The sequence below is a fragment of the Periophthalmus magnuspinnatus genome, chromosome 17 (genome assembly GCF_009829125.3).
Source record: "Periophthalmus magnuspinnatus isolate fPerMag1 chromosome 17, fPerMag1.2.pri, whole genome shotgun sequence".
NCBI classification, from domain to species: Eukaryota; Metazoa; Chordata; class Actinopteri; order Gobiiformes; family Gobiidae; genus Periophthalmus; species Periophthalmus magnuspinnatus.
This window is the reverse complement of record NC_047142.1, coordinates 20,195,942-20,267,878: the sequence shown is the minus strand read 5'-3', so window position 1 is coordinate 20,267,878 and position 71,937 is coordinate 20,195,942. Positions and strand designations below refer to the sequence as shown.

At 37.3% G+C, this 71,937-nt stretch overlaps 5 protein-coding genes and 1 pseudogene across 5 annotated transcripts; 5 read left to right on the top strand and 1 right to left on the bottom strand.

Annotated features, from left to right (window-relative positions):
* Window positions 1–3,189: 3,189 nt before the first annotated feature.
* On the top strand, window positions 3,190–5,726 carry LOC129456983 (uncharacterized; annotated as a pseudogene).
* Window positions 5,727–24,353: 18,627 nt separating this feature from the next.
* Window positions 24,354–32,979, top strand: oprk1 (opioid receptor, kappa 1). Its single transcript, XM_033982560.2, has 4 exons — window positions 24,354–24,405; window positions 24,497–24,853; window positions 29,236–29,588; window positions 31,701–32,979. The coding sequence occupies exons 2-4, from the start codon at window positions 24,543–24,545 to the stop codon at window positions 32,246–32,248; spliced, it is 1,212 nt and encodes a 403-aa protein (XP_033838451.1). The 5' UTR covers window positions 24,354–24,405; window positions 24,497–24,542; the 3' UTR covers window positions 32,249–32,979.
* Window positions 32,980–38,355: 5,376 nt separating this feature from the next.
* Window positions 38,356–41,948, top strand: chmp5a (charged multivesicular body protein 5a). Its single transcript, XM_033982577.2, has 8 exons — window positions 38,356–38,516; window positions 38,850–38,954; window positions 39,216–39,262; window positions 39,712–39,805; window positions 39,897–39,968; window positions 40,580–40,688; window positions 40,993–41,108; window positions 41,684–41,948. Exons 1-8 carry the CDS (start codon window positions 38,448–38,450, stop codon window positions 41,732–41,734), a joined length of 663 nt encoding a protein of 220 aa, XP_033838468.1. The 5' UTR covers window positions 38,356–38,447; the 3' UTR covers window positions 41,735–41,948.
* Window positions 41,949–42,249: 301 nt separating this feature from the next.
* On the top strand, window positions 42,250–44,356 carry bag1 (BCL2 associated athanogene 1). The gene is made up of 7 exons (XM_033982578.2): window positions 42,250–42,373; window positions 42,729–42,854; window positions 42,943–43,025; window positions 43,409–43,522; window positions 43,598–43,705; window positions 43,826–43,888; window positions 43,966–44,356. The coding sequence occupies exons 1-7, from the start codon at window positions 42,337–42,339 to the stop codon at window positions 44,053–44,055; spliced, it is 621 nt and encodes a 206-aa protein (XP_033838469.1). The 5' UTR covers window positions 42,250–42,336; the 3' UTR covers window positions 44,056–44,356.
* On the bottom strand, window positions 44,353–46,616 carry myl12.2 (myosin, light chain 12, genome duplicate 2). Its single transcript, XM_033982581.2, has 4 exons — window positions 46,541–46,616; window positions 45,853–46,059; window positions 45,619–45,780; window positions 44,353–44,817 (listed from the first exon to the last, which is right to left on the bottom strand). Exons 2-4 carry the CDS (start codon window positions 46,034–46,036, stop codon window positions 44,645–44,647), a joined length of 519 nt encoding a protein of 172 aa, XP_033838472.1. The 5' UTR covers window positions 46,037–46,059; window positions 46,541–46,616; the 3' UTR covers window positions 44,353–44,644.
* A 649-nt stretch (window positions 46,617–47,265) lies between these two features.
* Window positions 47,266–71,665, top strand: myom1a (myomesin 1a (skelemin)). The gene is given in 42 exon segments (XM_055228280.1): window positions 47,266–47,353; window positions 48,110–48,315; window positions 51,361–51,498; window positions 52,148–52,334; window positions 52,741–52,898; window positions 53,453–53,545; window positions 53,665–53,753; window positions 53,827–53,871; window positions 54,412–54,573; window positions 55,124–55,285; window positions 56,493–56,634; window positions 57,145–57,344; window positions 57,926–57,982; window positions 58,079–58,203; window positions 58,782–58,965; window positions 59,559–59,733; window positions 60,080–60,201; window positions 61,595–61,791; window positions 62,132–62,258; window positions 62,525–62,709; window positions 63,045–63,159; window positions 63,302–63,458; window positions 64,092–64,198; window positions 66,221–66,265; window positions 66,372–66,512; window positions 66,585–66,731; window positions 67,347–67,406; window positions 67,736–67,755; window positions 67,758–67,805; window positions 67,882–67,910; window positions 67,912–67,952; window positions 67,955–68,004; window positions 68,828–68,915; window positions 69,018–69,060; window positions 69,171–69,275; window positions 69,871–69,946; window positions 69,948–69,993; window positions 69,996–70,034; window positions 70,495–70,531; window positions 70,743–70,765; window positions 70,882–70,937; window positions 71,001–71,665. Coding segments are annotated over 41 exon segments (4,464 nt in total). The 5' UTR covers window positions 47,266–47,353; window positions 48,110–48,133; the 3' UTR covers window positions 71,262–71,665.
* Window positions 71,666–71,937: the final 272 nt, after the last annotated feature.

Sequence of the window (71,937 nt, the reverse complement as noted above, 5' to 3'; positions counted from 1 at the left end):
AAGAGGATTGTTTTCTCTTGTTCATCAATAAAATATTTTGTTTTTATGAAAAGGAATGAAAACATCCAGTTGCCATAGTGACACTCAAAACAACTTGCTAAGATGCTCCAATTCATGTCAAATCAAACAAATATATCTCATGTATAGTGGTGTCATAACATAATGTAACCCTTAAATGTTGGTCTTCCCAGTCTCCGGAGGGTGTGAGTATGGCGGGTTACATTTAGATTGAGTGACAGACTTTCTTGGCTTTCTTGCTGTTTTCCTAGCTAAAAACTCCAACACGGCAGGACAGTGCACAGCTCGTCTCTTTATTCAACAACCGACACACTTAACATGTGCGCGCCCTCTGCGCGTTCACACTCTCACCCATTTCCCGGTGCGCTCCCCAAATGCGCTGCACCGCAACAACAATAGGAACCAACATTAAATGTAATTTACCCAAACATAATATAAATAAATATTACTTATTAATAAAACAGTACAAAGTAATAAACAAAATACAAATGCCCCAAATTATATTATATTAATATATAAAATAATATACATCAAATAAATCAAAGGTTACAATAACATAAAGGATATGTTAGACTGTGAAATCTCTCACTACAGGCATAAACAATAACTCAAGTTTAGTGCATCCAGTCACGAGGATCAGCAGCATGTCTGAATTCCCACACCTCGAGTAATATGTGTTTTCAGATTGTTGTCATGCCGTAAACACAGCTATGTAGGAAAAAGTATTTATATTCAGTCTTGTTTTTCTAACGTGTTCTCAGGTAGTCAAAACCCACACTAAAATATACAGGGGAAAAGATCACAAAGAGGACGGAGTTGGGCCATTCCTGAATAGTTTTTGAATAGTCTTGATCTCCATCTAAACTAGTCTAGACCGCATGGTAATATTAGAAAAAAATGTTTTATTTTGTGTAAAAAATATATTCAGTCATGTTTTTTCTGTTATTGTGGTATCAAAATATCAAATATAAAACATTTTCTTCCTCTTTTTCTTTCTTTTTCTTTCCATGGAAATAGAATGTTAAAACCATACTTTGGAACATTCTCCACAGCGATACATATGTTTTATGATACGCTCTGGAAGATTATAGCCAAGGGAGTCATACTTCCATGGAAACAATCAGGAGGAGGCCCTGATATAAGGCAAAAAAAGTCAGGTGGAGATGAGGAGAGTAATTAAGACAAATTAATAATACAGGATATTAGCTCTGAAGATATTTTTCTGTTCTGTTCTGAATGTGCTGTCAGCTCCTGAAAATAGCCTTGTTCACTGTGATTAGATGTACTGCTTTAATGTAATACCAGTTCTACTATTTTCTCATATTCAGCCTCTTTAGTTTGGTTTGGGTAATTTTGGCCCCAGTACATGATTTTAAAAGTGAAAAAACACTGTTACAATATCGCTGGTACAATATGCACCTCTCTCTAAATAACATACTTAATATAGTCATAAAATGTCATCGTGTTCACTATGCTAGCACACACTAAAGAACTGGTAATGTGTTCTCAACTACGTGTTCAATTTCTGCTAATGGTCTTGAACTATTCATACCAAAGACTACACTGGGACATTAACGATACAAATTTATTCTGGTATCAAAACTGATACTGAATATAGAACTGTACCTTCTATTTACAAACTAAACATGGGGCTGTTTAGTTGGTAGACTGTTTGTCCACTGATCGGAAGGTTGGAGGTTCAAATCCTGCTTTCCACATACACATCATTGGTTGAGTGGTCTGAGCCACTAACCCACAGATTGGTGGTGTACACTGGTGTATGAATGTGTGTGAGTGGTTCCTTGGATGCAAAGTGCTTTGAGTGCCTTGAGTACGGAGAAGCGCTATATAAAAATGTGACCAAATATATCCTTTTATCTCTTCCCTTGTTTATAGCCATGCCAAGATCATACTGGGGACAACTAATTAGAGCCATTGTTCTGTCTCTCTTGTTAATGAGAAAAATGCAAAATATCCTGACAAGGTTTCTTTACTTCCTGGTTAAACACAGACAGTAGATGTTGGTGATTTTCAGATCGCAAAATATGATGACGTCATACTCCCAGATGCGGGACATTGTACTTTGCCATGTAATATCCAAACAATAAAATCATAAATGCCAAACCTGTTAATTTCTGTGATTGACTAGACCTAAAAATGTACAGTATTACAACAAAAATAATCTTTTTAACAAAATGAATTTTAGCCCCTTCATCTGTATTAAATATGATTGGCCTATACAATGTTGTGATGTCATCTGAAACCCAGCAACAACATGTGGAGGTAATGCCATAACTGTTACCTAGCAACTACTATGTTAAAAAGCATCCAAACATGTCTAAATTGCACACTAGTTATGATAAGCCTCATAAAAACACATTTGTTTTGTTAAGTGAAGATTTGAATGACCAGAAAAAAGCCTTCCTTGTGCGTAAATCGTTGTAAATTTAAAACGATTTTTTTGGTGTTGATTACATAGAGATATTTGATGTAAGAACTCAGCACTTCTTCCTGTATTTTTGCACTTTTGTTATCAACTTTTTTCCCCACAAACTGCCACCTAACTGATGTGAAACTGATAAATATTTACCACATGTACTATCCCACCACACTAAGTAATAATTAGAAAAGCATGAAGACCTGTCGTACACACTTTTAGTTTTGCCTGGTATGCAATTACGGATGGAAACCCAGTAGTAACCAGCGGCCACCATCAATAAAAGGTGTTAAAATGCAGAGCACATGGAAGATGAGCAAATTAATCAGACCGGATGAAGTTTGTTGGAAGCCGTAAAAGCCATTGCATGTGTCCCACAGCAGGATGGATGACTGGAGCAGTGTGTAAATGAGGGAGGAGGCATGCAGGCGACGCTTGGGGCTCTGGACTGGTTTGGTACTGGTTTGATCCTGGTTCATAGGCATGTCACAATAACACATTTTGCAGTGAATGTAAATATAACTCATTTAACAAACTCTTTTGAGTTTTAAGCAATGCTAGAATGTTGTTACCTCTTCAAAAACATACCTGGACTTGTGTTTTGTTTCATTCACAAATGTTTGTGTAACACTTTATTATTAATCTGTCTACATCTCCAAGGTCAGAATGCTCTTTTCCACCTTATGATGTCATTTAGTAGTTAACAGCTATCTTTTACCTTTTGTTTAATAGAGATGGGTAATTCCCGGGCTGAAATCAATCAAATGTTTTTTGTGAATTGTGTAGATTTAAAAACACAGTGGAGCTCTTCCTGTATTACCACATGACATCCCAAGCTGGAGCAGACTTAGCCTAAATGTGGAGGATTTGTGTGTAAAACTTGTGTGAATGAAGGAAAACACAACTCTGGGTCTCTGTGTAATATCTCAGTCGTCCAGGTCTGATCCATCGTAAAAGCCAAAGTTAAATCTGTCAACTGGACAAAAAGTAGCTCAGAGGATTAAAAATTTCATATCCATAGGGCAGTTAAAATGACACAAGGAAAAAAAAAAGAATGGCATGAGGAAGTGTATGCAACTCCAAAAACAACCTAACCACACGGAGAGAGAGAGACAGGAGGAAAGAGGATGAACTCGGCCATCCTGTGAACAGGGAATACTTGTTGGAAAAACCTGTCCAACCGTGAGCTCACCCAGACAGAGAAAGAGGTTCTTTCCAAAGGACTTAACTCCTCTGTTACATCTAACTAGATCCCCACAGTGGACTATATTATAGCAGCGGAAACTGCCATTAGAAACAATAAGCTTACAGGGACGGAAGCTGGTGACCTCAGACTGAAAGAAGCAGGTGCACTGAGCAGCTCCAAACCTCCTCCCTCCAACATAATATCAGAGGAAAGGAAGGCTCACTGCTCTAGAAAAGGACCACAGCGACAACATTTTGCCAGCTTCACCGTGATCCTGAACTCCGCTGATTATGAGGCTGAGGTGAACAGCCTCCTCAGTGACACCCCCACCTATGATTTGCTGAAACGAGACCCTACTAGTGGGTACAAAAAGAAACTCATAAACTGCGTACAGAAACTGGAGAAAGAAGAAATCATTAATTGACAGCTGTATTACAGACTCTGTCTTGGTGACACCATTCTGTATCTGTGGCCTCTCTCAGACCCACTGTATCTAGCGCAGACTCTATCACATACAATGTGGCCAAACATCTGAAGACCGTCCTGGCTCCTCTGGTGGGCAACACGGAGCATGATATTGAGAACACAGCTGCATTTGTGAGCAAAGTCAAGCATCTCCAATTTGATTCAGATGAGACCATGGTTTCATTTGATGTGACCTCTCTTTTCACTGATATCCCCACATCAGTAGTGAAGGAGGCAGCAAAGAGGAGGCTACTGCAGGATACTAAGCTAAAGGAGAGAACTAAACTGTCACCGGACCAAATCTGCAAACTGCTGGAAATTTGTTTAAGTAACACATACTTCCAGTTTAGAGGAAACTTGTATTGGCAAATCCACAGATGTGCTACGGGCTCATGAATCTCTCCTATTACGGCATATATGAAACAATTTGAACGGGATGCATTGGCCTCATTTTCAGACATTCCACCCATTTATTGCTATTGATATGTGAATGGCAACTGGAATAAAATCAGAATTCAATATCTGGAATCCTTTACTGCACATATTTATGCTGTGGATCCAAACATCAAGCTCACATGGGAAGAGGCCAAAACTGGCCTCCTTAGATTGTGCAGTAACAATAGGAGAGAACCGGTGTCTCCAGGCAGAAGTCTTCAGGAAACCCACACACACTGACCAATACCTGCTGTTTGATTCCCAGTTAACTGTACAATACAACACAGAGCTCAAGTGGTGCCCACAAACACAGAGTGGAAAGTGAAGGATGAACAACACGTGGAGAAAGCCCACTCGACCTGTGGATATCCGAAATGGGCCTTCAATAGATCTAAGAGAGCTAAAAAACAGGACAACAGGGAATCTGAACCTAGAAGGAAAGGCATAACTATTCCTTACACAGCTGGTGTATCTGAAAAACTTCAGAGAATTTTCAAATAGTTTGAGCTTCTGGTCTATTTCAAAGCTACAAACACTTTAAGACAGAAACTGGTTCACTCTAAGGACAAAACCCCGAGCCATAAACAAAGTAATGTGGTCCATTCAGTGCAGTGAAGAGTGCAGTGAGTGTTACATTGGAGAAACTAAACAGCCGCTCCATAAGAGAATGACCAACACTGTTGAGAGAGTTGCTCTTGACCCTAATCCACCGTACAGCTCCATCTCAAAGCCACTCACCACTCCTTTGGAGATGGTGAGGTACAGATCTTAGCCAGAGAAAAGAAATTGTTTGAGAGGGGAGCTAAAGAAGCAATTTTTGTTAGGAAAGACAATCGAAGCAAACAAAGGAAACAAACAGAACACTAGAGCTAGCCATTAGGCACATTAAGGCTGAATATAGGCCCATTGAGGCTGAAACTGTCAACAACAGCTGTTTACTGTCTCAGCGTAGTTAGCTCCTCCCTTCAGATAGATATAAGGCAGTGTCCCCAGCAATCTGACCGGAACTGAAGAAGAAGAAGAAGAAGAAGACAATTTTTTGTCCAGTTGACAGATTTAACTTTGGCTTTTATATCTCAAGGTATATTTTTTGATGAGGAAACAGTATAACATAGATCCGAAAACAGTGTGGGTCTTTCAGTAGTTGGTGTCAATAATCCCCATTGTTGTTCTTCACAGGTCTAATGATACTACTAGGCAAGGCAAGGCAAGTTTATGTGTATAGCACAATTCGTACACAATGTAATTTAAAGTGTTTTACAGAATAAGAAAGACATTAAAATCACACAAATCAAAACATAAATAATCACAAATAATCATCATAAAATTACCATTAAAACAGAAGAGTGCAGTCATATGCACAGCTAAACTGAATTGTTTTGAGCCTGGATTTAAACATTGTTAAAGTAGATCCCTGTCTCACATCTTTATGAAGACTGTTACAGGTTTTGGCTGCATAAAACTGAAATGCTGATTTCCCATTTTAGTCCTGACATTTTAGTCCTGACAGGAGGCTGCTCGTGCCCAGCTACTACAGCATGATTTGATAAAAATTGACGTAAAAAGAGACTGTTCTTGTTATCTTATATCGAACCAGTTGATTCATTTAGCTGCTATGACACTGTTTATTCTCTGTAATAGAAATGTTCATGACCCCTGCTGCTGCTGCTGCTGCTGTGTTATAGTCCATTAAGTTAACACTATAAAGCTGTTGTAAGTATAGTTATATATGTATGGACTAGCACAACATGTCCATTTATGAACTTAAGACTAGTGTTTTAGAGAGTGATATTCTGTGTCATCGTATATATATTGACTTTTTTTTTTTTTAAAACAAAAACATTTTTTTAGCCTTTATGCACTTTTAACCATATACTGAGCAAGGCTGTTTACGTTGAGCCACCAAGCTTCTGATCAGTGGACGAACACTCTGAGCTACTATTGCCCCCATATTGTGCTTACATTTGTCCTGACCAAAAACCTAAGAGGGTTAATCATGTAAAAAAATATAAATGTATGAAAAAAATATTCTACCATTCCAACTTTAACCTGATTTAAAAAAAATGTATAGGCACAATAGAAATAGACTAGATGACGCAATCCAACAAAAAACTCTAGACTTGGTTTGGTTTGTTCTTTGTCGTCCTGATGTGGTGCAAGTGTACACATAAATATTTTAAATAATTTCAGAAGATTATCTGCTCAGGAGGAAACACTCAAAACCTGTAAGTCCAAATATGTTAACCAAAGTGTCAGGAGACTAGCGGGAGAAGAGTCAGTCATTGTAATTACTTTTTGGAATGAGAATCAGATAACTTTATTATTCCCTCAAGATCAATTAAGTTTGCACTCATTGTTCAAGGGAGAGGAGCATTCACAGTCACTCACAAAACAATACAGCAGCATCACATCTGTCAGTGTCAGCTCAGCAGGTAGAAGACAACATCCTCTGGGGAAAAGTAGACTGTAGCAACACAGACTAAATAAATAAAGGTGCTGACAGTAGAAAAGCACAACAATAAAAGTTGCTTGCTCAAATCTTACTTAAAGTTTCACTATGCAACTTTTCCAATAACAGTACGCCACCTGCTTGTACCATGGAGATATTACTGCTCCATAGCTCCAAACTTTTTATCTCCATGGAGACAAGCGGCAGTGCCATCAGACAGGCCAAATACTCACAGTAAGTGCGTTTTTCTTTTTGTGTGAGCAATAAAAACACCTTTTAAATTCATAAATGCAAGATATGTTAGCTTAATATTATACTGTGAAACATTTATTGGGAAAGCGATACCATCACAGAACAGGGAGGCGGTGGACCATCAACCAAAACAGTTAAACTCTGCACCTTTAAATGCTTCTGTTCTGCTTAATGGCAGTAGCAATAAAATAGTTTGAATGGCGTTTTGTTTTCATACTAGTGCCAAAGTTATAATTTGAAGAAAATTGCCCTAGTACAGATATATTGTATAAGCATTGTACAAGCTTGAGGTCAAATTATGTTCACTGTGTACTGTCTGCATCTCCATCTAAAACCCATTGCAAGAGAGTGGAAGTGCACGTTAGCATACTAGTTGTTGGCATTACCGTGACAACTCCGCTCTGAATGTTGTGAAAAGTGCTTATAAACATATAAATTGCGGTGAATAATTAGGATGCCTGGACTAGGTAAGATAAGTGAAGAGTAACTTTGAACCATAGCAAAATGTTTACAATGAACTAATTTTGTACTTGTTTAAAGCAGTAAAAATCTGGTACAGCACCTTTAATGGTATCTTCCAATACTTCAGGACCATGGACAGAGTCACTGCTCCTACTGTTACCTTATTTATTTATTTATTTATTTATTTATTTATTTGCTTTTACAAACGTCTCTCCCACATTGGAGCATCCCATCCAGTGTCCTCATAATGCTGTGGCCCTTGCCTGCATAAAACATTACCTCTGAAAAGGCATCTGGTTTAAAAACTCAAATGACTTTACACTGGCAGAAGATTGGATGTTGGAACTTCAGAGCGTTAACATCCAGAACGCTGCTGCTCGATCCTGACTAGAAACAGGAAGTACAAGCACATGCGTCCTGTGCTCAGGTCTCTGCACTGGCTCCTGTGGCTCAGAGAATAGACTTTAAAGCAGCTCTGCTTGTGAACAAGTCTCTTCATGGAGCAGCACATCTCCAACATGTTAGTGCCATATGAACCATCCGACACTCTGAGGTCATGGGCTAACCTCCTGCTGGTGCCCAGAGTCAGAACTAAACATGGGGAATGAGCGTTTCAGTTTTATGCAGCCAAAACCTGGAACAGTCTCCCTGAAGATGTGAGACAGGCCTCTACTTTGACAATGTTTAAATCCAGGCTCAAAACAGTTCTGTTTAGCTGTGCATATGACTGAAAGTTGTTTTTTTCCTGCACTCTTCACTTTTAATGTAAATCTTATGATGATTGTTTGTGATTATATATGTTTTGATTAGTTGCATTGTGATTTTAATGTCTTTCTTATTCTATAAATTACATTGTGTACAAACTGTGCTATACAAATAATGCCTTACCTTTAGATTGTCAACAGAATATAAGTAAGTGTATTCAAAATTCACCTAAGCGAAAGTAAGTTTTAGAATACACATTAAACTAAATATCTTGAATAAAATTATCTTATTTCACTTCTGTTGGAATTTCCTCTTTTTAGCACCACACTTACTCCTAAATTGTAAGTAAATAATCTAATGTCCGTTATATTTTGCCTAGCTGCAGATCAGTCTACATCAGTCTACATGCCCATACATTCACTTAAAATACTGCCAAGTCTCTGCTTACTTTTAGCCTTGACACCAGAAGCGCTGCAGATTCCTACTTATGTACATGTTGCAAATAATCAAAGTGGTGTCGACGGTAATTAAAAGAACTGCGTGAGAGGAAATGAGTATCATAGCAACTAGTGACATCCCTAAGCACTCCTCCGATAAACTCATTCACTCAGATATACCCAATAAATTAACATAAAGGTGATTCTCTCTAGCCTCCTGCTGGGAAAAACATGCTTCTAATGAGGCCAATACACTTCAAACAGTTACTGACAACAACATATTTTACAGCTTTTAAGCACTGGATGATGTTATGAATCACAAAATTGCTGGATACATAAGCGGCCTAATTTAGTCTGTTGGTGTTTATTTGTTTAATTAGTTGCATTCATGTTCTGGATATTAATTATATCATAATTTTAGATGGAGGGCAGGGACCCGTGTAACTCTTTAGGAGATTTACTTTTGGGAAAACTATCCAAAATTTGTTACATATAGTGATTTTCCACCTTCAAGGCATTCAAAGTGCTTTATATGAAGGAATCACTCACCCATTCACACACACATTCATACACCAGTGTACGCAGACACTGGTGTGGGTTAAATGTCTTGCCCAAGGACACAACAACAGCATTCATTAATGGGAGCTGGAGTTGCTGTGGGTCAGTGCATGTGCTGTGGGTCAGTGTGGTGTTTACGTTGAGAGCGGGATATAGTGCTCTAGCTGCAAGTTCTTTCAGTTGACAACAATGAAATCCTTGGGAACAACTCCACCACGTTATATTTTGTTCCAGTTTCTATTTCATGTAAATAAGCCCAGTGATTACAGAGATGTTAACCATAAACCAGGTCCATAGCAAAAGACGAAGCTTAAATCTGTCAACTGGATAAATCGTTGTAGGTGTGAAGACGTTTCACTGCTCATCCAAGCCACTTCAGTTCTGGTCAGATTGCTGATGAACACTGCCTTATATCTATCTGAAGGGAGGGGCTAACTACACTACAGCATTTGTCTCCAGTTTCAGCCTTAATGACCCTATTCAACCTGTCATGGCTCTCCTATTGTTCTCCTATTGTAGTTTGCTTTGGGTCTGAGGATGGAATCATAGATCTCTGAGAGATTATGCCTCAGGCCCCCATTCTTCCTTGCTTTTCTTGATATGGATCAGACCTGGATGACTGAGGGATTACACACACATAAAAAAGGTCAACAAAATTGCTGACAGCTTGAACAGCAAATTCTACCAACAAATTTTAACCTGTCCTGAAGAGGTTATGCAGATGACATCACAACCTTCTCCCGTAAAAGCTCAAACACATATAAAATGTGAAAGAGCAGCTTAATAACAGATATAAAAGTCAACAATTTGCAAAATATTTAATTTGTACGTGACATCTAAAATATGAAAATCAAGTAAACAGTAGTAGAAAACCAGTTAACAGTTGACTAAACAACATAGACACTGCAGACTTTATCACTGGTCCAGACTTTGGGACCAAACACACTTGAACTAATTACATTTCTCTCCTCAAATAACAAGTTTCTGTGTCTGTTTGTTGAGGAAATAATTGCTGTGGGGCAAAAACACAAGCTCCATGGGCAAAAATAAGACGATAAAAAGCAAAGAAACACATTTTGACTGTTAAGCTGCCCATAGTTCTGCCTCAGTGCCTCAGTCAGAATGTTGAGGAGTATTTTTTGAATAAAATCACATCAGTACATACCAACTCATACATTAGATCCATTGCAATTTCAATGGGAGACTTAGCATTACCTACAAACATTATAAACTATGAAAATCAGGTCTGTTACAGCGACCTACAACCACTCGACCACATGTAAGTAACACCAGAGCCTCAAACATCACCCCATGTACCACTGTATTGTGTAGATTATTAATGTTAGGGATTAGCACTGAAATTAACATACATGCTAACAACCAGTTAATAAACATTTCTTAAGTCAAATGTTATGCTGGAAAAATAGTCACCATAACTAAAGCGGGCCACAACAGTTTGACATAAAATATTATCTCTATTTCATCAAGCACCACAAATTCTGCAAACATAAGTCAACGTTAGAAACTGGAGTTGGAATTTAAATACTGACTGCTATTAATCGTTGGCAAATGTAACAAACGTATAGGACTAAACAACAACCATTTGTCTGTGCTGTCTAGAAATGTCAAAATGAATGCTGTTATTTTGCTGTCCTATTAAGATTAATGGGATCGGATGTTAATAAAGATTATACTGGCTTGTTAACATTTGTGATTTCATTAGGTGATTTTTAGATGACATAGTGCTTCTGCAGGATTGGCTGTGTTTGCATCGCTTTGTTGTCACTTCAGGACCATGGACAGTGCTCCCCTCTTATTCTACAATCACATCGGATGTAATACACCATATCATTTTTTCTGTCAAACCTGACCTTAAATGTCACCTAGTGGATATTTTATTGATCCCTCTAAGGTCAAAAACATTCCTTGGAAGGGATACAGCTAATTAGAGGTCTCTCTGAGGTTTTGTTTAATCAAGTTAGACCTTAATCTGAAATTTATTTTAACACTATTTGACCATAAATGATTGACTTAATTAGGACTACAACAGGTGTGTTGATTTATGCAATTAAACATGTTCCTCTCAAACAACATTAGAGTCACAAGCTAAGTAGCATTAGCCAACTGTTTTTCAGCTTTTTTCAACACTGAACATTCATATTGATCACAAGTTCCATATAATTTAGGATTTAAATAAATTTTTATTGAGTTTTCACACCATTCAAAGCATGTGGCTATTTCCTCTCGTTTGTGCAGTGTGTGTATTCCGTTGGTAACTGACCCCAAGCCGAACACATCTGATGCCATTGAAAACTATCCATATATGCTTGTGTGTGTTTTTGTTGCTGTTTTGTTATTTTTGTCTCATACATTTTAATGGACAAGGCAGAAAGCATTGCAGAATGGGGTAAAGAGAGCGTACCTGCCGCCCTTGTGTGTGCGCTGTGTCCAAACCCATAGGCCTTCCTGCAGCACATTTCATACTCTAATAACAGTAAAATATGAGTCATTTTCAGTAACAAAATAAAAAAAACAAAAAACAAGACCATATAATTTAAACCACATAATTTGATTTTGTGACTTGTTTTGCTAATAATCATTCTTCATTCATGCTCACTACAGGTCAGTCTGCTTTCAAAACACTTCAGAACCAAGGACAGCGCACACCAACCAGAATTAAATATGTTACAATTAGTCATTTATATGCTAGTTTTTACCCTGAATAAAACACAATCACATCAACAATAACAACTGACAGTGGGAATATAAAGTCACCAATTTAGGAATTCAGTTGAAAAGAAACAGTTACTGACTACACATTTACCCTGCAATAATAGCGGATTAAATTAGCATGCACCCCAGCTAAACGCCACAATTCCCCAAATGACCCACATCTGGCCTCGGTCGCTCTTTTTCCCGTGAATGTACTGAACAAATGAACTATGGGGCACGTCTCTCTTTTTTCCCCTGAAACCTCCTTTTGAAAATATAATAACAAATAAACACTTCTAATGAATTCAAATGACATTGCCTTAAGAGACCGTGCCATCTGGTAGAGGTTGGGGAGGGTCACGATCCAAAGATCCAAACTACATCTGCATACAAAATAACCAACAATCTACTATGACAGATATAATAATAAACACTTTATAATAACTACACTTTGAATAGCCTTAATAAAGCATGAACAAAGATGTCATTTATAGGCGCAAAAGGGGCATAGAAATTATTAAACATAACGCTGTGCAGAAATAAGGCTACCAAACTAAGAAATAGTACTGTTACTTATGTGTTTTATAATTTGGACATCTCAGCATGGTATTACATGTTGTTCTATTAGTTGGTTTTGGGTAATAGGTACAATGCTTTCTCCAATATTCTCCAATTTCTTCACACCAATGTTCTTTATGTATTTTATACAGGGCTCAGTTTTCACAGTAGTTTCTTTTATATATTTTTTTTACAGACCCATCATCCGCTCTGACACTTTGTTGCCTGGAGCGACACACTAAAGCGGACAAGCTCATTGGCTGAAGTCCCCTTTTTAAACATCAAGGTAGTGTCCTGGGTTACTGTATGCAGCTTTGTACTGGATGAATAAGTCTATCAGATCAGTGTGATGAGTTTCATGCCTTCAGGGTGTCTCTGCAGAATGACTCTGTTGCACTGAGGCTCATTTGTGCCAAACGCCCTCAGCTTTCTGAACAAGCACAATTATTAATATAGGAATTGCATTTGGAGACAATAGCAAGTACCGTAATGTGGCAGCGGTGGCTCTCAGGCGTACGTGCTGTTGTATCCGAGGGCAAGACATTTTACCTTTTATGAATGTGGTGTGTGCGTGATTGGTGGCGGTGGTGAAGGGCTGATGGTGTAGATTGGCAGCCGTGCTTCTGTCAGTCTACCTGTGGCCAGCTGTGGTGACAATAACAGCTTATTGTCAGTATGAAAGAATGCATAGGCTAATGCACAAAATGACTTGAGTATCTGAAGCGTTGTAAAAAAAAAAAAAAAAAAAAAAAAAACTTCAGTAGTGCATTATTATCATCATTATTATTTATAAAAAAGTATTTTTTATGTCTAATAGTAAAAGAAAAATTCTAAGTCAACTGGTCAAAAAGTTGTAGGAGTGAAGACGTGTCATAATGACTGACAGGGGGACCAAAGATACAGAACTTGGGGAACAGTTTATTTACAGTTTGAAATGTGCAAATGACGGTAGATTGATCAAATAGTTGAGACCGGGGTTGTTTGCAGTCATGCTTGAGAAGATCATGGGCAGCGGGGTCGGAGACGAGGTAAGCTGTACCGGTCGTGGAGAGCTGGGTCGGAGACAGAGGAGCTGAGCGGGTCCAGGGAGCAGAATCTGACGAGGAGCAAAAGCATCCAACTTAGAAAAGAGCAGCCGATGCAAAAACATGAGACTGAGCCAAACAGAGCTGTACCACTGTGGATACGCAGACGATCTGGCGCTGAGTGTCAGGTCCTGGCTCCCTTTGTCCTCCCCAGGTGCAGCTTGATTACAGATTAGTTGCAGGTGTGGATGGGAGGAGCCCAAATCTCTGCCCAGCTCCAGGCTCTGACACAAAAGGGAGGGAGAGAACTGCACAAAACACAGGGCAGACTGGGATCTTGACAAGACGTTTTGCTTCTTCAGTTCTGGTCAGATTACTGTTGGACACAACTTTATGTCTATCTGAAAGGAGGAGCTAACCGAAACTGAAACTATCACAGCTATTGTTTACAGTTTATGTAATATGTCTGTTGGTTTCAGTGTAGTTGGCTCCTTCCTTCACATGAATATAAGGCAGTGTCCAGCTGTGGTCTGACCAGAACTGAAGAAGTCAGGATGAGCAGCAAAACGTCTTCAATCCTACAACTTTTTGTCCGGTTGAGAGATTTGATTTTTTTCTTTTATTATGGACCATACCTGGACAACTGAGAGATTACACAGACATCTTTTTTTTTTATGTCTAACTAACGTTTTAACAGTAACACGTTGTACCCCAGAAAAATAGAAAATGATCCCTTCTAGTTTCCTTTTGTTTCTCAAGAATATGAGACACTAGTCTGTAATACATCTTACTACACAGAGGGACTCCCACTTAAATAGTCATGGATGGTTAAACTCTGTAGTCATCCAAGTAAAAATCTGGATTAATTATGTCTTTGGATGCTGCAATTTGAAGATTTTATGAGCTTCATCACAATTAGATTATACATGAGCCCGAGGAATGGCCTAATCTCTCAGTATTTGCATGATTTTCTTCACAACATTCAAATGAGCTGGAACAGAAGATCAGGCATTTTGAGTGTTTGCAATTCAGAGTAGAATTTCATGTGGTATAATTTGTTTTCCGGTGGATGAGTTTTGTTCTAAAGTCTCTGAGATCCACTGGGATATGGGGGCTCATTCTTTATAACAGTTAATTATGTCTGCAGCTTTAAACCAAATATTTCTTTCTAATAGGCTTAATAGAAGTAGAGAACAGATGAGGTGAATCTTGTTCATAGTGATCATAAAACTTCATTGGGATGGTATCTTCACTGTCTCAAACATGTATTTTGTCTGTCTATAATGACCAAAATAAACAGCGGAAGTTTAAAAAGGCTAAACTCGAGTATCTAGGATAATAGGTTAGAATAGTCACTACAATAATGATTAAATAATGCACTACATTCAAGAGCCTCTCAAATGCTCAAACACCACATTCATACAAAGTGGATGAAGTACATTGACCAAGGACACAAAAACAATGGGTGTACAATGGTATATATCACATTGTGGGGACTAAAAACTGTACACACTCAAAGGTTATGGGGATCTTTCTTCATTATGGGGACAAACAACGACAACAACATGGTTTAAAGTTTGGATATAGATTAAAATAGGTTAAGGTTAGGGTTTAGGTTAAAGGTGCACTAAGTAACTTTTCTGGAGGGCCCGCCACCTGATTATCTCCATTGCCTGAAACGTTCTCCATAGAAACAAGCGGCTGATGCCAATTTACAGGTTAGATCTATGAGAGGCAACCCCGCTCACAATAAGAATGCATGTTTTTCAAGGTTATTTTAACCAATAAAGATGGATATGTTTAATGACAACTGTGAAACAATCCAGACAAAGCAATCATATATCCAGATGGCAGACCCTCCACCAGAAAAGTTACATATTGGACCTTTAGTTAACATATTAGGCAAGTAGTAAAAAAAATAAAAAATGGTTAAAGTGGGTCATAACACCTAAACTCTGCCCACAGTCCCATTTCAAATAGAGCTGCTAACATGGGCAGTACATGGGCAGTACCTAGAGGACTAAAGGAAAGAATAAAGGGGAAGGAGAGACAGTGTGATTAGTTTAACAGGTATCCACACGTCAAACCCTGCCTCTGCCGTCAACTGTTTGCAATCAAAAACACCCAGCTGTAATCAGGGCAGGCCTAAGGGATGTCACATAGTACTTGAAATTGCATTGGCCCCTGGAGGCAGGCAGCAGACAGTGTTTGATCAGAAAGCTGCAAATGTACCTAGTCAGCACTAAAATTGCCATAAAGAACATGCATGCTATTATATGCAGAGTTCAGTAACAAAAAAGTGGATTTAGTGTTTTTACAGTGTTTAGTGAAATATCATAATTATTTTGTTTGAAAAAAGAAAGAAAACTAGTGTAATGATGATGATGATGATGATGATGATGATGATGATGATGATGATGATGATGATAATAATAATAATAATAATAATAATAATAATAATAATAATATCCGGTCGCATTGTGGTAATGAAGTTTTAAGGTGAAAATGTGAAAAATCAAAATTATTCCTGACCAAACAATTTACTGGACCACGTGCAAGTGTGCTTTCAAAATGTTGTGAAATCATGTGTATTATGTGTAATATTTCCAATATATTTGACATGGCAACGTAAGGCAAGTTGTATTACATAATTCATACACAAAATAATTCAAAGTGCTTTGCAGAATAAAAAAGACATTAAAATCACGAGACAACAAGTCAAAACGTAAATAATCATCATAAAATTAACATTAAAAGAGAAGAGTGCAGAATAAAAACCTTTCAGTCATATGCACAGCTAAACAGAACCGTTTTGAGCCTGGATTTAAACATTGTCAAAGTAGAGGCTTGTCTCATGGTTCATATGGCACTAAAATGTCAGCGATGTACTGTGGTGATAGGCCATGGAGAGACTTGTACTCAGTCTTTAAAGGTGCTTTAAAGTCTGTTTTCTGAGCCACAGGAAGCCAGTGCAGAGACCTAAGCACAGGACTTTTCACTGGCATGTTATTGGTAAGCAACAGATTGGACTGACTTTACCATTGCAGTTTGGTCCATGGCTTCATTTTATCATATTGCAAGATATGTGTAGTCTCTGGAGCATTGTTGTCTGCATCTCTATTCAGTCCACAAAAAAGCATTACTGTAAGCGATAAATTACCAATTCAAATTTATCTCCAAGATTCACATCAAAACACCCTTACACTACTCCCATTTGCGGATATTCCAACTATTTCATTATTTTGTATTGAATTGTTTACCTAAACAAATAAGATGGACATAGGAGCTCGATAATCCAACCAAAATAGAGCATTTGAATAAAATCTTAAAAGTTTGTTAAAGGGCCTGTTGATAATTTGTAATGATAACATATTGGGGAGTGTTCTACATGTATATCTATGGCAGAATGCTCAGCAGTTACAATGGAGACACAGTGCACACATTAGCTGTCAAAAAAGCGTTAAAATATCCTGAAAACTTAAGAAAAGGTGAGATGAAAGCGACAAGCTGAAAAACTGTTGGCTCAACTGAAAGGACTTGTTGAACAGCAAAAATATCAGCTCACCTGTTGTAGTTCCAACAGTCTTTCTGGTCAGATTGTGTTAAAATAAAGCTCAGATTAAAGTCTGACAGAGCATCGGCCTCCGTTAGAATCACACTCCCAGAGAATGTTGAGCACGTCATAAGCAAAGTATCAATATTATACTCATTTTAGATCTGTTATAATATTGTATCCTTATAAATAACATGTCTGGAGTTGTGTTTTGTTTCATTCACAAATGTTTAACACACAAATCCTGCATATTTAGGCTATGTTCTTCACTCAAACTGAAAACATTCTGTTCCTCCTTGTTATGTCAGCAAGTGGTAATACAGGAAGTGCTCCACTGTGTTTTTAAGCTCTACACACCTTCAGTAGAATCATATAAAAATTTGCAGCTCTGGAAGTCAACTCAAAATCAAAATGTGGAGCCAATGGGGCGACGCTACCATCTGTGAGATTATGAGCCAGAATACCCCCTAAACATGATGATACCGTAGCGGTGTGGATCTTTGAGTGGTCAAGGATAACCGGCCCACGGGGGTCGGTGAGCAGAGCCGTTTGTGACAGGTCCGGGGCTCGGCCAACACGGGTCGCCCCTCTCCAATCTCACACCTCATGTTTATGGAGAACCTGGTGCTAAATCACTTGACCTGATGACCTGATACAGCACATTTAAAACAGCCAAAGATTACCAAAGTGCTGAACAAAACACACAGCATTTAGAATGGAATGAAAATGTACAGCAATACAAGCGACTTGTAGGAGCAGCGGCTCTACTCCGAGCTCCTCCAGTGTGACCGAGCTCCTTACCCTATCCATAAGGGTGTGCCCGGCCACCCTATGGAGGAAATTCATTTCGGCTGCTTGTATCCGCGATCTTGTCCTTTTGGTCATTACCCAGAGCTCATGACCATAGGTGAGGGTAGGTTGACCGGTAAATCGAGAGCTTTGCCTTTGGACTAAGCTCCTTCTTTACCACAACGGACCGATACAGCGACCGCATCACTGCAGACGCTGCACCGATCTGCCTGTCAATCTCACACTCCATCCTTCCCTCACTCGTGAACAAGACCCCGAGGTACTTGAACTCCTCCACTTGAGGCAGAGACTCACCACCCACCCGGAGAGAGCAAACCACCTATTTCTGATCGAGAACCATGGCCTCAGATTTGAAGGAGCTAATTCTCCTTACCAATCTCAACTGAACAAAAAGTTAAAACAAAAAGGTAACAACTTAAGGTTTTTGTAGTGTATTTTAGAATAAAGCAGTTCAATGGAGACTAAAATAGTTCTTAACTTTGAAACTACCACGTAATGGCATCACAAGTTGGAACAGAGCCTTTGAGCTTTGGAGGTGTAGACAGCCTAATAATGCAGGATTACCTAAACATGCGTGAATGAAACGAAACACAACTCAGAGTATGTTTTGAGGAGGTGACAACATTACAACATGACTAAAAATTTTGCGTAATAAAAGACCTTTAAAATTGTCAGCAAAATCTAAGCAGATTAGTTGTATTGTGTTGTTCCACTTGACATAAACAAAACATGATCAATTATTTCGACCTCTCCTCTTCTTGTCTAGCACCTGTGTCCAAGACCTTTTGTTTTCTCATTCACACCAACTGATGTGTTACAGCAGTGCACAAAAGCGGATTTACAACCACCACTGTCGAACGTTCAAGTAGTATTCTTATTGGAAGCTTCATCAAATATTTGCAGAGGAAAAACCATCTGCTTGTCATTCAGTCAATCTCATAAGTCCCCACAAGATGAATACTGTTGTTGTGTCCTTGGGCAAGACGCTTGACCCACCTCGCCCCCTAGCATACACTGGTGTGTCAATATATGTGTGAATGGGAGAGTGGTTCCTTGACGCAAACCGCTTTCAGTGCCTTGAAGGTGGAATAGTGCTATATAAAAATGCGACCATTGACCGCTGAGCCTTGGACACCCCAGTCAATAGAGTTGTTTTTTCATTTTTCATTCTTTTTTTCTTTTCAGCAATAACCCATTACATAGCGATTGTAGTTCTTTAAACCTCAGGCAGAGCTTAAAGGTTATAAGCATGGATATGGTTATAATTGTGACAGAAAGTGTACAAGGAAGGATAAAGTAAAAACCTCGGCTAGGCTAAAAGTGACCAACAGTGGGAATCCTATGTTATACTAGATTATTACTACATTATTTACATATCTGTTACAATATGTGGTACGCTGTCATGCCAAACTCTGGAACAAATTGCCTCCTGATATGCGCACCATTACTGACTTTGATCTTTTTAAATCCAGGCTTAAAACATATTTATTCAGACTGGCTTTCAACACTTAGTAATGTTGTGATACATTATCATTATTTATAATTTGTTATATTAATGTACTTTATTCTATTCTATTCTCCTATTTTACTGTTTTAGTATGATTTTAACTTGTTTTAATTTGATTTTACTGGAAAGCACTTTGGTCACCTTGAGTGTTGTAAAGTGCTCTATAAATAAACATTGATTGATTGATTGATTGATTGATTGATTGATTGATTGATTGATTGATTGCTTTTGAAAGGTAATTATTTATCTCATTTGATGATTAAGGAATAAAAACAAAGCTAGAAATCAGCTGTGAAGTTTCTGACTGGACCCGGAAGTGACATCATCACTCAGCGCCATGAAACTTGAAACTTTTCTCTAATTCTCCAATTAAATGAATGCGATTTCTGTCTAAGTAGAGGTGCCAGCCACAACAGAAGTGCAGGTTAGTCCCAGTCAGGAGTAAAAGTTGGCAGAATTAGATGGATATGGCTCAAGGTTTTTGTTGGTAGGAAATTTATTTGACCAGAAGAGGGCGCTACAACAGCCTCTCATGGCAAGTTGATAATCATAGTGGTTTGTATGAAGCTAAAAACTAGATGAGAAAGATAATGACATTACTGAGCAACTCTATGTTCAGTATCAGATTATATTCGTAGGTTTCAGCTTTCTGTTATATACAAAGTTTGGAGGACTTTATTTACTTTATTTAGATGTTAATTGCTATGCCAACAGTCCATTCTGAAACCCATATATGGCTATTCCGTGAAAAATGGACAATAAAAAATAATAGTTACTGTGTCAAATTCTAAACCACCATTGTCCAAAGTTCAAGTGGGAATCTTTGGTAAATATTTGCACAAAAAAACACCCCACCGTAAATCAACCGACAAATGACCCTGACGACGCAGTAGAACAAAGGCTTGGTCACCTGGTCGCGCAAAAGGTCTCCAGGCAACCAGCGTTAATGTACAGTTTGGAAGCTTCCTGCCTAATTGCTCAGCTCACGATGTACTAAAGAGGAGGAGAGGAGGGCAGCTCTGGACTGAACAGGTAAAACAAATATATCATGTCACTTTTTTGCTCTTATATTTTAAATAGAGCATCTTAAGCAGAACACCTCAAAATCAACATAGAATAATTACATGGAAAAGACATAATATTTAAGTAATGTTGACTTTTTGTGCAAAGACAGATTGGTTCCACTTTAATTGGTTTATTTTGTTTATAATTTGATTGTAAAACACTTACAGTCTTGATATAATGAGCGTTTGTTTGTTGTTTTTTTTTTGCTTTTTTTTACTGAATCCAGCCGAGTGCATATCAGTATATAACCTGATGTTACAAGTCTGAGTGCGTGGTTTTTCCATGTTTTGCAGTCTTATTTATAGAAGCAATTAGCACCACATATGTTACAATGTGTTGAGCTGCCTTGCCTTTAGGGAGTTGGGGGTTTGGGGGCTCTGATCTATAGTGACCCATACTAATAATAAACTAAATACTTCAAAATAAAACATGATTAAACTCATTACTTACAGAGCCAGATCTTCAGCTCAGAGAAGATCGAATACAAAATCTTAGACAAATCATCACAGAAATGTATCAGAATTTCAAAATAAACTGATATGGTTTTCAATTTTTTATTTCAGTTCAATTGTGAGATAGGTAAAAAAAAAATTATTCACAATTTTTAATTTGATCCCTTAAACCTATCAAGATGTTTGTGCAGAAAAGCTAGAAGAACCTGGAAAAGTATGGGGTACTAATTACCGGGAAGCAGCAATTAGCAAATGATTACACTAATTGGTGACATCAGATTGTCTTGGCAGTTTATCTATATTTATCTCTGAATGTAGTGAATGAAAATGTGTCTTTTGAGCCAAACTGCACCTTGAACAAAATTTTTAATATTACCTGCTATTCAAATCTATGTCACAGCTGCTTCTATTTGCTTAAAGGGCCCATATTATGCTATTTTCTGATCTATTATAGTGTTTTTCCTCATCAAAAACATATCTAGAGTTGTGTTTTGTTTCATTCGCACATGTTTATCACACAAACCCTGCATATTTAGACTAAGTTTTTCTCTCAAACAGATAACACTCTGTTCCACCTTGTGATGTCATGTGGTGATACAGGAAGTCCACCACTGTGCTTTTAAACTCCATACACCTTCACTAGAATCATTTGGATAATTTCAGCCCTGGAAATTCCTATCTCTACTAAACAAAAAACAAAAGGTAGTTGCTTCATGACATCACAAGGTGGAACAAAGCATTTCGAGCTTTGGAGATTTAGTAGTGCAGCATTACTCAAACATTTGTGAATGAAACTAACACAACTCCAGGTATGTTTTTGAGGAGGTTGAAGCATTATAACATAGCTAAAAGAAAACAAAACAAAACACAAAAACTTCTATTCTTCATATTTCTTCACTTTAGATGTTTTTGTAACCTTTCCATTGATAAAAATACAATGACATTTAAAAAAAAAAGTTATATAGTTAGACAAACAACTGTTAAACATGACTCACGATCCATCTCATATGTGCCCCTGATGTGTTATTTTTAAACAACTATTAATTTCTCACTATGACATTTATATTGATATTACTTTTATTATTGGCTTCTATTGCCAAGCAACAGTTTGCCCAACTGCCCACATACAATATTTTATACTGGTTTAGACATCACATGAAAGAGAATGAAGAGAACATCAAAAATAATCAAAATAACTTAAAGGAGCACTATGTAACTTTTCTGATGGTCTCCACAGGGATACTTTTGCTCTGCTTTGAACTTTTCACAACATGCCTTTAGGCCAGACAAGTTACAGGTTGGATCTGTGGAGAAGTGGCCTTCCTCAAAGTAAAAATGCTGTTCAATGTTATTTTTAGCAATATAAAAAACTGTAATGGAACATACATATATTTAATGCCATACTGTGGAACATTCCAGGAAAACAATACATTTTTTGTGGAAGCAAGTAAGAAAAGTTACATGGCACACATTCACAGCAAACAAAACTAAAACAAAACTGGAGTAACCTTTGAGCTCAATAATATCTTGCAGCTCAAACGTAAAATTTATCTTGCAATGATTATGAAACAAAAACAAAGTCTACTTGCTGCATCATGGCACATTTTCATTGCGTTATTCAATTTATTTCACCATAAAACAAACTTTGAAACTCTCTTCAAAATCAAGATAATTGGATGTTCTGATCCAGTGCCGTGACAAAATCAAGATAGCAATGTTATGTTAGGGCCAAGATATTTTGGGGGGGGATTGTAGAAAAATTACTTTAGAAACATAATAAATTAATTGAAGTTTGTTTTAGCTAGAAAAGGGCAAGACTTTGGAAAAAAAAGGAGTTGTTTTTATTCACAGAACTGTCATTACTAAGTTTATATTGCCTCATAGCCAGAATGATAGGTCTTTGTATTTTTTATACAGAGTGATATATCAGTCTATATCAGACAGATCATCACTTCCTAGATTACATCCTGAGCCAGACTCCAAACACGGCGATGCCACCAGATGAATTTATTTCAATGACGCATGTGAAATGAAGGAGCTCATTGGTAAACTATCGTTTTGAACAAAATCAAATTTCTCCTGTGATATTTTGTCTTTCTTTTTTCCTTGTAAGCATCCATATTTGTTGATTTAATCTGACCATGTACAGTATGCCCCTAATTAATTAATTCACCTGTCACTCATGATCGTCTGAACCCAGGGACACAGACTCACGTCTTTGTAAAGTATATGATAATAGTGTGTATTTTGGATCCCAGTTAATACTTGGCCCATTATGATGATATTCTGTGACACAGTGGAGCAGCAGTGGCCTGAGTGGAAATTAGCAAGACACTTCACCCTTGTGTGTGTGTTGGTGGAAAAGGCTAATGGCATCAACTGGCAGCCTGACTTCTGTCAATCTACTCTGGGGTAGTAGTAGATACAGTAGTATTTTACCACTACAGAGAGTGGGGGGAATGAAATAAAATACATATTTTACAACCAAACTATGTTTTTTAATCAAAACCACCCACCAAGCCCAGCAATTTTTTTTCCCTGTGCAACTATATCTTATGTTTTCTGAGGTGGGGAAGAAGTTTCCAAAACACCCTGTCCTTCTTTTTTTTAGTGATGGCAAAAGTGAGGTCCCTTTTGGCATCACCATAGCCAACAGGTTATTTCTGGTTTTATCTACCTAATCCATTTGTTCATACTTGGGACTTTAATGTTTTGCCATATTGCCCACCACTAATGAGCAGGTTAAAGTTACTGTCTGGCAGGTTTCTGGCTACTATAAAGTGTAATTGCTTTCATTGCCCATGTAACCTTATCATGTATTTAACTAACCCATTGAGACCAAATGGGAAAATCCATACAGTCCTGGGATCCTCGTCAACACTTCTCTACAGGTGCTGCTTTGCATTGCAGCAGCTCAGACAATCAGGAGTTGCTAGGGAACATCTCAGGGCTTGACATGGATGGGAATATTACAACACTTACAAATTTACTGTTACATTGTTGACTTTTCTGTGATCTAGTTACCTCGATGCATTTACAAAAGTAGTTCATTTAGGGTATCTTTTTTAGGTCTTATTTTTTTGTAAATAAATAATTATTGTATTGCAGTATTGAGGTGTTACTGCGCTTAGGTCTATAGTTTCGTTTTCTGATGTCACTGAGTGCTGCGATCCTCTAGCGCGCGCATTCGTGGACGCAGCAGTGGCGCACGCTTGAACCAGTCTCCTCGCTCTGCTTTCCTGTCTTTACCCGTGTTTATATTGTCAACGAGTTCTTTGTTTGGTTCATTTAGTGATCGTGTGAACTTTTTCTGAACCAGGTAAGGCTTGTTGTGCTTGTATGAGTGCACTGTGCGCTTTGGAGACGTGTAGGTACTCGAGTGCAAATCGACTCTCTTTCTCTCTGTTCAGATTCGTGTTGTTTGCCTTGGGTTGACTCCGGCTGAGCGGTCAGTTTATGCACGCAGCTGCCCAGCGCGGTACACACGCGTCTCCGTCTCCTCTCCTCTCAGCACCTGGCGCGATGGCAAACGGAGTGGTTCATATTTTCAAAGAAGACCGGTGTCCCTCAGGTCATCCGGACGATTGCCTCCCAAACTTTACTTGGCAGCCCGCGCTATCGGATATGTTCAACTACACACCCAATGGCACCTGGGACTCGGACGCAGAGCCAATGTCGCCTATCATCCCCATTATAGTGGCCGTGTACTCTGTGGTTTTCGTGGTGGGCTTGGTGGGAAACTGTCTGGTCATGTACGTGATCATAAGGTAAGTGTCCATGCTTTAAAAATGACAGCTTTTGATAATGCCATTCGTTTTAACCCGTGCGTAATTGCAGGGCGTACTAAAATGGCACTTATACAGAACGCAGCTTGTTTTGCAGAGGCGCTTATGTTTATTAATGTCTAATAATTAGGGGCTACACTTGAACGCAAATGAGTGGGGGAAAAGCCAAATGCATCGTTTTTACGCGTAGATTTAGATGTATATAGGCTGCTGAATTAAGCACCAGGAACTGTCCATTATGTGCCATTTATAACCCACAATGTCAGTTTAAAGGTTTGGAAATACTGGCAGATTTTGAAACAAGTGGAGGGTAAGTGCACTTTCTGTTATGCCAGAATATTCTAGAGATGTTTTTGATTCTCTGCTTACATATTAAATAAGCTATGTATGACCTCCATGCAGTAAAATGTCCATTACATAAAGTGACTTAGAAATTGACAGAACATCATTTGAACTATATGTAATACCTGTTACAATTTTCTCTTTTTTTCTAATGTGTACCGCAGTACTTATGTTATAAAACCAGTTTTCAGTGCGCAGTATAAATCATTTTTGCAAGTTAGGGACATTGTCACTGACACTAGAGTCACCTCCCTGGGGGCTGTTTTTTCCCTCCAATAAACATAACCTTTTAGACAACATAGACAACAACAAAATAGACACAAAATGGTTCAACTGTTAAAGTAAACACTAAGGCCATTGCGTGATTGGCACCTGGCAATTTAATAGTACAGTCGTGAAAGCAGATTAAGCAATGTGGAATGATTTATTTAACATTAAAAGAAAAGCCATTTGTCTATTTTGACCATGATAATAAAACAAATGGGTTTATATTGAATGCATTTATAAAACGGCTACACACACTCATTTTTCATAGATGTTCTAGTTTTCTATCTCTTCTCACCTACAACATTTGAAAGCATTAGCTAACTCGGGCACATTTACATTATTTTTTTGTAATGTTTATTAATGTGCATTGTCCCCTTTTTAAATAAATAAATAAATAAAATAAAATAAATAAAATTACCTACTGCACCATCTTAGCATTTGATTTGAGTATAGGCTCGTGTTTACAAATGTTTCAACCACAAAAGAATGTACTTGAGTCATTAATATCTCTCTGTGACATGTTTTGATACAAGGTGTTTTTCGTGGTTAGTTGTTAATCCTGAATACTAACTAAACCATTTTTTTCTTTGCTTAATCCAATAAATACTGTCATTGTTAATCATAATGTCAATGTCACAAAGCTTACTTTAGGTGCTACTGCTGTTTTCACCAAACTCCATGTCCTCTAAGCCAGTCCAAACATGTACCTTTCCCACTTCCGGGTACAGACAGTGGCCTTTGTGATAGTGTGCATAAAGGCACTTCTGAATACATTTTGAGACAGGAAATATAAGTGCAGAGGAATACAAGCCCTTGAGAATTACATTAGTGAAGTGCAATAGCGGTGATTCAAAGTGTACTGTATGTACTTTGTATAAAGAATGGTCTACCATCTGCTTGTCTCCTTGGAGAATTTATTTGTCTGAAATGTTCTACAATATGGCATTTAACTTACCTATCTTGCAGTTATTTAATTTGGTGTTTTATTCACCCCAAAACTACCATGCGTTCTTACTGTGCTACTGCGAGTTGCCTCTCCACAGATCTGACCTGTAACTTTGCTTGGTAGAAACATCAGCTTGCATCCATGGAGATAGATAAGATCAATACCATAGTGAGAAACATTTTGGGGAAAGGAATAACTTCTTCATAGAAACAAAAAGGTGGCAAATTCTACATCAGAAAAGTTACACAGTGGAGCTTTAAAAGAACTTTGGTATGGCCTGAATCTGCAGTCTTTCTAATTGGAACTGGAGATATAACACGCTGGTTATGTTAATGTTACATTTGTGTTCTAAATATTATGATGTACCTGTTTACAGTATAAGGCCACTTTACATTCGCTTGCAAAATTCAAACTTGACTAGTGGCTACCCATCTGCACAGGAACTGCTCCAACCACCACCAATCATTAACTAACACACTGAATTCATACTTAGATAAGGGGGGTGAAGTGTCTTGCCCAAGGACACGACAAAAGTATCGGTAGGTCAGAGCTGAAATTGAAAATGTTTATGGTTTTAAGACACTCAGTCTCTCATTTTCAGGAAACAACCATCATCTGTCATCAAGCAGAACTTGTGACTTTGTGAATCAGTTATTTTAACTTGCATGTGTGCAATTTTAAGACTGCAACAAGTTTTTTATGAAATCCAAAATTCCCTCATAAATCTTAAACTGTTTTTGAATGCAAATAAAACGTTTTTTTTTTGTTTTTTTTTTCTAAAAAAACATTTAAGTTATGTGCAAGCTAAAAATCTTTATACGCTAAATGGTACATCCATTGAAAGAGCCGAAACTTATAAATATCTTGGATTTTGGCTTGATGAAAACTTATCCTTTAAAATATCTCAGAATTATGTAACAGTTTACAAGTTTACAAAACAGTTTACTAAATTATCATTTTATTACAAAAACAAATATTGTATTCCAATAAATTACAAAATAGAAATAGTGCAATCAGCCTTCCTCTCCAGTCTGTATTATGGGGATGGTGTACATGCAGACTTCAGCCTCTACTTTGAAAAAGCTGGATCTACTCTTTCACTCTGCCCTTCGTTTTATTACAGGTGATGGATTTGAAACCCATCACTGTGTTTTGTATGAAAAAGTGGGTTGGCCATCACTGTCTATTGGAAGAAAACAGCACTGTAGGAAATTTATCTATAAGGGACGACTTCAAAACCTGCCAGAAGACCTCACCTGCTTGTTAATCATTGATACCGGAACATTTCATACCAGTTCACACAACTATATAAGTTTGAAGACTAGCTGCAACAGAACTGAGACTGGAAAGAGGGCTTTTAGCTGTTTTGCTTCACAAAAATGGAATACACTCCAAGGAAAAGCAAAACACACACACCTGCACCTGTTTTTAATGTTTTATATGGACTGGTTTTATGATGGTTTTATGTGTACTTGTTTGTTTTGTTTGTTTTTTCTGCTTGTATTGCATTTTAAACAGGGCCCTCATGAAAAAGAGAGCCCAACTGCTTTCATTGACTTCCCCTGTATAAATAAAGATAGATAAATAAATTAATACAATTCCCTATGAGCTAAGAGCGGTTCATAAGTCTTCTTTTTAATTTTGCCAATCTTTTTTCACTCCCCATGAAACCTGACTCCTATTTCCTATTGAGTCACTGTTGCAGAAGTCAAACCTTGAGACCGAGAAATTATAGAGTCAAACGCTCGTTAAGGGAAGCATTTGCTGTGTAACGCTATGGTTCAATCCCTGCTCTCCTCTTTGCAGTCGGTCGTTGTATCATTTGGCAAGACCCCCACCTCATAATGTCTGCAAATGAAAGGGTGTGTGAATCAGTTGGTAGTTCCTTGGTGTATAGTGTTTTGGGTGTCCATGTAGTCGAGGTAGAAGAGCTCTTTATAACTATGGTTTTCAATTTATAACAAAGACCTTGCTGTAAATCTGCATTATTTAACTTTCTCCTTATGGATGTTCTACAGCACATGTGTCAAACTCAAGGCCCGTGTGCCAAATTCGGCCCGCCATGTCATTTTATGTGGCCCGCGACAAAGTAAATTAAAAGGTACGACTGTCTTAAAATATCCGTTTATCAAGAGATACACAGTTAAACAGCCATTTTGTCTATGTCTATGCAAATCCAGATGCAATATTTGTAACTTGAATAAGTAATAAATATAGAAACAGTTAATTAACAAGATTAAAACACAGTGACATTTATCTTACAGTTACATCTGGTCCTTTGAGAGCAACCATTTTGTTGATGTGTCCCTCGGTGAAAATGAGTTTGACACCCCTGTTCTACAGCATGACAAAAGATTATTCATGAAAACAAGTCACCAGACTAAGTCACTATTCAAATTCAAATCTGTGGAGAGACAAGGCTGCCAATAAACCTAGTCTACTGACAGTCTTGACCGGACCTAGCGCCACCTGGTCCAACTTGGATTCCTAATACCATCTTATTGTTCTGTCCCTATATGTTAGTATGTGCTTAATGAAACTTTACATGTGAAAAAACTCAAACAAGCAAACATTTCTACAGATCACTGCACTATCACCAAGTTGTAAGGATGTTTGTTTCTAGTGTAACTTACAGTCCTGTCCTTGAGTCCGAGCAACAATGTTTTTTATTGTATTCTATGCGTGTAACTGGTATTCACCATCGTTAACTTACTAACATTGCTACATCCAGTTAAAGGCGTAATAGCAAAGCGCATTGTCGCATTGCTCAATGTGAATACTCTATAATCGCAAATCCTTTTTTCCACAGATACACCAAAATGAAGACAGCTACAAACATCTACATCTTTAACCTAGCCGTAGCAGATGCTTTGGTTACCACAACAATGCCGTTCCAGAGCACAGACTACCTGCTGAACTCCTGGCCTTTTGGAGAGGTCGCCTGCAAAGTGTTCATCTCCATTGACTACTACAACATGTTCACTAGTATCTTCACCCTGACCATGATGAGTGTGGACCGCTACGTCGCCGTGTGTCACCCTGTCAAAGCGCTGGACTTCAGGACGCCGCTCAAAGCCAAAATCATCAACGTGATCATCTGGGTTTTGTCGTCCGGAGCTGGGATTCCTGCCATGATCCTGGGCAGCACTCAGACCAATAATGGTAGCTTATACATAACTCTGCTTGTCTCCATGGAAACAGATCATATTAATGTCATAGTGAGAAGCATTCTGGGCAAAAGAATAACATCTCCATCAAAACAACTAGATGGCGAACCTTCCACCAGAAAAGTTACATAGTAAACCTTTAAAACAACCTTAGTGTGACTTATCTACAGTCTTTCTAAATGGAACTAGTTTGACAAATTATTTTCTCCCTTGGGGCCCACTTGGTTTCAATTTCTCTTATTGTTTTTAGAGGAATTAAATATGCAGCTTTTCTGGAATTGGAGCTGGAGTGTAGGCTCTGCCATTTGCTTGTCTCCATGGACACATGGCTTTGCTTGGAATGCTCCACACCATGGCATCTTGCATAAAAATACAAAAAGTCTTACTGATCAGGCATGTAACTGTTTGTCTCCACAGTTATGAACAAGTTTATAATCTGTGTAACATTCCAGGCAAAGCAATAACATTGAGACAAGTAGGCGGCAGACCATTCACTAAAAAATGTTTCACAATGCACCTTTAAAGATGAACTCAACAAATAGTTTTAATACGCTACTGTGGACTTATTTACTGTAGGCTGTTGTTGCAGAAATAGTCGAAGTACCCAAGAGTTATAAAGAGAGGTAGGAGACTTGCAGTATGAGACCCATAAACATGAACACAGTACAAGTTTTAAAGTGCACTTATTGTTTTATATAATAACTATGATGTGGAGGTCGTAGATCAAGCTGACTGCAAAGAAATCTGCTTTTCTTCATACAACATAGGCTTGCTTGCCTCTGATATGCTTTTTCTATGTTCCAACTGCTGAAGAATGGGCAATCAATTCAGCATCTGGAGTCATTTGGTCCATGTATCTACAAGGGATGAAGGGGAGCGCAGAAATACTTGAGCTGGAAGGCAAAGCTCTCAATTAAACTGCACAATGACTCCATTCTACTGCTAAACCTGCATTTTAAATTGGCCCGCTGGGATGATTTTTTTTTTTTTTTAATCATCATTATTATTATGGGACTACATCTATGTTTTCAGCATTGTGGGAATATTAAAGTTCAGAGATTGGACCACACATAAAAAAAAGAAAAAGGGAATTACCTTTTTGGTTATATAAACTTCAAGAAGCACTAAAAATTAAAGATAGAAACATATATAATTCTAGTGGATGACATTCCTACTTTGGAATTTTGAATGTAAGCTTAAAAGACAAGATTCTTTACACATCTCTATACATGAGCAAAATGTGTTTTTTGGACGCTCTCAAGGCCTCTGCTCCTCCAGATTTAGAGGAGCCCAGGTGACTCGTGCATCTGAGTATCAAATACGATGGAATGTACTGTACTATATCCTTTTTTGTGCAGATGCAAGGTCCAAAATCGCTCCCATAGCTTCCACAGAAAATAATAAAATAAATAGATACATTTTTAAAAACAACTATAGAGTGAGAACATGTTTGATTGTCTATATGTGGGAATCAATCCATGAGTTTCAGAGTGATGAAGATTTAGGACAGTTGCCACAGCAATAAACAATTCAGAGTAAAATATTGTATCTATGTGACTGATACCCATCAAAAATATACCTAATTTGGAAATAAAGTGTTCGTGTTAAGAGGTCTAACTGGTTCCAAAGCACCTGGAGTGTCTGGCCCTAAATGTCACTGGTGGGACTAAAGACCAAAGAGCTTGTATTTGGTTCAAATAGAGTCTCTTAATGAGCTCAGATTTCAGACATTTCTCTGTTCTGATTGGTCGAATTCACCTCTGTACAAATCTGTAAAGAGGACCCTTGGACAGTTGGGGAGGTCTGACTGTACTTTAATCAATGCCTAATTGGTACTTTGCAGCTGATGTCCTCAACGTTCCCTGGGGGTGTGATGATAACTGTAGGCACTGGTCTGTCTGAGGCTTTGTTAGACTTTAATCTCAGTTTTATCAACACAATCTATCCAGAAAGAACTGACTTAGTTGGAACTACAACAGGTGAGATGATTTGTGCTGTCCCTCTCAAATAACATTACAGTCAATGAATAACTCCATATCGTCCAAACCTTTTTTGATACAATGCTACATAAGACAACAATAACTTTCTTATTTTTGTTACTTTGCAGGTACTACCGAGTGTGCCCTCCAGTTCCCAGACCCTTACTCCTACTGGGACACCCTGATGAAGATTTGCGTCTTCATCTTTGCCTTCGTCGCCCCCGTCATCATCATCACTGTCTGCTACACGCTCATGGTTTTAAGGCTCAAAAGTGTGCGCCTACTTTCTGGATCTCGTGAAAAAGATCGTAACCTTCGGCGGATCACGCGCTTGGTCCTGGTTGTGGTAGGGGTTTTTGTTATATGCTGGACTCCCATTCATATTTTCATTTTGGTCAAAGCGATATACGCGGATGTCCCAGAAACCACTGCGGTAACTGCGGCCTACTTCTTTTGTGTGGCGCTAGGCTACACTAACAGCTCTCTCAACCCGATTTTGTACGCATTTCTGGATGAGAATTTCAAGAGGTGCTTTAGGGACTTTTGCTGCCCAGGTGCCCAAGGACAGGGGGACCTCCATGGGGTGAGTAGAGTTCGAAGCACCCTCAGAGACCACTCCTGTCCAGCAGATGGCAGCAGGAGAGACGGCAGTGGTAGGGAGCCCAGGCCCGTATGACTAGCCATGGACACGCCCTCTTCCAGGTATCAGGGCTGGGAGGACTCCAATGACATGGGTCTAACTCAAATCACAGCTATTTAGGAGCGACATTCAATATTTTATTGTATTTAGCATAGGGAAAATTGCACATTTATTCACTTTTGACATTTTATTCTTGGGATATCGTTATCGTACGGCAAAAATACCTGCAGGCTTATCAGATTTTTGCACTAGGAGAGGGCTGTGTGACTTACAATCAACCTGAGCATAAGATGTGTGAAGTTTTTTGGCAATTTAAAGTGGGACTAAGCGCTAGATCAACTTTGCTACTAACAACCTTGTGTAAATTTGCAGCTTTCTGCTCAAATATTGTGTGTGTGTGTTGCCTCCAGTAGCCACTGCAATTCCAAGTAACATCACACAGTACCACCCTGATTAAAGCCAAACACCTTTTGAAGTTTGAAGTGTGGATATGTATTAGACAAATTACACTGTTCCTTATATCTCCAGGCCCCGTTCCCTGCTTTCCGCTTTGTTCCTCTAGGTAGATTTAAACAGCTCTATTCAAAATGTGATTGGAGATAGAGTTTAGGTGTTTAGTCCCACTTTAATAAAAACAGTAGCTTTAATGCAGGTACATAAACTGGATCAAATGCCGTAGGCCTAAAAAAGCATGGCTACCTGACTTCTCCCCCTCCTCTTATCAGAAAGCAAGAAGCCAGTCTTTGAAACCACCTGTACATAACCTTTGCCCCCCTGCCCCTTATTAAACGATCAACTATATTCTCATCCACAAAGTTCTGAAAACATTTGAGAAAGTGGTTCAAAGATGACACAGAAGGAAGATCGCAGATTCTTAAAAAAAAAGCAGTTTTATATTTACTTACAATAAAAATGTAAGAAAATAAACAAAAAGATGTAATTAATAGTGATACACGTGTATTTAAGCCTGTACATATGTTTTTACTCTCTATATTAAAAAATACATAAACAGATTTGTTTCGTACATTTCTTGTTTATATACTTAAATCATGCAGATGATCATGATGAAAATATGACTTTAAATGACGCTGAATGTTGTTTTAAACTGTATTAGTTTAAATCTAAGTGTGTTTACTGATCCTGTTCATGGATTTCTGCTGAATGTGTATAGATGACATTTTGAGAATGTTTTACCATTAAAAAGATATGATAGGATGATTCAATTCAGTGTATTGAATTGAAAAGGATATATTGTTTTAAATAGTTAATTGCTGTGTTAAATGCAACGCTCCAATCTGTCATCATTCTGAAATCCATGGATATGCTTATACTGTAAATGTAACTGTAAATTGAACTATGCACTGTTCACAGATGTATATTCACTTTGTAAAAAGAGAAAACGTGATATGGATTTGTTTTTAAATAGAAAAGAATTTTATAGGGTAGCCATAACCCTCTTATTGTACATAACCCAAATACAGTCTTATGCATCGGCTCATTTCCTGTATAGAACTGCACTTTCACACATTTGATCATAATGTCATTCTCAGCAGCTGTTTGCCGTAATTGTGACATATATAATAACCTATATAACACAATGGAACACATATAATCTCGCACTGATTTTCACTTTCCATGTGGCATGTGGTGACTCATCCAATATGTCACAAAAATTAATGGGAAGAGGGCTTTGGCAACAGCTATGTTGTCAATAATGTTTACAGTAATAAAATATGTAATTATTATTATCTCACTCTGTATTATAGGGCTTTGAATGTATGGCAGTGATTATCAACTGGTCCTTACAAAACTATTACTATAACTATTGTAAATTGGGCTCACAAACTGGGTTTAATGTTAAGGTGTATTTGTTTCATGCACAATTGTTTGATTAAAAAAAATATATTTTGCATGTATTTGCATCAAACCTACTGAAATGATTTGACTTTTGCTAAACTGTATTCTGTTTCATTGAGATTCTCAACCAAATTTAACCCCTATTTGTACCTTAGCTGATAATCACTGCTGAAAGTGTTCTGTAAATATCTTGTTTTGAGATGTAAATAATACCAATAGTTTGAAATCGTGTTTACGAAATTACAATGTGAAACAAAGTAATGAATGCTTTCAACTGTATGTGTTTTTGTAAACACTGAGATAAATGTTAAAGGTGGACTGTGTAACTTTTCTGGTGGAGAATCTGCCACAGATTTATGTCTTCAAGGAGATGCTATTACTTTGTCTGGAATGTTACACAGTATGTTATTTTTATTCCAAAAGACAAAAAAACAAAACAAAAACAGGGTCGTCCCTCCAGAGATCAGAGCTGAAGGAACACTCCAGGCAAAGGCAAAGCATCTTCAGGTGGCAAAAAAGTTACAAAGTGCATCTTGACTTTGTATGTAAATAGTGTGACTTGTGAATGTGCAGATAGGTCACTTACATTTCTTTTCTATATGAATATCAATATTTCATCTGACTTGATCGGTTCAGGTCAATTTAGCTCCATTTATTCTTAATGTTTCAGGCCTAATTTAGTTTGTACTGAGCATTGAACATAGACTGTATATATAAATGGACATAGCTAACATGATCCTTGTATTTTTATTTTGCTTTGTAAATCAAGATATGAACAATAATAACAACAGACAAAAGATCAGGCACCTTCTTTCCTTGATGTCCTGCTAGAGTTAGCAACAGGTTTGACTGGCAGCGCCTGCTCTCTGCTGATCCAGCGGTGCGGGTGGGAAGGGGCATTACCTTCAAAAGCTCCACATTGGCTCTTTGGTTGTTATGATACTTGTGGTCAAAATTCCAAATATGCAACTCGGCTCCAAATTTGCTGCTAACTGCTGGGGCTTGATGAGCTTCTTTTGACTGGAGCTGAACGCTGTGACGTCACACTCCCTTCGTCCACTTCCTTATACAGTCTATGACATTGAGCCTATGTTTTGTGCCTTGTTTGTGTGCCTTATATCTTTACCATCTAAACTCATTTTCTATTGCCCTCATCAATTGTCAGCACACAGTGTACGGCTCCATTAACAATTTTGTTTCAATTGTATTTTTAAGTAATTTTGAAAAGATTAAAAAGGTAATTGTCAACAAGGTAAAATCAGGTCTCATATCTTCATAATGTCATTCAAACTTACACAAAAAATAAAGTCATACTGTATTTCCTCTTTCTTCTTTATAAGGTCAACTATAAAAAAAAAAAAAAAAAATGTGCCAGGTTGTCTTCTGCAGATCTCACTTGTAACTTTGTCTGTAGTGGTGCCACAAACTTATTTTCATGGAGATCGATTTACTAGTAAAAGTGACATAGTGCGCCTATAAACCAATACCTGAGAGCACAAAAAAGAACATGAAGGGCAAGTGCATCACTGGGTCAAATAAAACGTACTGAAGGGACTCTTCAAGGATCCAGGGGGTGAGTAATGGTAGACAAAAAAAAAAAAAAGAAGCACCCTGACTTATAATAAAAGTCCTTTATTTAGGCAAAGTGAGATGCCGACATGTTTCGACCATCCAAATCGTCATCTTCTCCTTTTCAGATTATTTTAGGATTTCAGGTCAAATCCACTACTTTAAGCTTCATAATTGCGAATAGAGTGGCCAATGTGGGTAAAGTGTCTTGCATCACAAAACAACATTTACAAGGATCCACTCTGTCAATCAATCAATCATTCCTTTGAAAAATGATGGCTCAAGAAATAGAGTGCCTACTGAAATGTATAACCAACCCAACCTGATAATGCATTTCAAAGTAAATTGCTAGTAGAGAACCTATTGGTCAGTTGTAATGACACAATCTCCCTCCCATCACCTTCCCATGACAGCCCTCTTTATCGTCCATTTTGTCAATAACATGTTCTGTATCCTGCGAATGCCAAAAGCGTCAAAAGGTGAAGAGATCCATTAATGCCGTGAATGACTTGACCTTAGCTGTCAGAAGCCCTAAATGTCAAATCAACCTGTTGTGAAAAAACAAAAACGCGTTAATTTAAAAAAATGGACGAGGGCAGAATTTATGTACATCTTTTCACGTATTATTATTGCATTTATTTTATTTTTATTAAGCATCACAACTAACCCAAAAAGTAGGTGTGTTTCTAAATATCTGTCGTAGGTTCCATAGCAAGAGAAAATTAAAACAAAGGTTCACTCAATTGATAAAATTACATTTTCTTTTAAACATAATCATACTTTTTAACTGTTCACCTTATCTTTATTAATGTTAAAATACTCAGTTGCTTAATGGTGTAAATATATTTTATTATTATTTTTAGTAATGGTTTAATGCAGTGTTGAAATAGCAGACGTTGTTGCCATGTTTTGTCTTCCCAAAGGCATTAATATTAAAGTGTAAGGTGCACTAACTTTTCTGGAGACCAGGTGGAACATCCTATTCATGAAGATAGATAAGTTAAATGCCATACTGTGGAACATTCAAAGCAATAGCATCTCCGTGGGCAGACCCTCCACCTCAAAAAAGTTGCAAAGAGCCCCTTTAATTCAACTTTTAGTGTGTTTAATTTACCAATACTCACTTGGGCCAAACCTACCTACCCTACTGCATCTGCCAGTGTAATAACCACTAATATATCCAATATGTTGTTGGTTTTTTTTCATTTATTTCTGCTGGTTTCACACAGAGACTCAGTGTTTCCATGGTGAGAGCTTTGACAGAAGCAGAGGATCCAAGACCTCAGGTGATTGTGCAAGGCTTTTCAATCTGTGACCTTGTGGGTGAATGGGAAGTGGCCACAGTATTCAACATAAGTCTGCAGCATTAGTGAATGTTATGAGTATAGAAGATTTATACTGATTAGATAGCAATCACCAGACAATAAATGATATGTTCATTTATTTTTTTTAATTTATATTTTGACCGGAGAGTTAGACTTGTAAAATGTTATTGGCTATATACACGAGTTGGTGGGATTACGAGAAATGAATGCCACTATGTACAGAGCGAGCAGGTGAAAGAGATGCCCTCTGATAATGGACTAACACTAGGGCAAGCTGGTTCAAACCATGGCTGAGTCCATACTGTTGTTGTGTCCTTGGGCAAGACGCTTTATCCACATTGTTCGATAAATTATAGAAATAGTGCACTGATCCAATCTTAAATCAATGGTCAACATTTTTCACATATAGCCACTATCATGTCTCCTGTTCTGTTAAGAGTATTTATGTTGTTTATGTTAGTAGTATAATCCTAGTCTGATTTGAATTATTTTCTAACAAAATTTGGTGCTCTGCCTCTGCTGAAGGTCAAAAATGCTCTTAACATGAAATCTGAAAATGTCTGTCAGAAACCACATAGAACCAATCTCTAATAAAAATATTAAAAAGATGTCTGTGTAAACCCTCCAGGTATCATCTATAGCTGAATAACTACTAATTCAATTCTGTCAACTGGACAAAAGTTTTAGAAGGAGCTGCTTTGATGATCTGCGTAACATTTTCACTCTACAACTTTTGTGCAGTTCACAGAATTCAGTTTTTCTTTTGCTATAAAATTACTTCAAAGCAATTTAAATCCAGACTTCAGACCACAGTTTGAAGTCTTTTAGTGTCCAACTAAACACATAGTGAAGAACAAACACTAACGACTAAAATCCTCACTGAAAATTTTCCATTTTAATATTCACCTGAGGAGCCATTAGCTTATCTTAAAAAATACATTATTTATGAGGTAACACTGAAGACAAATGGAAATTCAATTGAAACACAATTAATTCTATGCATTATTAATTGTGCTTTAAAATTATATGCGTCATAATTACAGCATGCATAAAACATATGAAAAGGATTACTACCAGACGACTACTATTTTGTGGGCTACTATTAAGTGCAAATGCTCTGTGCTGTCCTGTAAATTGCATGTTTTTCCCTGTTTTTTTGAAAAGCACTACCGATTGAAAAAAAAAAAAAAAACAACAACAAAAAAACAAGAATAAAGATGATTTATTAAAGTCCAGCTGGAACCTAACAAAGACTTTTGATAAAGAATCAACGGGACAAAAGGCTTTCTGCTATACCTCCTCTGGCCACAAGATGTCCTCTTCGTATCTTACGTCTGATTGGTCACAGCTGTTCCCTTCAGCCAATCACAGCTTTTTGCGTCTCTACTGTCACTTCCGGGTGTCCTCAACGAAGAAATCCATCCATTAGCCTTTAATGTTTTTATTTTCTACCGTGACTGAAAGGAAATTCAGACGCTTCCAAAATGAACCGGATTTTCGGACGAGGGAAGCCCAAAACACCACCCCCAAATCTGTCGGATTGTATCGGAAATGTGAGAAGTGTCGACTCAAATGTCGTGTTTGTTATTGTGTAATCTAACGGGACCATCAGTACAAAGCTAGCATGTTTATTCATCTGATACCGCAAACACACCCTGCTAAAGCTAATTAGGTGTTAACAAAATAACCTAAACCCCATGTCTCTCGAAAAGACAATGTAATATTTTTCTGCATGGTAAATAGGCGAATCAATATTTTGTAATTTACTATAGGGAGACAAAATATTGAATATAGACCAGCTACGTATCCAGAGATAATTGAATATTGTACTAATGTAATTATGATTGTGTGAAATAAATAGTGAAATGACCATTTGTGCCTTGCAGGTGGATGCCAGGGCTGAGTCTATTGATAAGAAGATTAGCAGACTAGACAACGAACTGATAAAATACAAAGATCAACTTAAAAAGATGAGGGATGGACCAGCAAAGGTAAACAAGGAGATATATAGATATAGTTACTGCTATCTATCTATCTATCTATCTATCTATCTATCTATCTATCTATCTATCTATCTATCTATCTATCTATCTATCTATCTATCTATCTATCTATCTATCTATCTATCTATCTATCTATCTATCTATCTTTTTTTTGCACAATATTGATACATAAACTAGTTATTACAGTGATTGCAATTGTGCAGTTATGTTTTTCCTTATATAATGTGTTTAATTGTGTTCCTTTTACAGAATACAGTGAAACAAAAGGCAATGCGAGTCCTCAAGCAGAAAAGAATGTGAGTGTCAATGTAATATGTTAGTTTTATCATCAGATTGTTATGCTTTCTATTTAACTTGAATAGTTGTGAAATATTTTCTTACACCTCATCTAATCAATTTTAGTACAATATCCACATGCTTTCATTATTACTATGAAAGATCAAATGATTGTTATCCTTTGAAGTATATTGTAATAAATTGGAAGTATTCACTTATTGTTACATTATATCAATGAGTTTGTTGCAGGAACAACTACAGAGGGCAGTAGTAATGAATGAATTTTAATTTGACTAAAATAAACTAATAAAATAACTTGACTCCAAGGAGATTTCTCTTCTTTGGGGACTGTTACTTTTTGTCATGACATAGACTTTGGTTATTTCTTGATTTTCTTTAAGTGGAAAGTTTCAAAACATTAAACATGACATTGTAGACACAAATTCAGCAATTATTTGTCCAAAACCAGGTATGAAGGTCAAAGGGAACAACTGGCACAACAGTCTTTCAACATGGAGCAAGCAAACTACACAATTCAGACACTCAAGGACACAAAAACAACAGTAAGAATATTAAATAATGATAATGTTAATGATCGAATAATAAGTAAACATTTATGTCTTTGTGTTTTAATTATATTCATGTTTAATCTAGGTGGAGGCCATGAAGATTGGAGCCAAGGAAATGAAGAGGGCTTACAAAGATGTGAAAATAGATCAAATTGACGTAAGCCTCTTTATTATACAATTTCCAGTGCTGCTGTCTACAGCTCAGCCTTGAGAATCGTATTATTTTGAGAATTTTATGGTTTGGTTATTGTATTGACAAGGTAAAGTTAAACCTGCCAGATGTTAGTACTTTATGCACTCTACCCTATCTCTATGATGGGGAAAAGCATCCCAGTGTAACTGTCGTGGAATCACAAGTGTATGCTTACAGCAATGTCTAAACATGGATTTTCCAATCATACAATGTTTTTTAAGTCACATTAGAGATGGGATATCGCGACCATACCCCTAAGATATCATTTAGACTATCCAAAATTACAAAATTAAGTACAATTTTAGAAACTATTTACTATTTATTCTAGGTTTTGTTAACTAAAGTTAACAAAACCTAGAAATGATACTAAACATGTGTTAGAGCTAACCATACACAGATTAGAGAGAGATGGGATATTTCTTGTTTAATGGTAAATTATATATACAAGCAAAAATACATTGTTTTTTTTTTAAATTATTGTTATTATTAAATTATGTGGACAGGTCTGTTAGTCTGTTCACCTGTGTAGTAATTCCCACTCTTAACATGCGTCTTACATGTATGTATAATTTCAGGATTTGCAGGACCAACTGGAGGACATGATGGAGGACGCCAATGAAGTCCAGGAAGCCCTAAGCCGCAGCTATGGCACTCCGGATATCGACGAGGATGATCTAGAAGCCGGTATATTTCTTTGTTTTTAAATGTAAATATCTTGAGAGACAAGACATAAATAAAACACCACATGCATTTTGTCATTTTTAGATAATTGACTAAGTGCTGCTCAGTCTGTGTTTGAGCTAATCAGGTCATAATGCTTGTAATCAGACACTAGCACTCTGTGTATCTAGGGCAAATCTCTTACAATTGATTATAGCATGGAAGTTTACCATAGCAAACACAATGATTACTCAGTGGGAAAATGGCTTTTGGAAACCCTGACAGTGCCGAACGCATGTGCTTTGAATAAACATATCTTTGTTAACAGAGCTGGATGCCTTGGGAGATGAATTGTTGTTGGATGATGATAGTTCTTACCTGGATGAAGCCACAGCTGCCCCATCTATTCCTGAGGGAGTTCCAAGTGACAGCAAAACAAATAAGGTAACAGTATATCTGTGGGAAAGTTAAAGGTAGCCAAAGGTTTACTATTGTCACAAAGTAGCATCTTCCACAGTATATGGCTTAATCTCAAAATACAGAGAACTTACTTTAGTGATTCTGCAACTGTGTACACCTTGCACTTATTAAAAAAAATATTTTTCATGGACCACTTGATCTAGATTACATCTTCACCACCCGCAAATAGGAGTTAAACCTCATCTGCAATGTGACTACATTGTTGTACAAATATAGTTCTAAGTAAGGACATTCCCAAAGAAGATCAAGACAAACATTAAGATTTATAGTCATTCAAACTTGAACTGCAAAGTATGCTGTATACCACCACAGTCTGTTGTATCTGCTGAGACTTTATAGATTATATATTGATGTTTGTGGGTTTGATTCTCATCTGAATTTAAATATTTAATTATTTTCAAACATAAATATACATTTTAAAAAAAATAGATATATTGTAAATGTGTCCACAACTACTTCCACTGTTGTTTGTATAATATGTAAGTTGTTATTATTCTTAAAAGTCTCCTACTTTTTAAACATACTCACGTTTTTTTCAGGATGGTGTTTTGGTGGATGAGTTTGGGCTGCCTCAGATCCCAGCCTCATAAAGCACAGATGGAGACAACTACTGCACTTCAGCATCACTTTTACATGTAGAGTAACATTAAAACATTCAAATCCATATTGACCCAAAAACAACATATTTGGAGATGTCATTACGCTGGGTTGTGTATTGTTACTACTACCACTCTAGCATGAGGCCTTGTTACAAACTAAAACATACTTTCCTCTCACACTGGTTTTAAATTAATTTATTTTGTTTGTGTTGTCAACATTCTTTAGTGATTTATTGTGTATTTTGTTACTGTTGTGTTGTCTGTCACTGAAACATGTGAAATAAAAGTTTTACTTATTTTCTTGTCTTTATTATTATTATTATTATTATTATTATTATTACACTTTTGTAAGATAAAAATATTTTTATATATAATAAAAGTCATAATAATATGATTTTGAGATACGATACGTCAAGAAAGATTCTCCAATAAAATACATATTTATTACTGTACAAAAAATATAATCCATTTATAATAACACCGTTTCCTGTCGACACCGGAAGTTGTTTCTTGTAGCTTCTACTTAGCCTAGCTTTGCGGTTCCTTTTGCATCTTCTTTAAACCTGTGACTCCGATCATACTATTAAGCTATTATGTCAGAGGAAGCACTAACAGTGACTGTTGCCTACGGTAATGTCGTTATCAAATTAATAGAGAATAATGTTGATATAACATGAAGTAAAAGTGACAACGATAGTAAAACATGGAGCGGAAATGTCTAGCATGCCTCCTGCTAACGAAAGCTAATGCTAGAAATCATAAACAAAACTGTATTGTAACCGTATAATAGGTAAATTATCATTTGTTTAGTAAGATATGCGTGAGTTACACCCATTTATAATATTAATTAATCTTGATAACTGGTGTAATAATAATATGACCGTGTGTCTTTATTGTAAAAGCTATTAATTATCCTTAGCACTAAGAATGAATGAAAAAGGCACTTGTGTAGTACTTGCTATAAGCATTTTTGCTTTCACTTCAGGCTCTGCAAAACACAACATCACAATATCAGGAAGTGATGGCAATGCTCCCACTGTCAAAGATCTGTCTGATGCTCTCACGCAAGCCACAGGTGTTCCACAACCCTCCCAGAAAATTATCTTTAAAGGTATGAATGTTCATATTTATTCAGATATTAGATAGTTTAACTTTATACATTGACTTTGGTAACAATGCTTTTTGATTGAATCGTTAAGGGAAATCACTAAAAGAAATGGAGGAGAGTCTGTCAAGTTATGGCGTTAAAACTGGCTGTAAACTAATGATGATTGGAAAGAGGGTGAGTCTGTTTGCTTTGTCATATTCACATATTATATTATTTTGATCATTATTTATGTATTTATTTTAGAGTTAAAATGTCTGTATAGGTATTATAGAAGCATGTATTATTCTATTGATAATTTTATTATAATCTGAAAATATTCATAAACTACCATTTTAGTAATGCTGATTTTGGCCCTTTATTTTATTTATTTATTTATTTATAGCGGACAGTGCATGTTGACCAACAGTAACTGTTTAACATGCCAGAATTAGCCAAGAGGCTAGTTTTCATCTGTTGTCCGTTGCCATGATGTACAGATGGCTCCTTGCAAATTTAATTTTGGTTAATTTACTTTTCATCAAATATTAATAAAGTCATACCTGATCTCAATCAAATAGAACAGTCCAGAAGAAGAAGCAGAACTGAAGAAACTGAAAGATATTGAAAAATCTGTTGAACAAATGGCAAAGAAACTGGAAAAAGTGGATGGGGAACTAACTGGACTTAAGAATGTAGGTAAATATGGTATCATCAAAGAATATTAATCCATATGTATTAATCAGCTTTTTAAAATAAATATTTTACAGGGATTTTTGGCCAAAGACCTTCAAGCAGAAGCACTGAATAAACTGGACCACAGAGTGAAAGCTGCGGCTGAACAATTTATGAAGATCTTAGAACAGATAGATGCTATGGTAAATTGTAATAATTATGCGGGCATATATATGTATGTGTGTGTGTATGTATATATATATATATATATATATATATATATATATATATATATATATATATATATTTCTGTCTTTTTACAGAGCTTACCAGAAAATTTCAACGACTGCAAAATGAAGAAGAAAGGGCTTGTAAAAACAGTACAGGTAAACTTTTCCATCAAAATGTACCAGTATTACCGTAATTATGCACATGTGTATTAACTATATTCATTTGCCTTTAGGATTTCCTGGCTCAATGTGACAGAATTGAAGCTTGCATATCAGACCACATAACAAAGATCCAGTCTAAAAACTTGGCCTTGGCAGAATAACCATATTTTAAGTTTGACACTGTTCTATGAGCAGTGACTGTACAGAAAGCTTCAGGTGTGGAGCAGTTTTTGACTTATTTATTTTGCTGTGTTTACAGAAAATGGTGTGCTGTAAAAAAAAGTTAAAAAGTCTGGCTGATTGATCCAGCCCAAATGTTAATGTTTGTGTTGAAAATTTTGTCTGTCCCCCAAATAACATTTCAGGGAAGAGCACCAGTTGGGTTCTTTCTGAAAAAAACTAAATCTGTAATATGTAAAAAATATGTATGTGCAATTGTCTCCAGTAAATACATGCACTTAAATGATATTGAAGGTTTATTCTTTAAAATACAGTCATATCATCACACAACAGTCTATTTAGATAAAGTCCAGTTTTATCCAGCATTTGTGAGTCGTTTTAAACATACTTTCTAGTGAGAACCTTACAATTGTGCAAATATGCTTCAAAGCTGAGGGATTAAAGAGGGGATAGAGCAGTAAGCGTGTACAAATGACTCAATGAGGTATACCACATTTAAGATTTCATAAATAAATGATACATAAATGAAGAGTTACAAGATAAAGTAGTGATTAAGCTTATACATTTTTGTTAGTCATCTTTGTCCTTTGCACCGTGTTTTAAAATGCGGGTGAATGCTACATAGTTAAAGTTGCCTTTCTTGTCGACTGGCGCTTCACGGAAAAGCTCATCCACTTCTTCATCTGTGAACCTGTCTCCCATTGTAGTCAGCAGCTCACGCAAATAGTCCTCTTGGATTATACCTGTGCAGTGGGAATATCATTCTTAAAACTCGATCGTCATGCCACTTGAGAGGTAAACAAAAAGTTGAGGTTGTTAACTAGTCCAGTAAACCAATATTGTCTTAGACAATTTTGCCGATAATAATTATAATAATAAATTTGTCTTATATTGTGCTTTTCCAGATGCAAATGAGAAGGTACTTTAGTGCATTATTCATTCACACCATACTCCGAGATGGTAAACTCCTATTGTAGCCACAGCTGCCCTGGGGTAGACTGGCAGAGGCGAGGCTGTCAATCTGCGCCTTCGGCCCCTCAGATCAACACCAATCATCTACGCATACATCAGAGTCATGCTAGGCAATGCCAGTAGAGTTTCTTGCCTAAGGACACAGGGACCGTTTTTGCCACTGGTGCCCCACTGTGGCACCTGATATTTCCAGCAGTCTCCCATTCAAGCACTAACCAGGCCCAGTTCTGCTTAGCTTTTGAGATGTGACGAGATCACGCTTTTACGAGGACGTTTTGGCCATGAACTATTTAATGAACAAAATGAACTACTTGTTTTACATATTAGCACAAGATGCCAGTGTATTTTAATATATGCCCCAAATACACAATGAATAACTTACCAAAGAAACAAGGAAATTGGCCATCTCTTTCACTGCTAAAAACAAATGCATTCCTTTGTCTTGTGTGGGAAACTACTACTAGATCCATTTTATGATTTGGATAATATGCAAACTACAATTACACTGTATAATATTGTTATAAGGTCCTCAATTTTGGATAATTTTACTGTTGATATTACTACAAACTCACCAGTTCCTTCTTCATCAAAGCAGGCAAAAGCATTTCGAATCACATCTTCTGGATCTGTACCATTCAACTTTTCTCCAAACATGGTCAGGAACATTGTAAAATTTATTGGTCCAGGAGCTTCGTTCATCATTGCCTCCAAGTATTCCTCAGTAGGGTTTTTACCTGATACAAGAACAAGGCAAATATTACAAATTGCCAATCATCAACTAAAAGTAAATTAATTTTGTACCTTACCTAAAGAGGCCAGCATATCATGGAGATCTTCTTTGTCAATAAATCCGTCTCTGTTTTGGTCGATCATATTGAAGGCCTCTTTGAATTCCTGGATTTGAGATTGGTCAAACATTGCAAACACGTTGGAGGTTGCGCGCTGAGGACGCTTCTTGGTGTTCTTCCCCTTGGCCTTTTTGCTGGACATTTTGACAGCTGGGTACGTACCTCCTTCGAAAAATACAAATCAAATACAATGGTTAGAACACAATATCACATTATATTAATTCCTATGAAGACTAAGCACCTCAGTCCACAAACTCTTTCTACAAATGGCTCTTTAATGAAGACTTGGGTAGATTAAATTCCCTATTGCAGACAAGTTATGTAAGGTTGATTGAACAAAAATATGACATGATGTTTCCTACAGCCTAAATAACATAAAATCCATGGTGATTGGTTGAACACATTTCCCATGCAAACTGGAACCAAAGGTAGTACTTTTAAGAAGCAAGAAGTACTAAGACACAGTGTATATTCTCGAAACCTGTTTTGCAGTTTCAAATAAGCTAACTCGCTAGCTCGAGTTGACCCACATTCCTACGTCTTGTGCATAAAGCAAGAATTATAGCAAATATCAAGCCCAAAACACATCGCTTATCACATAACACTAAATATATACTCCCATAATGTTAAAATAAAAGTTACCCACCTTAGAAAATAAGGATTATTCACACACCTGTCCCCCAAACCAAGCACAGGCTGTTATGATGTTACACTTCCGGTTTGAGAATTGACCAATCAAAGTTGAGCTTGTAACAATCCTTCCATTATTTTCTTGCATCTTCATGTCAATCTTTTTTATTGATTAATTGTCTCCACAACAACGCATCAATGACTTATGGCATGTTTTTGAATGATCAGGGTAAACCCAAACCTCAAAAATGTGATTAGTGTTTTTATTTTACATGACATACAACATTTGGTCAGAAGGGGGCAGCATCATTCAAGTATACAGCCAATTTGATTTACACACAAACCATGGATCTATAACTGATTACTGTAATGGTAGCTCAGCATCTGGTCTATGCAAAGTTGTTTCCCCCACAAGTGCTAAATTTTATTAGTTCATTGGGTTCAGTTGTTGGACTTTAATCTTTAAAGAGGGACTCTCTGCACCTGATTATGGTGACTTTTTCAGCACTTTTAGTGGGAACTTGACTAATATTCATTTTGTTTTTCTTCCTGTGTTGTAATGCCTCTGTTCTGGAGGAAGCTCCAGGAGAGCCCTGCTCCTCGCCCAGGCCTGGCCCTCTCAGTCTCAGTCAGGTCTAAATTTAAAGCGGGCCCAGCCTTAAAAGGTCCTGACGGAGTCTTGAGCATTCTGCCGAGTGGCAGCATTATTTTTGTTCTGTGGACTGCCGTCCTGTCCACTGCCCCTCTCCCTGCAGCTTTGCTCAACCTGGACCTGCTTTTGCTACTTTTGGATTAGCATTTCGACCTTTAGAGGCGGGTTTCATTTGTGGTAAGTAATAATCATGATGTGTTTAATTTATATTAATTGGTCAAATTGTAGTTATGCTTGGTGTAATAATCATGTTAAACAGAAGGCCCTGAGGCCTAGCTGCTCTGGTTTCTTATAACCACATCCTTAAAACTGGATTTTTAATCCATAACCCACTGGACTGGGGATTGTATCTCCTTGTTCACACTAACATCACATAACATTTCCTGTGTCTACTGTGTCATTGTGTCTGTGTCACTGACTAAATGAAGAACAGCCAGTGCTTTTTATTGTGAGAAACAAGTGTCCATATGTATTATTAGACAGGTTGCTTTCATAGTCCATCTGTATGGTGCTTAGGCTTCTGCAGTCTGTGAGCATGTTTACATGTTCCCCAAGGTACAGGGGATAAAAATACAATACCATTGTGTCTTGAACATAAGCAGGCCAACAGTTGTCTTCAGTCACTATTACATAGCACCAGTTATTTACAAATGGGAACAACATTTCATTGTTGGTATAAACCCCCCCAAAACAAAACAGGTGAGTCAACTGCATTCAATATAGACAGAAGTTTTCCATCTTCTCTCAAATTTGATGCTGCTTCTTCATTTAACACAGTAGAAATAATATTATTTCACCTAATTCTCAAGTTTCACCATCTTTGAAACATAACCTCTAAATCACCATCCCTAATAGCTAATACCTCCATCATCTGACCAAACTAACCAACTTAACGCCAAAACAACCCTTTACATTAATCAGATTTATTTTCAGAGCTGAAAAGTAAAGTTTTAAAAGATGGCGGAGAAGTCAGGAGAGGTTCGTGTGAAAAAGAGAAAACTGCGTCGTGTCCAACAGCAGCAGCATCAAGAGCAGAGCCAGCACTATGAGAGCAGCTTTTACCTGAGCTCCAAGTCCTCTGTTAGCAAACAAGCATTCACGTCTTACACCGCCAGCCAGACAAGCCAGAGCCTTCAGTGGTAAGAAAGCAAAATACTTATCATGAGACAGCTCTGTATTTGAAAAGATGTTTTTCTGTACCACTTTTATAACTTAGTATATTATTAAGACCACTGGCAAATAGTTTTGTCCTTGAATTAGATGATGTTGTAATTTCAGATGGAGTGTCTCGAGAAATTCACTGTTTTTAAAAAATATATCCCAACTTATGATCCACAAATGTTGAACCTTATCATTATTTGTTTGGAATTAGCCCCACAAACTTGCCAAATTAATCTTTAAGTAATTTTTATTGCCAACAATCACATCTTTTGGGCTGACACCACCTTCTGTAGCTATTGTTCACATTTGTCTTGTAGGAGAAAAATAGCTTTGTGCCAGCTTTTGTTTGATGTGGACGCCCAGTAATTACAGAGATATTAACCATAAACCAGGACAAACAGCTGCATTTTTTTTTTTGTGATAAAATTTTTCTTCAAGTATTGTTCTCAACTGCAGCTATACAGACTACAAGCTGCATTTTGACAGTAATACAGTAATAGCAATCCAACAATACTGACATGTCCTACAGCTCAATTCTAAATTCTACACTATAATCACTGACTCAAATATCTCTCTTACAATAGATATATATTATAAATAGCATTTCATGTGGCTTACAGTGGTCATAATGTTATGCTTGATCTGTATTGCATCAAGTATTTCAAATACTCAGCTGTGTATAATGTATTTTGTACTATAGTGGAGTGATGTGTGCAAAAGGGGAAGGGATCTATTCTGTTTTCACACTGTCATTGGTGTCATTGTTGGTCATCTACATACATACAGCACTGTGCAAAAGTTACATTTAGAGATATGGAAAAGGTAAACTGTACATTTTGTTGTATGTACATTTCAGACGAGTCAGTATTAATGACAAATGTATTTTAGTGTGGATCCAGACCATCATTAGCTAAAAGTGGGCAAATATGCTTTTAAAGATGCACTACGTAACTTTTCTGTGGGGAGGTTGTCCATGGAGATGTTTTTGCTTTGCCTGTAATGATCTGTAATTTATTCAATTACAGGTGTTTTTATTGCTCAACAATGCCTTAATATTTACATTCTTACTATGAACGGGGCCACTTTTCCACAAATCTGATCTGTAACTTTGCCCAGTGGCATTACCTGCTAGCCTCTATGAAGAGAAGTTTAATGTTATATTATGGAACATTCCAGGTAAAGCATTAAGCACATCTCTATGGAGGCAAGCATAGATTTAATCAGTTAATGAAAAGATTAAATCATTTTCTCTTCCGATCTTTTAATGTTAAATTTAAGGATTCTGAAGCACACTGCAGAGCTCTAGGGCTCCTCGAGTGTAATAGATTTTTTAGCACTGTGAGATAGGTGCAATTACCTCAGCCTGAGTCTCCTAATATTCAAAAACAATTGAATGTTTTTGCACAGTACTGCAATTAAACAGCCATTATGTTGCTATTGTTTCACTTGCTGTTATGTTTTGTTTGTCTGTCTCTCTGTATATGTCTGCCCATTTGTTCTTTTTCTTTTGTTCTTCTTTCTCTCTAACGCTTGTCAGCATGAGGTCTTTGTCCTTCAAGTGCCAGGGGTCAGTCCATGTAGGAAACGGGGATAGCTTTCTAAACCGGGGCAGAAAGAGGAATGTGATCCACGCTGAAACACTGCCAGTGGTATTTCTGGACTGTGGGGCTATTTCTGTAACAGTAGACCTGAGGATCTGCCTAAGACTAGTGTAAAGCTACTGTATTGGACTAATGAAGTTGTAATGAGATCTTTTTTGTAGGAAAAGAACATGTGATTTGGATAAACATGTAATTTCTTATTTAGGTTATACAGTATTAAGGCCAAATGTAGTAGGCACAATTAAAATAGATCCATATCACATGATACAACAATTGCAGATAATATTAAGATTCATTTTTTCCCCCCTATTTTAGTCTTTATTTAGTTATTAAATATTGCATTTTTACCTATATTGTGCAGCCCTCCTTCATGCTCGTTAGGGTTAGGGGTGAGGGTTTAGAAATATTATATATTTCCATTCCATATTTTTCTTTTCTGCTATGCTCCCATTGTAAATGTCTTGTCCACAATGTGAGCAAACAACATTCAACACTGTCTTTCTTGCTTCAATACCTATCATTTTGACCAAAGGTATTTTTTCATTTTTATGCAGTGATTGACACCTCAGAGTAAGTCATGAAACTTACTCCTTGATAACTTCCTTTTACTTTCTTACACTTATGACTTGAAATTTGCTGAACTAAAAGTTTCTCCAGAATGAACAGATCCTGGTGACTCAGCTGTAACTCTTTGACACCACAGAGTCCGGGTGTCTGCTCTTCCTGATCTTCTCTCTCTTTTTTATTATCACAGTAAAACGCTGTAGTTTAATGTTTGAGATCTTTCTGACCATTTGGAGATTCCACAGCACAGCCTTATTTTTATAGTGATGTTGACTTTGTGGACATGGACTGCTTGTACTAGTTTTAGTCTACACACAATATTGTAATAAACATTGCATTCATAACATTACTTCACATTAGCACACACTACCACAGACCACGTCAAAATTGTGACTAAACCCTGAACTAAGCCTGGACTAGACTGGACTAAACCAGAACTGGAGCATATTCATAGCTTTAAACATTAAAGAGACAATACATGGTTGAGATGTATTACGCCTACCTACCTACTTTCTATGCATGTGGTCATTTTTGTCATTTTAAATACTGATAAAATTACATTGATACCATTTATGAAGATTTTACATAATTAAACTATATAATACAATTTATATAGTCAACATACAGTACTTGACCATAATAAAGTAATCATTTAACCTTGAATCAGTCATGTTGAGAACTAGTCAAAGAAAGTCAAGATTTGGCAGACAAGGAACTATTGCTTCTCTATGAATAACCTACACACTCCATGTGATAGTTCAGCAGGGAGAGCAAATGGAGATTACTGGTACTCTGTTATTGCTGCTTTGTCAGTTGTCCTGTTCTCTGTCCTTGTTCTAATTGCTGTCATCACATCAGCCTGAAGAGCTGCCTGGAGAGCGTGGGGGAGGAGGTGGTCAAACTCAGCCCATTACCCAAAACAGCCCAGCGCGCCTATCTGGCAATGGACACAGATAAAGAGGTCATTGGCTACGTGGTTCCCCTATTCAGAGCCAAGTGAGTGAAGGACTAAACAAGGACTAAACCAGGACTATACCATAGAGTTTAAACAGGACTAAACCAGCTCTAACCTACATGTTGCCCCTATTAATAGTGAGTGTGTAAGAAACCAGGTTTAAACCAACACGAAACTAGGTCTAAACAAGAACTAATCCAGGACAATACCTCAGGACTTAACAAGGACTAAACCAGTATGTGATGCTGCTATTAAGAACCAAGGGAGTGGGTAAGAAACCAGGTCTAACCAGGGACTGAAGCTGGGACTGGACTATGACCAAGGACTAAACCAGGTCCTAACTACATAGTACTACTGCTATTCAGAGCAAGTGAGTAGACGAGAAATCAGGCCTTTACTCTAAACAAGGCCTAAAAACCAAGACTCTAATCAGAACTAAACCAGGTCTGAACCAGCTCTAGAACATGACTACACCAAGGCTGAGGACACAGACAAGGAAGTAGTTTACTACATGGTCCCCATATTCAATACAAAAGAATCCAGGTCCTGAAAGTGCAATTTTTAGAAGCTAAATGTTGACTAGCCTTTGTAGGACTAATAAAAGTTCAGTCAGAATAAATTAAGGACCATTCAGTTTCTTATGACACATTGTTACTATTGATTCAATGTAAAAGGAGTTTGTTTTTCCAGTCATGAAGTGGTTCGTGGTCTGGTGGCGGCCCAGGGGGAAGGGGAGGTGGAGGAGGGCATACAGTACGTGGCCATGAGGAACCTGTTCACGCGGGAGGCTCGGGAGGCCATGGAGGTCAAGGTGCAGAAGAAGAGCCGCTCCGTACACGTCAGAGAGTCCGCCGAAAGGGTCGAGCTTGGAAAGACGGTAAATGTTTATATTGTGCTATAGTAAGAGTTGATCACTGATTAGCTACGGGGGAGGGAAGTGTATCCTCTTGCTTCTTGTCACTTCTTAGGTCATTTTACGTGGTATGTTACATGTTTCTACCACTATCATCAGAATTATGTTTATTGCTAATCAAAACCTATGTAAAAAGTGTGAAAGTGCAGCATAAAAAGTGTACTTTAGTAAAATTTACACTTAATTTTCAAATATTTAACAAAAATGTAGAGCCAGTGTAATACCTGTTTTTGTCTACGGTTGAGTCAATTCATGTTCAGGACTAGTAAAGCAATTATTAATAAAATGTTTTCCCGTTCCTAAACCTGAAATAATCTCATGTTAGACCTGGTTTCGTATTATGTACAGTTTCTCTTGTTTTGTGGGTCAGCTGGAGGAGTGGTCTGAGTTTAGAAAGAAAATGAATCCCGACAGCCTGACACACCCCCCTGAGTTCATAGTGAAGCCCCGTGGACAGACCGTGTGGGAGGGCAAGACCGTCAAACTGCACTGCACTGTGGCTGGATGGCCCAAACCCAGGATCGCCTGGTGAGAAGAACACACCTGAGCTCACTGAATGTCAAATGCCTAGACTGTCTGAAGGTCCCACATAGTCCAGAAAGTTTTCAAGTAAAATTGTCTTTCAGTTTTGACTCTATGAAAATAACCAACACAGATGTTTAATAAGTCACATATAACATAAAAGTTGCCAAATTGATTTTTCCAAACTGAACTCTGCCCCGAAACAACATGCTGTCACTGACAGAGGATTAGCTCTTGATAAAAAAACAAAAAAAACAAAACAAAAAACCCTTCAAGTATATACATTCAATTAATTTTCCTGCCCTAGTCCCACATTATACATAATTTCTTTTCACCAAGCTTTGGATACCTACATTAGATATGTTGTATAAGTCACAATAATGTGAATGTAATGTGTCTGTGCATTTTTCTTTTATCTAGGCCAAGATTCCAACATGCGAAAATTCATCATATATATAATCATACATTATCGTGCACATTTAACTCTCAAAATCATCTGTACAAGCCAGCATACTACAAAACATCACAGCGTCACATTTCTGCTTACAACTGTTTTCCAGGTACAAAAATAACGTTCTGATTGATGCTAAGTCCCACCCTGAGAAGTACACAGCTGAGAGCAACTACAACATGCACTCCCTGGAAATCAAGAAGTAGGTAATCTTAAAGTTCAGTGCTCACAACTCAAACCTGTTATGAAGACATTTTATACCATATCACTTGTGAACAGATGAAGTGTAATTTATTCAGTGTTTCCTTGGCCTATTTTCAGCTGTGGCTTCATTGACACCGCTCAGTATTGTGCCTCCGCTCTTAACGTGAAGGGAGAAGTTTCCTCTGTTGCAACACTTGTAGTCAAACGTAGGTGTTTTATTCAAAGTGTTTCTAAAGATTTCTTTGTGAAGTTGATGTAGTAATGACTGTTTTGCTGCAGGGTTCCAGGAGGGTGATGAAGCAGGTCCCCTTGATCCTAAACCACGTAAGCGCTACAAGCATTTTGGTTTGAACAAATTTCAGCAGCAAAAGCTAATTTTGTACCTAAACAGGGGTTTCTTGCAATTATTTCAACTTTCTACACTGGACATTTTCTATCTGCCATAAACATTAAGCTACAATAAACCATTATTAACTCCCCCCTGTGGCTAGCTACAGCTGTAGTTTGGTAGGTAGTGCCCTCAGTGGTTTGCGTTGGACCCTTAAAAGGGGGTGGTAGGGATTGCTTTATGCAATGCAAGCACTCAGGGTCCCCACCATACCGACCCATACTAGCCCTATGGAAACGAGGCTATAGCTGCCTTGGGGCTGCATGATGGCAACTTGACTGTCAATCTGTGTCAGTGGCCTCCCCAAAACATCAAACATCCATACAAGCAATTAAATTTATACCCCATACCCACACCTACAACAAGTCTTCATTTGGACACATGAAAATACAACATTTTGATAGCAAAACCCTATGAGCTAGCCAACAGACACGAGACACTCATGCTTTTTTGCAATTATTGTGTCCTTTTTGTAGATGGTTACAGTGCTGAACATGGCGTCACTTTTAACACCACGATTATTGATAAGTTTGGAGTTGCTTTTGGTCGTGAAGGTGAGACCATGAGTCTGGGCTGCACCGTCATCGTTTACCCCACAGTGAAGAAATACCAGCCTGAAGTAATCTGGTACAGAGACTGTAAGTACAAGTCAAACTTTGCTCATTTTTGTATTTTTGTCTATGAGATTGGGGCAGTTGGCAGCATTTCTTAGTTTTTAAGAATTATATTATAAGAAAATGTTTTAAACCAGATTATTTTATTGACATGATTCATTGTGCTGCTGTATTTATTTGACTACACCAAAATATTTACATATTAGCAACATTGTCTGTGTAGTCATCCAGCTCTGATCCATAACAAAAGCCGAAGTTAAACCTGTCAACTGGACAAAACATTTTAGGAGTAAAGACGTTTCACTGCTCATCCCAGCCGCTTCTTCAGTTCTGGAACTGAAGAAATTGCTATGATTAGGGAAACGTCTTCACTCCTAAAATGTTTTGACAGATTTAACTTTGGCTTTTGTTATTAACATAATAACATATTAACATTGTCCCATCCTCATCTCAGTTAAACAGTTACACAGATGTGGTGCCATTTGAAAGCTGTCAGTTGAAAATGTAAAAATAAAGTAGAATTATTTTATTTTTTTTATAGCTAATTGTGTATTTTTGTGACTGCCCCACTTAGCTGTGCCCCTGAAGCCCTCCAAGTGGGTGCATACTCACTGGTCTGGAGAGAGAGCCACTCTGACTCTGGCCCATTTGAACAAAGAGGATGAAGGCCTGTACACTCTGCGCGTCAACACCAAGTCTGGCTTTGACTCATACTCCGCCTACGTGTTTGTCAGAGGTACTGCATGTCTTTATAATAGAGCTAATCCCCCAGCTAGGTGCTCCTGAACAAGGTCCTAGCTCAAGATCCGGGCGTGGGTCATTGGAGCTGTTACTGAGAGGTTCCATTTACCGGTTTTATCCCAGACCAGTGCCCTTTGTAGTGTATACTAAAATGATTGAAAGTTTACTGAACTGGCTGAATAAAGAAAGAAATAAAGAAAGACACAGTAGTAAAACCAAGGGAAAACGCTGCAAATGTGAGGAAAGGAATTAATAGCATTTGTGGTGTCATTGGTGACTGAAGTGGTATAGGAAATGTATTAGTATTTATAATTAGTAAAGTTGACTTTTGATGCTAAGTAAAGCATGAAGAACATTTGATTTCACATGCCTTTAAGCAGAGTTCGCTGTCTCAGGGTGTTATGTTTCTTCTGTGGTATGTCCCTGGTGCTAGCTACTTCAATGCCTGTGATACCACCAACAGTACAACACTGCTCCTTAAACATTACAGATAAATCACCAGTCTCTATACTAGTTATATGGTATAAAGTCATTTGACACAAATAGCCACACTGCCCTCTCAAATGCTGTAGTTGACAGTAGGTCAAAATGAAATCAGATATGTAATGAGCTAAGTCCTATATTTAGACACATGACTTTTTCATGTAATGTATTTATATTCACCTCTACTAACATTGAAGTGTTTCATATTCTTAAAATCAACTTAGCTATTAAATACTTTGAAATGTACCTGTTGGATATTTGTATATTTCTATGGTGAGGGTGGCTGGATATTTAGATTGGAAAGTGCTATTGAATTAAAATCTTAGATTGGAAAGTGCCATTGAATTAAAATCTGAACTAAATCACGCTGAGGGAACTTGTAATGAAATTTTAGGTTAATATCTAGAGGAGGGATTGTCAGACCTTCCAAGTGCCTTCTGTGAAAAGTGTTTTCAAGAACGCACCCAAAAGGCACCCAAAATGTAAAGTAGATTAAAGAGATTACAAATAGCAAGATACATTTATTTATTTATTCTACTACAAAGGCATCCGTGTATCACCTGAATGAGCTTGCCAGGTACAAGCGTGCATGTACTGCAAACATTGATCTAGAGACTGTTATATGTTTATTGTTAGATACACGTAAAATTAAGTGTACCTGTTTTCTTCCTGCTGGTCTCCTCACTGCTGTATATGCATGCTTGACTCTGTGTGTGCAGATGCGGAGGTGGATGTTGAGGGCGTCCCTGTGGCTCCTCTGGATGTCCGCTGTATGGATGTGAATAAGGATTATGTGGTAGTGACCTGGAAACAGCCGGCAGTGGAGGGCAGCAGTTCCATCCTCGGATACTTCATTGACAGGTTATTTTGACATGCTGTTTTAGACACGTCTTTAATTTAGACTTTAAACCTTAAGATTTATACAAAGAGCTTAACCATATTGCAAATGTTAAAACAAGAACAACAGTTGAACAGTGTGAATAAATTACGACTCATATACCCATATCCTTATTTGCTTAGTGAGATTTCTGCACTTTTGTATGATACTTAAATCTCAACTAGTACATTTAAAGACAAAATTTGAGATTTATCAGTCTCAGCTCTGTCCTGTCTGCAGACTGGTGAACACCCACGGGAGACTTTGGGGATTAGCTGGTTCACTTCAGGTGATGTTGGACAGTGGCACTAGGACTAGATTAGTGGGAGTACAGGGAGTACAAGTATACCTCTTGCATTACAATACTTTTGAGCCATTGGAGATAACATGACCTCCTGGAGACAGAATATATTGATGTTTTAAATTTGTAATCACTATAAAAACAGTCCTAATTAATTTTACCTTTACCATTTTACCTGTCTCTCTTTGTTTAGGTGTGAGGCGGGCACTATGCATTGGGCGCAGTGCAATGACGTCCCAGTGAAGTACGCCCGGTATCCTGTGACCGGGCTGGTGGAGGGGCACTCGTACCAGTTCAGGGTGCGGGCGCTGAACAAAGCTGGAGTGAGTCGTCCATCCAGAGTCTCCGAAACTGTGGTGGCTATGGATCCTTCCGACAGGGCACGCCTCAGAGGTCAGACTTTAAGGAGGGAATGCACTTTATTATTTATGGAAAAAAGGCATCTACTGGAATTTTAACAATGATGTCTTAGGAACATACGCACTTTTTATTAGTTTAAAATTCATATGTTTTGACCTGTCTAACCATATATCTAATCTTCTTTCTATCATACAAATTTTTAAGAATGCTGATTTAGTCTATATGCATTGTTGCCACCAGATTATAATAACCACACCCTAATTAGCCTTTATAAAGCACAAACAAAAATTAATTCTTAAGAGCGGTTCAGGCTTAATATCTACATAATCAAGGGGTTAGAATTAAGAGTTAGATTTAGGATATTAATTCATGAGCTAATAAGCCTGACTCACTTAATAAACTCTTCGTTCATGTAAAGAAACATTTTATTATTATAAAGAGTTAACTAACTATTCAAAGTTGGTTTCTAAAATTGCAGTGTGTAAGTCAGTGTGTAGTGCAGTACATTGAAAGCAGAAGAGAATAACTTTTGGGCGATGTACCTTTAAATGTCAGTGAGTAATCCCATAATGAAACACCCAGTTGCTCTTTCTGATTTTGTCTCTATTTGACAGCTGGCCCGTTGGCTCCTTGGACTGGAATGATCAAATTTACAGAGGAAGACTCCACTGGTAATATCTGGTTTCATCTAGTTTTGTGACATTTTGTACCTGCCCTTTTCCGTACATAGAATAAAATGAGAAAATAACTTCTTTGCTGTGCTTCAGCTGGTGTGGTCCCTGGTGAACCCACTGATGTTGTTGTAACTGAGGCGACGAAGAGTTATGTGGTTTTGGCTTGGAAACCTCCGGTACAGAGAGGTCACGAAGGGGTCGTGTACTACATCGAGAAGGTACAAAGCAGTATATCAGTATATCTCGCCTCAACTGAATCCATTTCCTACATTTTGTTTGAAATAATAATTTTCCAATATTTTGTCAAAATGTTATGCTTTTCATTGTATTAACTTCATGGTACTGTTTTGTAATATTGTGTTCAAAGTTCACACTGTTACTATAACAGCAGTATTTCCCAACATCAGAAAACACAGTATTTGCTCCCAATAGTCTCAATTTCTCCCACATAATCAAGTAAACATGCTGGACAATACATTTAAATTTGTGTCACATATTAAACATTCTAGTTATTGTATTATTATCAAAAAATATATAAAAATGTAAAACAATCTAAAGAAGGATTTTAAAGAGCCAATTACTCATATTTTTACTCCAAAGTGTATCTGTCAAAATCTGTGGGAATGATTACAATGCTACCTATTACCTACCTTTGTGTATTTCTTATATTCACATTTCAAAAGACCAAGACCAAAAAGGTTTCACTTGTTGCAGTGTGCCACTTTTTTAACTCCCTTGCATACATCTAATATGTATCCTACCTCAAATCTTCACTGTTCTTTGTCCCTTATTGCAGTGTATCTCAGGCACAGACTCTTGGCAGAGGGTGAACACTGGGATGCCGGTGAAGTCTCCGCGCTTCGCTCTGTTCGACCTGGCTGAGGGAAATGCCTACAGCTTCAGGGTGCGCTGCTGTAACTCTGCAGGCACCAGCGAGGCCTCCCAGCCCACCGCAGAAACCACTGTGGGGGATAAGATGGGTAAGGGTTGCTTTGTTTATTTGTTTAGCTTTATTAGACGACACTGTGAAAATGGGGTAGAGTGGGAAGAAGCATTCAAATATGTTGTTGGCAGGGATTAATGTCACACTAAGGACACAGAACATAGCATTTGTGTTGTGACTAATCCACAATGCCAGAGTGCAGTCAAAATTACCATATGATCATCTTTTTTCATACCTACGTAGCCTGAGGTAAATAATTCTTAATGATCTTTGTGTACAATAGCCTTGTAATGCTTTCAACTGAGAATGAATACATTACTGTGGTGTGTGTGCCTTTCTTAAACACAGAATGACAGAGGCTGATTGTTTTTTTTTTTTGTATACCGGCCACTCATGAAAAAATGAGTCCAGTACTCTCATTGGGCTCTCCCTATAAATTAAATTAAATGAAAAAAAAAAAACCAAAACCAAAAACATATCGTCTCTATCTCTAATCTCTATTCTACACCATGGTGTAGAAATAATATTTTCATTTCATCTTTAATGCTTGATTACAACATATGCCTGTTTTTAATAAAAGTACTTATTGGTTATTGTTTACTCTTTTTCTTTAAATACCATTGCATACAGACTTGCCCTCAGCTCCAGGAGTCCCAGTGGCCACCCGAAACACCAGTTCCTCCGTGGTTCTGTCCTGGGCCGGGTGTAAAGAGGTGAAGCACTTGGCTGGATACTACATCGAGTGCAGTGTGGTGGGCACCGAGGAGTGGCTGCCCTGCAACAACAAACCTGTCAAACAAACCAGGTGATGTGTTATATTTTAACACAAGCTGGGGCACAAATGTAAAAGGTATATGATTTATGATGTAATGGAAAATGGTTATGATATGTTGAAATTTTAGCACAGGCCTACCATTGAAGAATAGTTGGTATCACTCAAGATTCAAGAAACTCTTTGTTGTTATTTTGCATAGACGTCACATTACAGATCTGATGAAGCGTGGAATGATATTATATATTGTATTCGGCTACACAGAAAGATTGTGAAAAATAGAGATACAGTTTATTAAAGTACTTTTAGGTACAAAAATCACAGTCAAATTTTTCATAGATACACACAGTGAGCTTTTTATTATACTTTGTCTTTATAGGTTTGTGTGCCATGGGCTTACTCCTGGTGCCAACTACGTGTTCAGAGTGAAGGCGGTGAATGCTGCAGGTTACAGTCAGGTCACAGCCAACTCAGAGGCTGTAGTCGTTGTGGACGCTGTGGGTAGGTTTCATGTCTCTGCATTGTCCATCTCACTGTCGCCCTACAAATTAACATGTTCCTCTATTTCATCCTAACATGCATGATCATTCTAACAGCGTAATATTTAAGGTACGTGTAATATTGTTGTATAGTTGTTCATCCTTTCTACAACTGTCACATTATAGGCCATTCACCAACAACTAATTTCTATATCATTTAAAACTATACTTATATAATAAACATAAACATTATTTTTCATATCTTTTTGTGTTATTACAATTACCGTATATATTCTCAATTTATTCATGGGTTTCACCTTCCTATTATGTGATGCCATTTTGAGGATGGTTGACCATTGAAAAGATCTGATAGTTTGTTTTGAATTGCTAATTGTTATGAGAACAGCCCTAACTTTCATCATTATGAAACCTATGTCCTCCATGTCCCTTACATTTTAAAAACCCTTCTGGGGGCTGGTGTTGCAAGTCAACCTAGACTATAAACACAGTGATACCTGTATCAGATGATTTAATCTATATTTTTGGTATCTGTCCCTATTCAAATAAACAATAAATGAATAATGTTATTTTGACCTTGGCCTACATATAATCTCTCTTAACCATAACATCATCATGCATAGTTGTATTCTCTTTACTTGGTTGGATTTGCCATTCGTATGTAGTCACTAACATCCATTTTCTCACTTTGTCCACTTTCCAACTTTACTCACTTTGCCATTTTTAATGGTTTAACTGTTTTATATTGTAATAATTAATGTTTTTATTTGGTTTTGGCTTTGTTTTGCTAATAGATAACTCTCTAGCGGTACGCCTTGATGCATGGCCAAGTTGAAGGCTAAGCAAATTGTATAGTAAGAGCATGAACTTAACCAACGATTCATCTGGCTTTGGATTTGACCCTAGAGTAAGTATTTAAATGTTGACTCTAACTTCTGATATTGCATGCACATTTTAAGGTGTTGTTTTGTTGTAACAAAGACAACAAACTATATTTTACTTGTGTGATATGATAACACAGTGCAATGTTGTAATTCCAGCTTTGGCCAGTGCTTACTGCTGTTGTGTTTTTGGAACTATAGTCACCTCAGCAAAGTATGAATGTAGAGTGTGAATGGAGGGGCACTTAGCACAGATAGGTAAGCACGTCTGTCAGTCTACCCCAGGGCAGCTTTGACTAGATTACCAAAAATGAGGCTTGAATGAATATTGCAATATAAAGCTTCTTTAAGGGCTACCTAAAGTCAATAATTATAGATTTGATTTATAACACACTCATTCCAAATGCTAAATGTCTTATTATCATTAAATCAAAGGTAAGGTCAGTTCATGTACTTAATTATTGAACACACATCTCTTTATTCATTTAAATGCATAATTGTCTTGATGTATTACAGCTGTTCCTGGGAAGCCGACCGGTGTGCGTCTGGTGGAGGCGGTGAAGGACTACATGGTTGTGACCTGGGACCCCCCAGCTCATAACGGAGGAGCCGACATCAGGGGGTATTTCATCGACTACAGGACGGTCAAAGGAAGTGCAGTGGGACAGTGGCATGAGATGAACCTCCAGGCTGTGACCACCAACTCTTTTAAAGTAGGTCCTACTCATATTGCCAATAGCACTCACATATGAACTATTGTGTAGTTATGAGTGGCCTCTCTTGAAATGTTTTACATATACTCATAGGACATTCATCGTGACATATAGTTTAGTTAGTTTATTTGCCAATTGCAGTATAAAACTACATTTAGAGTTCAACTTTCCTTCTGAGGATATAAAAAAGTCTTTAAAAAGCACAAATTCATCAATAAATAAGATATTTTTCCTCAGATTTTTATCAAGGAGAAAAAAGTTAGTTAAAAAGTTAAGTTAAAGTTAGAAAAAATAGCTGCAAGCTTCAAGATTGAGGTTTTAATTTTTATTTCTGTTGTAGGCTGAGAACCTGAAGGAGAACGTTGTCTACCAGTTCCAAGTGCGTGCGATGAACATGGCTGGAATCAGCAAAGCCTCTCTGCCCAGTGCAGCTCTGGAGTGCAAGGAATGGACCATCACCGTCCCAGGTAATAAAAGCACTGCAGAATCATTTATACACTGCAGACAGGGCATCTAAATTAGTTTAAATGATTTGAGGTCAGAATTTGAATCTTCTGTTAAGTATTTTAACTAGTAGCTATTACATACCGTTAACCACTTTGAGTAAATGTAAAGCACCAACAAATGTATCTACCAACACATTAAGCAGTATACCGCAAGAAAGTGGGTAACTTTATTATACTATATAGGTATTGAATTGCACCTTAAATCTTGTATTTTAACGTGTTTTTAGGGGTCCCAATGGGTCTTCATGTCCTGGAGGTCCGCGACACATCTGTGGTCGTGCTTTGGCAGCCTCCTCTGTTCGATGGTCGCAGTCCAGTGAATGGATACTACCTGGACCTGAAGGAGGCCTCAGCCGGAGAGGAAGGCTGGGTTGCCGCTCACGAAAAGGCCAACAAGAAGACGTACATGAAGGCAAGAACAACACAATGACTTTTTTTTTATAATTCAAATATTGATTACGTAAACAAAACAAAAAAAACATAGATTTTTTTTTTTACTACTACTTCTAAGTTTGCCTAAGTACGCTCCTACAGTATATTATTATTAACTACTGGTAATTATACATCATTACAACTCTAATTAATACTACTAACTACTAGTAAAAAATTATATAGAAATTCAAGATTTTCTGAGCTTGGGTGTACAAACCTATCTGGCATAATAATAAAACTTTATCTTAAACAATGTTGAATTTAAGCCAATTAAAAAAAACAAAAAACATAAATAAATATTTACTGTATTTTTAGGTCACCGGTTTGACATCGGGTGCCTCTTATGTTTTCCGCGTCCGTGCTCAAAATCTCACTGGAGTTGGCAATCCTTCTGCAAACCTGGGTCCAATCCTTGCCCAAACTCGTCCTGGTAAGTTTGATTCTTACTTAATTTAGACTAAGGGATGTAAAATGTTCAAATAACTTCTCAAAAATTCATAGTAATGTTTTATATGTGTTGCCTGTTCACAGATATATACAAATTTTGTCAAGTTTCTTGTCTCCTTTTTCAGGCACTAAGGAAATCTATGTGGATGTGGACGATGATGGCATTATCTCTATGATCTTTGAATGCTCTGAAATGAATGAAGGCTCTGAGTTTGTTTGGTCCAAAAACTATGAAACTCTCACAGACACCTCTCGTCTCACTATTGTCACTGAGGGCGGCAAGTAAGTATCCAACTCTATGGCCGTAACTTTGCTTAGGTTTAAGTCTAATTAATAATGTTTGAGATGTGAGCAGGAAAGCATCGTAAGCTATGAACAAGGGTGTAAAGGGATGTTTTTGATATGTTACTCCGCTATTTTTCTTTTAAAAGTGTACTATGGAAGTTTTTTTGTGGTGGGTCTGCCATCTACTCCATAGATAAGTTATTGCTTTGCCTAGAATATTCCACAATATGGCCTTAGACTCCATGGAGACAAGCAAAGTATCTCACAGCAACATGTTTTTCACTATATTTCTGAGCAATAAAAATACCTTTTTATTGGCATACTGTGGAAAATTCCAGGTAAAGCAATAACATTTCCATGAGATAAGCACCAGAAAAGTTAAATAGTGCATCTTTAATTTGATAGCCCATTCAAGATATCTGAACATCAGCTAAATTTTTGGGACATTTCTGATGGATTGCCAAAATAAAAGCTGTCCTTAATAGTGTCCATGTAATTGGCAAATAAAGAACCATCCAAAAATGTCCCATATGTGTTGACATATATCCACGAAGTCTGTTTAAATAACTTTTCTTTTCCAAACTTGTTCTCTCTCTCTGACTCATGTTTGTATTCTGTCCTTTTCTACAGAACTAGGGCCATCTTTAACTCCCCCTCTCTGGATGATCTGGGCACTTACTCCTGTGCGGTCACTAACACAGAGGGCATCTCTTCCAGCTACACCCTGACAGAGGAGGGTGAGTCAGCCTGTATGACGTCTGAGCTTGGGATAGACTATCCAATCCAATCCGATCCAACTTTATTTCTAATGCACTTTAAAAACAACAGAGTTGACCAGAGTGCAGTACACAACAGACATTTTAAAAACACAGATAAATGACAGACATACAAATAAATAACTACAAACTGTACACTATAAAAGTCAACATATCAATAAAAAGCTAAAGAGAAAAAGTGCGTTTTAAGAGCTGATTTAAAAGTAGAGAGTGACTCAGCCTGTTTAAGGTGCAGGGGCAACGCGTTCCACAGTTTGGGACCAGCCACAGAGAAGGCACAGTCCCCTCGAAGTTTCCTCCTCATTTTTGGGACCACTAACAGTGAATGATCTGCAGACCTGAGTGAGCGAGCAGGAGCATAGGGTTGAAGCAGGTCAGACAGATATTGTGGAGGCCGTGGAGGCATTTAAAGACAAATAAAATAATTTTAAAATCAATACGATAAGAGACAGGGAGTCAATGTAGGGACATCAAAACAGGTGTAATGTGTTCTCGTTTTTTTGTACCAGTTAAAAGGCGAGCAGCTGCATTTTGAACAAGTTGGAGATGTGTGAGAGAAGTTTGGTTCAGACCAATATAAAGAGCATTACAATAATCCAAACAATTGGTGATAAAAGCATGAATTAAAATCTCAAATGATGCTGTGACAAGACAGGGTTTGACTTTCGCGAGTTGACGAATTTGAAAAAAAGCTAGTTTTGACAACAGCGCTAATCTGGACATCAATTTTAAATCATTACCCAGCCTCACACCAAGATTTGTCACCACAGGTTTCACATATTGAGCAAGAGCTCCAAGATCAGTACTAAAGGTGTTTGCTTCACTAGGCCCAAACACTACAATTTCTTTTTTTTGTCATTTAAAAACAACAATAGATATATTGGTTCTTATCTAATTTTCAGCCAATATTTGGGTTTTTTCATTTTTTGGTATTCATCTGATATGTATCGCTGATATGTTTTTCAAAGCTGCTCTAGTCTGTGTGCCAGTAAATCATCAAGTTTGTCCTCAGATTTGTACCAGATTTAAACAATGTAGTGAATTAAAAACTATTTGAAGAGTGATGAGGCTAAAGATATGGCTGTATGTTTTTACAGTCATCATAAAGTATACAACAACTTATGTTATTACCAAATCAGATAGAAACATTTTGTAACTGTATTTGCAAAAGTAAAAAGTGGACCTTTCTATTCATAGGTTTCAAAAAAGCTAGTGGCAATAATCGTCTGTTACAATAGCAATTAAGTCAAAGCAAAGTATTATATGAATGAATCTTTAAATCAAGAAGTTATTTGCCTGATACTTATGAATAGACTTTAAAATATTTATATTGATCTCTGCAAATATTGTCCACAAAAGCAAGACCGATATGATGCTGGTAGAATAAATCGATATGAGACAGTGGTGCTAAAGGTGCCTGAGGGCCCTTTCTGTTGTTGTCATGTAACAGCTGCGTCAGTGTGACACCTGCCACACCAGTTTACACCTGTCAGGCCAATTTAAGGCTGTTAGAGTTTGTGCAGCAATCACAAAGGAGCAAGGTGTCAAACTGACTCTAACAAGGGGACAGTGTTTGGGACATCATTCAAACCTATTAAATATACAGTGTAGGAGCAACTTTTTTGGCCTAAAAATATGTATTGATTTTGCAAAGAACTGATATATACTAATATATCCATATAATATTGTATAGGTTAAAATGAATGAAACACTGTATTTACAACATGTAAACAAAATAATGCACACATTAAGTTTTAATTACACATAATAATGTATTTCCTGATTGATTTTTTACCAGATCAAATGTATGTTGTTGTGTTTTGAGATCAAATGAGCCTTTATTGTATCTTACCCAATGAAACATACATATTCATACACAACACATACATTAGTTCAGATGTGATTCATCCCTCATTGTCATCACTATTATAATCTCCTAACTTTCACTATTTTAAAACTAAGTAAGTGTTTTGTGTTTTACAGGTTTGAAACGCCTCCTGGATCTGAGCCATGAGCACAAGTTCCCTGGTAAATAAATACTTATCTATTTAAGTTTTTACGTGCATAATGTAGATAATCAATTTATATTTCATTTCTAGATCAGTACAGAAATGTTTTTGTCATTTTCTTGTAGTTATTCCCTTCAAAAATGAGATGTCGATGGAGCTGCTGGAGAAGGGCCGTGTGCGTTTCTGGTGCCAGGTGGAGAAGTGCACTTCGGCCTGTGATGTGGAATACGCTTTCAACGATGCCATCATCACTCACAGGAAAGGTAATCAACTCAAGAACTCATTTATTCTTTTGCATGCACAGGTTTTGCTAAAATATCTGTGTTTTTTATTATTACAGAAGTATACAATGAATTTCGACAAGTCTTCTGGCCTCATTGAAATGTACATGGACTCTCTGGAGGTGACTGATGAGGGAACTTTCACCTTTAAACTGGTCGATGGCAAAGCTAAAGGCACAACCAGTCTGGTGCTGATTGGTGATGGTAAGAGACAAATTATAAACCTTTGAAGTAATACTCTAAAAGGTATTTATATTTGATCATATTATTATGCTTTGCTTGAAGTTTTATTTTCAAAAGTGTACTATTTCTATAAAAAAATATAAAAAATCGGTTACAAATTCATACTAGAAAGTTCTGAACATATAAGTCTACAGTAGTCAGAAGTAGTAGAAGTATTTATTGTATTTATTGTGTTAAAACATATTTGCATTTCATATTTGTACTAGAAATTTGTAATCCTACCGTACCCTACAGTACTTTCATTCAAGTACAAATTGCTTTATCTCTGATCTACTTCAGTTTTGTTGGTCTGCACTTTCTTGCTGTTAATTACTTTGTCCATTGGATGGCAAGTAGAGATCTACTTTCCATTGAATGTGTTTCTGCTGGCATTTTTTCTCCATTTCATTCATGCTTTTTTCAGCTTCTCCTTCTATGAGTCATACTGTACTACTGATACTGGCCATTCACGATTCAATTTGAACTAACTTTCTTAAACAGTTAATGCAATTTTTTGTGTCCTAAAATTATCCATTGAGACAAATATTTCATAAATGTCATAAATAATACAATCTTTTTTTATTTCCCATATTACAGAGTTCAGGGAGTTGCAGAAGAAATCTGAGTTTGAAAGGGCAGAATGGGTCAGGAACAAGGTAAGACTCAAATTGTTAAGAAATGTTTAGATTGAATAAAAATGTTGACATTTTTTTTACAGTAATTTTTTTAATGACTCTGCCACAGTTATCCACAAGCCAATCTAGTACTTGGATGCTCGACAACAAAGCATTGGCACTTAATAAATACAAGTAACAATACACAGTCATTAATAAGAAGTGGATAATTAACATAATATTTTGACTAATACTATTCAAATCATTATTGACTTATACTGCAATGTCTGCTGGTTGAGCGGGTTGAGCATGTCTTGTATTTGCATTTGAATAAATAGATAATATTTCAATTTGCTTTTGCTGTCATCCACAGTCCTCACTTTGTGGAGTACACTTGACTTCACTGTTACTCTTGAATGGCGATGTACTGTTGAAATGCAAGGTAAGAACGACAACTCAATACAGTTTTATGAATTCAAGTATTAGAAATGATATTCATTCCTTTTTCTCCCTCTCAGATTGGAAACGTTAAGCTGAGACTGAAATCATCTGTCCAAAGACAGTATTGAGATCGGTGAGGATGACGAGGAGCTTCGCAGATCGAGATGAAGGACGGCAATTTGACGTTTAACATAGGAAAGGTCAGACAGTTGAAGCTGTTTATGTGGGAGCAGTTGTTAGGAGGAGCCATAGACCAAAAGCTCAAGGCAGTGCTTCTCATGCAGTGTGCTTTCTTCATCCTCACCTACCCATGTCACTCTGCCAACACATCTCTGACAAAGAAAAACAGTTATGATACATGTAAGATGTAGATTCAATAAGAGTGTTTTCATAATGAAATTTAGGTTCAGTTTAATCATTTATGCTCATTGAACTATTCTATAATACGTCAAAATGAGTCCCAGTTAAAACTCAAACTGTGATGTGTACTGGTGTAAGTTAATACATCTGTATATTGTTGTGAAAATTAAATATTTAATTCAAATGTATCCACCTGCACCTGTACCTAAACAAGGTGTGTTGGCACAGATGTAGCTCATCGCTACTAATATCATTTGCTCTTCCAATAATTGCTTATCTGTCTAATTCACAGTGGTATGATAAGCCAACAAAGACTCAAAGAAAAAGAAAAAGAGAAAGAAAAGCCACGCCCAAAGCCTGCTGCAGAAGAAGTCCCCAATGGAGCCAAGACCCAAAGTCTGGACCTAAACATGCTTTCATAAGTTCATCATTTGTCCCTGTGTCTTGTTTGTCTCTCATGTCTGTGTTCATTCAAATGCCTCCATTATCCCAGCACGGGAAAGCTTTGGCCTTTTCTGCTTAGGATGCCTTTGTATCGCTCCTGTTCCTATTATTTCTATGTTTATACATTTACAGTTTACATTTTACATTTTTTCTCTAGCTGAAAAAGGGGACCTGCTTATGTGCTTTTAACACTAAATTGGGTGCTATTGTGAATTTTAGATCAGCAAGAAGGATGCCGGCGTTTACGAGGTGTTCCTCAGGGATGAAAGAGGCAAAGATACGAGCGTCTATAATCTGACAGATGCAGGTAAACTTTCTGATCTTGGGTATTCTTGCCTTCTCGTAGCAGGTTTTTTTTCTCTTCAACAAAATATGCCTTGCTTACATGTATTTATATAACTTTTTGCAGGTTACCAAGCAGTTATGAATGAGCTGTTTAGAGTTATTGGTAGGTATTTTATCTTATCTTTTTCTGACAATATATATTATCAAGATATTGCTTTCTCTTCTTTTGAATAAATCTGTTCGACCGTCCAGTTCTAATTTTGTATTTCGCTTATAGCCAACTCCTCACTGAAATCAAAGTTCTTAGCACTGAGCATGGCCTGATCCTTTATTCAAATATCACATATTACAATGAGGACCTGCGTGTTGGATGGCTGCACAAGTACGTATTTTCACATATACTCAGCTATGATTACTACGTTATCAGTTGTCCTTTTTTGGACCTTTCTTCCTTGAGCTACGTTTGATAGAGCCAGGCATTTTGATAGAGCCAGCCCTTATAGCCCATGTCAGTCCATTCAAATCCGACTTTGAGGGTAAACTGTTCTTTCGTGTCTATATCCCACTGATTAATTTGCCAATGAAAATGTAATCAGTGTTTTTACCTAATGTTTGGGTGGTCTAAATATTATGGCTAACCTGTTAACATAGACCCTGTTATCTCCATCTCACTCAATCATCAAATTGTCAGTGATCAACTTGGTCTTATTAATCAAGAGGTTTTTGGATTAGATTCAGACTTTGAAAGTGTCATTCATTAAATTCAATATAAAGGCAATTTGTATTTGTTTTAGTAAGAAAAAAAATCTAATCAAATCAAAACTGTGAACAAAAAAACTTGATAAATGTGTTTGCCATTTCAACAGCCCTAGTTGATAGTATTGTATATGATATTTTGAACAGAACTAAGTAACTAACAGTTAACTTTGGCATAAGTACTTTTGGTGCACTTCTCCTGACCTGTTCTGTCCTTGTAGAGATGCTAAGATTGCTGCTTCAGAGAGAGTGAAGTCCGGAGTGACTGGGGAGCAGCTCTGGCTCCAGATCAATGAGGCCCACAGAGAAAGACAAGGGCAAATACACCATGGACATCTTTGACGGCAAGACGGAGTCAAGAGAGTGTTTGAGTTGGGCGGCAAAGGTCGGTTACACTATAAACACGCTTTCATTCAGACCATATGGCTTCAATCACTGTGGTCCTGAAAGTCAAGCAGAACAAAGGCTGCATGAATTTTGAAAAACAACTATTATATTATAATATAATAGTTTTTTTTCTGATAAGTAATGCAATTATGATAAGATATGCGATACTAGTTTAAATTAAAATCCATCACACTACATAGTCAAAGTAGCAGTACGTAAGTTTTTAGAGTCTTTATGGAGATGTTGTTGTTTTGCCTGGAAAAGTTTCACCAAACTGCATACAAATTTGCAAGTCTCAACAGAGACAAGGGCATGACACCACCAAACCAACTATTTTGATTGTGTTTATTAGTTTTAATGCCACTTGCACAATAGACAAGAACCTAAAAGTAATTAAAGTTTACATTTTTTGTTAAATTTACTTTGACCTTATGCAAACTTAATTTCCATTATTTTAGCCTGGGAAGAGGCGTTTGAGGAGTTCCAGAGGCTGAAGTAAGTATAGATTTAATTATTATACAATGTTTTATTTTTGCACAAAGAGGATGTTTGCACAAGAAAGTGCTATTCATCATAGTTTTAAAATAGTCTAAATGCTGAGATGGAACTTCTGCCCATCCCTATTCATTTCCTTATATTGTCATTGTTTTAACTGAGATAAGAGTTTCTGGTGATGCTAACACAATGTGCCTGTTTCCTTCCACAGGGCTGCAGCTATTGCAGAGAGAAGTAAGTGAGAGTTCATTATTGTGTGTCTATAGAGATGGTCTCATTGGAAATGACATATTGTTTTTGTGGACATAAAACAAACACTGACTTTGCCTGCTTTTGTCCTCTCTGTTTAGATCGTGCTCGTGTTGTTGGAGGGTTGCCAGATGTTGTTGCTATTCAGGAGGGCAAGGTAACTGATTATAGTCATTACACATTTACTAAGCAGAGTTAATGACACTTTTGATTCACACAGTCCCTGAATCTGACTGGCAATGTGTGGGGCGAGCCGGCGCCAGAAGTGAGCTGGACAAAGAACGACAAAGAACTGGTGTCCGATGATCGCTACCAACTCAAGTTTGAGCACGGCAAGTTCGCCTCCATCACCATCGCTGCCGTGACGACGACCGACTCCGGCAAATACGCTCTTGTGGTCAAGAACAAGTATGGCACAGAGGCGGGTGAGTTCACAGTCAGTGTGTACAACCCGGAAGAAGAGGAGAGCAAGAAAGACTAAATATCAAAGTGTCATGTATCTATGGTAACCAGAGAATGAGAGACTGAGCTTTCTCCAAAGCATTTACCTGGCACATGCTGATGCTCAGACCAGTCTGAATAAACAAACACAGTACACACTGCTTTCCTCTTTCTTTCATGTGCTGGGCTAAAGGGCTTTGGGCAGAGCTTGTCAAGATTATTCATGTGATAAAGTGCTACCTTATGGTCTGTACTACTCACAGTAACTATGTAATGTAAGTAAAAAGAAATGTTTTTTTCTGAGATCAATTTTGTTTCTCACCAGAGCCCAATAAACCCCATACAATACTGTGCAAACTACTTTTCTTATAACAAAACAACACATTGCATATACATATTTCATGTTTATGTTGCTAAAAATAAAGGGACATTGAGTATAATCAAGTTTCTTTGTCTGTAATAATGATGTCAAACTGGCATTCACAGCTTCTGTGGAGTAGTGTCAGTGGGAAACATGTTTTTCATTTGACATTCTGTCTTGTCTGCAAGTTGTTCTGAGTCAGGAGTTGACAGAAAAGGTGGAGCAGGAAATGCATGACTGCATGTAAAGTAGTGTGCTTACACTAGAGCTGATAATAATTTCTGGTGTCACTCAGGAGCTGATAGTAACTGTTGGTTGTTAAACTTGTTTAAGTCGTACTAAGGAAATGTGATGA

Excerpts from the sequence above, each read along its gene's own strand:
- chmp5a (XM_033982577.2), top strand. The coding sequence starts at position 38,448 with ATGAACCGGATTTTCGGACGAGGGAAGCCCAAAACACCACCCCCAAAT. Across the intron at positions 39,263-39,711 it reads GTCCTCAAGCAGAAAAGAAT|GTATGAAGGTCAAAGGGAAC; the intron begins GTGAGTGTCAAT and ends GTCCAAAACCAG. Across the intron at positions 39,969-40,579 it reads TGAAAATAGATCAAATTGAC|GATTTGCAGGACCAACTGGA; the intron begins GTAAGCCTCTTT and ends GTATAATTTCAG.
- oprk1 (XM_033982560.2), top strand. The coding sequence starts at position 24,543 with ATGCACGCAGCTGCCCAGCGCGGTACACACGCGTCTCCGTCTCCTCTC. Across the intron at positions 24,854-29,235 it reads GTCATGTACGTGATCATAAG|ATACACCAAAATGAAGACAG; the intron begins GTAAGTGTCCAT and ends TTTTTTCCACAG. Across the intron at positions 29,589-31,700 it reads CAGCACTCAGACCAATAATG|GTACTACCGAGTGTGCCCTC; the intron begins GTAGCTTATACA and ends GTTACTTTGCAG.
- bag1 (XM_033982578.2), top strand. The coding sequence starts at position 42,337 with ATGTCAGAGGAAGCACTAACAGTGACTGTTGCCTACG. Across the intron at positions 43,026-43,408 it reads TAATGATGATTGGAAAGAGG|AACAGTCCAGAAGAAGAAGC; the intron begins GTGAGTCTGTTT and ends TCAATCAAATAG. Across the intron at positions 43,523-43,597 it reads AACTAACTGGACTTAAGAAT|GGATTTTTGGCCAAAGACCT; the intron begins GTAGGTAAATAT and ends AATATTTTACAG.
- myl12.2 (XM_033982581.2), bottom strand. The coding sequence starts at position 46,036 with ATGTCCAGCAAAAAGGCCAAGGGGAAGAACACCAAGAAGCGTCCTCAG. Across the intron at positions 45,781-45,852 it reads TGATATGCTGGCCTCTTTAG|GTAAAAACCCTACTGAGGAA; the intron begins GTAAGGTACAAA and ends TTCTTGTATCAG. Across the intron at positions 44,818-45,618 it reads CTTTGATGAAGAAGGAACTG|GTATAATCCAAGAGGACTAT; the intron begins GTGAGTTTGTAG and ends CCCACTGCACAG.